We start from the raw sequence: 72,089 nt of genomic DNA on the forward strand, positions 1-72,089 counted from the left end.
CTGTGATGCAGCCTGGAAAAAGAGTAAAGAGAAGTTAGAATCCAATTTAGTTGAAGGATTGCTAACAGATGTAGACTCGACGGATGATGAGGGTCATCCGTCGGATAATAAAAAGGGTTATCCATCGAGTGACATAAATCCTCATCCGTCGGCTATGAGCAAACCTATGAGTAAAGTCAAACTTGCCAAGTTAAATGAAAAATATGGATCAGTTTCCAAAAACTTTATTTAAGGAGAATCTAGTCAAGTGAAGAAGGAGAAGAAAGTGAACGTTGGTCATCTGTCCATCAAGCAATTGAATGACAGATTAAAAAATATTGAGGTTAAAACAGAGGCTAAAAGGAAAAATAATAGAAATGGGAAGTAGTATTTAACAAATATAACAACTACACACCTGATAAATATGCTCCTAGAAAAATCTGTGTTAAGTGTGGTAGTGTTAATCATCTGTCTGTTAATTATAAACTTGACATGCCTACTTCCATGATTATACCACCTTCTTTTCCCAACATGAGTGCTATGCCTTCTATGCCTTTGAATGCTATGTCTACACAGAATATGAATGCACGATTTGTTAATATGCCAATTGCACCTAATCCTTATTATGCTGTATTTAATATGCCTCAAATTCCATTTAGCATGCCCTACTGGAATAACATGTTTGCAAATAGCATGCCATTTCCTGTTAATCAAAATGTGCATGATAATTCTGTTTTAATGAATGGTTTCAAAGGTCCAACTCAGATGACTAAGGATGAATCTGAAATCCTCAAGTCAAATGAGATCAAACCTAAGAAACAAAGAAGAAAGCTAACAAGGCAGGACCCAAGGAAACTTGAATACCAAAATTAACTTGATTTGATTTTAATGTGTGCAGGGAAACAAAAAGAATCTGTGGTACTTGGATAGTGGTTGTTCAAGACACATGACTGGAGATTCTACCCTGCTCACAGAGTTCAAGGAAAAAGCTGGCCCAAGTATTACTTTTGGAGATGACAGCAAGGGTTATACTGTGGGATATGGCTTGATTTCAAAAGACAATGTCATCATTGAGGAGTTGCCTTAGTGGATAGTCTCAAGCTCAATTTGTTGAGTATCAGCCAGCTTTATGATAAAGGCAATTCAGTAACCTTCACTACAGAAGCCTGTGTTGTGACAAACAAGAGGAGCAACAAAGTGGTTCTCACTGGAGTGAGAAAAGAAAATGTGTACTTAGCTGACTTCAACTCATCAAATACAGAGTCTGTTACTTGTCTTCTCAGTAAAGCAAGTCAAGATGAAAGTTGGTTATGGCACAAGAAGCTATCCCATCTAAACTATAAGACCATGAATGAGCTTGTAAAGAAAGAACTGGTTATAGGTATTCCTCAAGTGGAGTTTTCTAAGGATGGACTGTGTGATGCTTGCCAAAAGGGAAAATAAATCAAAGCATCATTCAGAAAGAAACTTGATTCAACAATTAAAGAACCCTTGTAACAGCTACACATGGATTTGTTTGGACCAGTCAATGTGTTGTCCATCTTAAGGAAAAGATTTTGCCTAGTAATTGTAGATGATTTCTCAAAGTTCTCTTGGACATATTTCCTAAAGTCTAAAGATGAGGCTAGTAAAATCATCATCAATCACATAAGGTAAGTCAACAATCATCCTGATTTCAAAGTTAGAAGAATCAGGAGTGACAATGGAACTGAGTTCAAGAATTCTGTTATGAGAGTATTTTGTGAAGAGAATGGGATTATGCATGAGTTTTCAACAACAAGAACTCCACAACAAAATGGAGTAGTAGAAATAAAGAACAAATCACTTATTGAAGTTGCAAGGATAATGCTTGAAGAATCAAAATTACCAACATACTTCTGGGCTGAAGCTGTAAATACTGCATGTTACACTCAGAATATTTCTTTGGTTAATCAGGCAAAATGCATGACTCCCTACCAATTGTTCAAGAACAAGAAGCCAAATCTAAATTTTCTTCATGTCTTTGGATGCAAATATTATATCTTGAGAAATCAAACTGATCAAAATGGGAAGTTTGATGCTAAAGCAGATGAAGGAATTTTTGTTGGATATGCTGTTGGTAAAGCATACAGAGTCTACAATCTGAGAACCAACATTGTTATGGAATCAATACATGTTGTGCTTGATGATAAAAAATTTGAAGGACTACATGATGGAGATTACCATGAGAGCCTCAAGTTTGACAATGCGGAGATGGTTAGTGATGACAGTGATGATGAAAGTGATCAAGAAACTACAACTAAGGAAAGTGCAGAAAAATCTACTACCAATGAAGCTAATAAATCATCATCCATCGAGTTACAAAATACTTCATCCATCGGTAGACAATCTGCATCATCCATCGGGAGACAATCAGCTTCATCCGTGGGAACTCAAAATTCACTATCCGTCGGGTCATCAAAAGAAGCTGAAAGTCAGAATAGATCACTTACAGAAAATCTCTTTTTTTCAAATCATAGATTTATAAACTTAGGGGGAGTTTCTATAATCAAAACTCAATCACACATCAAGACAACAATGAGGCATCTTCATCTAGAGCTAATCTACCTCAACAAAGAAAATGGACAAATGATCACCCCTTTGAGCTCATCATTGGTGATGTATCTTCTAGAGTTCAAACAAGGAGAGCAACTCAAGAAGAATGTCTATATAGCAGTTTCCTATCCAAGGAAGAACCAAAGAAGGTAGAAGAAGTTTTGTTGGATCCTGATTAGATTTTAGCTATGCAGGAGGAGCTAAACCAATTTGAAAGGAACAATGTTTGAAAGCTGGTACCCAAGCCTAAAGGAAAGAATCCAATAGACACCAAATGGGTATTCAGAAACAAGATGGATGAAAATGGCATAGTAGTCAGGAACAAAGCTAGATTGGTTGCTAAAGGCTACTGTCAACAAGAAGGAATAGATTTTGATGAAACCTTTGCTCCTGTTGCAAGACTTGAAGCCATCAGAATTTTCTTTGCCTATGCAGCCCATGCCAATTTCAAGGTCTATCAAATGGATGTCAAGAGTGTTTTTTAAATGGAGATTTGGAGGAGGAAGTCTATGCTAGTCAGCCTCCTAGTTTTGAAGATCCAAATCTACATGATCATATATACTATCTTTTGAAAGCACTCTATGGATTGAAGCAAGCACCTAGAGCCTGGTATGACACTTTGTCAAAGTTTCTTTTAGAGAATTACTTCACTAAAGGTACTGTAGACAAAACTTTATTCTTTAGAAATGTTAATAGCTCTAGCATACTTGTTCAAATTTATGTAAATGATATTATTTTTGGTTCCACAGATGAAAAACTTTGCAAAAAGATTGCCAAATCGATGCAAAGTAAGTATGAAATGAGCATGATGGGAGAACTAACTTACTTTCTTGGTTTGCAAGTTAGGCAAGTTAGTGATGGAATATTCATTAGTCAAACTAAATATATTTATAATCTCTTAAAGAAGTTTGAACTAATGGATTGCACATCTGCAAAAACTCCCATGGCCACTGCAACTAAACTTGAATTAAACACTACTGAAAAGTCTGTGGATATTTCAAGTTATAGAGGCATGGTTGGCTCACTTCTATACTTAACAGCTAGTAGGTTAGATATAATATTTGCTACATGTCTTTGTGCTAGATTTCATGTTGATCCTAGAGAATCACATTTAATTGCTATTAAGAGAATTTTCAGATATCTCAAAGGTACACCAAAACTTGGCATTTGGTACCTTAGAGATTCTGGTTTTAATTTAACTAGTTATTCAGATGCAGATTATGCAGGTTGTAGAATTGATAGAAAAATTATTACAGGAACCTGTCAATTTGTAGGAAACAAGCTTGTGTCCTGGTTCAGTAAAAAGCAAAATTCAGTTTCTACTTCTACAGCAGAAGCTGAATATATTGCTGCTGGCAGTTGCTGTGCATAGATTTTGTGGATGAAAAACCAATTGCTAGACTATGGTCTGCAAGTGGAAAGAATTCCTATTTTCTGTGATAACACAAGTACAATTGCCATTACTGAGAATCCAGTACAGCACACAAGAACAAAGCACATAGACATCAAGTACCACTTCATAAGGGAACATGTAATGAATGGTACTGTGGAACTATATTTTGTTCCAAGTGAAAAACAACTTGCAGACATATTTACCAAGCCACTGGATGAATCCACCTTTTCAAGGTTGGTAAGTGAGTTAGGTATGTTTAATTATTCTTGAATCTTTTCAGATATTTTGCAAGTTGTAATGCAGCCAGAAATTTAATTGATTTTTCAGTGTTGGATGAAATTTTGGCTAAGTCAAAATTTACATCCCGACGGATGATCATTATCCATCGAGTCTGATCATCCGTCGGAATATAATTTGTTAATAAAATCAATTATTTTTCTGGAATATTTTATATCTCGACGGATAACTGATTTATCCTCATCTGTCGAATTGTCCCATTCCTAGCCGTTGATTTTCTGAACATTATTCATCGAGTATACTTACAATTTGTAAGCATAACACGACGGATAAGTGATGGAATTTTTATAGTTTATTTTTAAACGGCTATTTTGGGCAATTTTTATTGGTCACTTTAATTTACTTTATTACTTTTGACAGTTATTTTTTAGATAGTATAAAAGCAAAATTCATTTTCATTCTTTTATCATTCTCAATTCATCCGCTCTAACTTCTTTCTGTCTCAAAAGCAATTATCCTCTTTCTCTCTGCAATTTTTTACTCTCTAACAATAGCACAGTCATCAAAATCATGTCCCAAACTGGCTTTATTTATGAGAAGAACAACTTCACGGCTCTGGTGAACAAGGGGATTCAACAGTCTGGCGACTACCACAAAATGATGGATTGTGTGCAAGGCTATAAGCTCAAATATGCCATGTTGGAGTCTCCCACTATCTACTGGGAGGTTTTGGAGGAAATATGGACGACTGCAGTGTACAACTCAACTGACAAGACCATCACTTTCACTATTAAAGGTAAGAAATTCTGTGTTAATAGTGACGTTGTTAAAGCATGCTTTAAAATTCCTGATAATACTGTCACTACTCCACACACAGACACTGATATTGTTAACATGTTAAACTCCATAGGTTATGCACTTATCATCTCTAAATTAAGTGAAATTAGGAGATTGGGTCTTAGGAAAAAATGGAGTTATCTATGTGATGTTGTTATTAAAGTATTTTCTGGCAAAATTAGCAACTTTGATTCTGTTAATATATCCATGCTCAACATGCTTTACATGCTAGTAACTGATAAATACTTCAATTTTAGTGATCTTGTCTTGTTTGAGTTGGGGTTTAAGTTAGGGGAGCTTAATAAGAGGGGTAAGAATGTTTATTATGCTAGATTTCTAATGATGCTCGCTAACCACCTCTCTGAGGATATTGTGCTTGAGAACCCAACCAACAAGTTAGATTGTTGGGTTCAAGAAAGGAGAACTATTGCAGATCTCAATAGAGCAGATCACCACAAAGAGGTGCCACTCTTCTACTTTCCTGTAATTGAGGCACCTCAGGTAAGTCAGGTAATTTCAACTGCCTGTACTCTTCCAACCTCAACCATTTCTTTGTCTTCTAGTGTAGCAATGGCATTTGTGTCAATGACCAGATAGATGCCTACCCAAGCTACCAAAACCAAAGTTTCAAAATGAAAGACAAAGAAAGCCCCCTCTGGTATCTCTCAAAAGATACCAGTTGTAAAATCCACTAAACACAAAGAGGGGAGTGTGAAGGTTGGAAAGACAGGTGAGGGACAGGGTGAAAATCAAAGAAGCCCTAAGGATAAGGATGGTGAGCATGGTGTACCCAAACCAAGCCACACCACAATTTCCCAACAAACTGTGGTTGTTAATAAGGATAAAAGCTCAATTCTAGTTTCATCCTCCCAAAAGGATGTAACTATTGAAACAAGCTCTCAACCAGGAGCACAGAACAAAAGGGGTAGGGACACAAGTTCACCACAAACCTACACAAGAAAGAAGAAATCTAAAACCCCTGGGGATGCACAGGGTACACACAGTGCAAACTGGAGCTAAAAACCCAGTCACTGCACCTTCTCAAAGTCAAATTGATGTGGCTCCAATAAATGTGGAGTCACAGCCAAAATCTGTACAAATTGAAATACCTCAAACACCAAATTCCCCCACACACTCTTTGGATGTTGACATGATTCAAACATCACAACCATAGTCTCCATCTTTGACTCTGTTGGAGAAGCCAAAAATCCATGTAAGTGAGCATCATCTTTTAGATGATTTGTTGGCTCACTTGCCATTTCTTTCTGAGACTGTTGAGACATTTGTGCCAAAATTTTCATCAATCTGCACAGAGTCCATAATAGTTTCCAATCCAAACTCATTCATTTCTACTCACTCGATGGATATTGTTCATTCGTCGAGTAGTGATTGTATCCCGATGGATGTGCCTAACAGCAGTCATCCGTCGGACAGTCAAATTACTACCCCGATGGATATTTCTCATCCGTCGGGTGTCTATGCACAACTCCAAAGTTCAACTACAGTCACACGTATAGATGACTTAGTAATTGTGCAATCACTATTAGGATTGAGGGAAGGTAGTGACATGAGTGAGAGTCTGGGTTGCTCCTAGGAAAAAGGAGAGAAAAAGAGTGATCCAATGCAGTCCATTTCTTCAGAACTGGTAAAAGTGAGTGTGAGGAGTCCCACCTTAGATGGTGAAGGTGAGGGTGTGAGGGTGGGGAGCCAAGGTGAGACCTTGATGCAAGAAAAGAGAGATTATAAGAGAAATGCATGTACATGGGATATAAGGGTGAATGTCATTGTAAGTGAGTTAATGAATGTCCAGGATGCAGACAGGGAGGGACTATCTCAGCAAACTCAAGCTGTTATAGATTCCACCTCCTTAGATGCTGAGACATTTACTCACCCTGGTCCAGCCTATCAACTTCTAGCTGGATAGGGCAATGACAATACAGAAAGGATGTTAAACTTAGTGCACACCACACAGTCCATGCAAAAAGCTAAGGATGCCATCACAGTTTTGCCTTCAACAGCTGGTGATGTTGATTATGAGACTGGTGGTTCAGAAGAATTCTTTGGAGGTGAGGGTGGAGATAGTGAAGAAGAGCCATTGGACATAGGGGGAGAAGTAGGCCCTAGTTCAAGATCAGGCATGCCATCTTGGGCATTTTCAAAGCAATATGATGAACACTACTTCAAGACAACCCTAATTCAACTTATAAATCAGACAAATTCTGCTCTTCAAACCACCACAAATGCCAACACCTAAAAGCTCCTTCAAGCACATCTTGCTTCTCTGCAACTACAACAAATCCAAGGTCTTCAACAAGCTCAAGATACCAACACTATCAAAGGTGATATTGATCAGATAAAAAAGGATATTTCAGACATGATGGACTCTAAACTTCTAGAAGCTACAATGCTTGACATTAAGAGACAACTCAGAAAAAATTCTGATCTTGCCACAAAGATAGATGCCTTGGATACAAGAATGACAGCAATAGAAGTATCTCTTACAATAATCCATTTATACTAAGCTCAACAAACAGACTTGCTTCAGAAACTGGTGGCTGCACAGACCTCCTCCTCTACTCAGCTTGATGATAACAAAAAGGGGGAGAAAGAGAGCTCTAGGAGTAAGGGGGAGCAAAAAGTGCTCAACATTCAAATGAGTAAAGCAATTGTGCCAACAATTGCTTTCACAAAGCCACAAGCCAAAGATAGCATTGATCTAATTAATGAAGCAGCAGCCACTTTGAGAGCAGCTGAGAAGAAGCAGTTTAGCACAATAAACTGGGATACAGTGTATGAGACACCAAAACCTGATGAGAAGAAACTATTGTCAAGATCTATTGCATTATACAAGGATCCAGTTGATTCAGCATTGAAAATGAGAATTGCCAAAGTTTTCAGAAATGGTAAGGAAATCTGTGTGGTGGCTGGACACCCTCAATTTGCTGAAGCAAAAAGGGGAAAAAGGCAAGATTAAAGCAAGAAAAGAAGCAAGCTGCTCTAGATGCTAAAATGCTCAAGCAAAAGAAAGAGCAAGCTGCTATCTTGGCCAAGCTGCAAGCTGTGAAACCCACACAACAAATTCCTGAACAACCATCTGGAACCACTGGATCTAAGGATCTGGAAATGTAAGAAGAATCACAACAGAAAAGAAGGTTCAGATACAAACTTCACTCCAAGAGAAAAGTGAACTTTGATGAAGAAGGATTGGAAGATCAGTTTCCCAAAAAGTCTACTTTTACATCAACTCAAACATCCATGCCCTCTGTGGCACATGAAGAATTCAAAATAGATCAATACCAAGAATTTCCATGGTGAACCTATCATTCCAAAGGATGAGCCAATAGACTGGGACAGTCTACCAATTCCTGAACTCAATCTACCTCATTTCATGAAGCCAAAGAAGACAAAGACCAGAGCAGTCAAGAAAGTGAAGCCCTCAACTCTCAGATCTAAGTCCCTAACCATAGCTCAAACCAAGGTCAACAAGGGAGATATCATGTACATCTGTGACATCAAGGAATTCTCTGAACTAAATTTTTATCTAGATGAACTGGAAGAAGTTAGAGGGATTGATGCTTATAGGAATCTACCTGAAAGGTTAGTATTCAAGTACAATGGAGGAAAAGAGATATCATGGCCACTTCACAGGATTTTTCAAAAGAGCCAATCTATACTGATAAAAGTTTATTCATCCTTCAAAAAGAACTTTGGATTCAATATGACAGCTAGAAGATTAGTTCTAAAGAAGATTGAAGAACTGAGAAGTATTAGAGTCAAAGATGCACTCCCAAAGATTTTAACTATTCCTTACACAGGGAATAGAGTGCATTTAAGGCCCTACTGGCTAATGGAATTCATGGATGATAAGGGAGTTAAAAGATTCTTCAGATTAGAAGACCAGTTGAGCATCTCTAGCAATGAGACTCTTCTGGAAATGCAAGGAATGCTAGATCTTTCAGAATCTGATGAATTGAATTCCACATACAACTTCAAAATCAGATTGAAGAAAACAACAGGAGGCTTGGAAAGAAATCCAGACAATCAAGGAAATAGATCAATCTGCTCAGACTAGAGGAGCACCTTGAAAATGATTGTGAGCAAATCTTTGTACACTTTGTCTTGTAAATTTTTCAGTAACTAATGCAGCACTTTTTAGTTTTATCTACTACTTTTTAAATCTGTATTTTTAGAGTATTTTGTTAATATCAAGTTTTTCTTAATTTATGGCTACTAAAATTTATGGCTACAATTCTAGTAGACATAAATTGGGAGAGATTGTTGGGAATATGTTGTGAACTTGATGATTTCATTAACAAAACACCTTAGTATATTCAATTTAGTGTAAAATGTAGCACTCGGCGGATAACCAAATATAGTCCCGACGGATGACTCAATATAGTCCCGACGGATGATGATTTGACATTCATTGAGTGAGTAGCTTATGTAACAATAAGTCATGTAGCACATTTCTGCAAACATATTTGTATAGATTCTGTAGTAGCATATAAGTCATGTTGACTTTAATTAGATATGCAGAATAGGTTGATTAATTGTAAATATAAGATGTCTTGTAATTCTGCATAAATGAAATGAAGTCAAGTGTCAAATAGCTACCCGACGGATGATCAACAATGCTACCCGACGGATGATCAACAAAGCTACCGACGGATGATCAACAAGGCAACCCGACGGATGATAATCATGTACCCAACGGATGATCAATTCAAACATCTGTTGACAGTGACAACACAGTCACTTGCGTCGAGTGTTTGCAAAAGGAATGTGGCAGCCTATTCAGCTGGGTTTTTGAGAACAAAGAAGCATTACCATTTCCATGCTATTATGAAGATATTCAAAGATGTTGGAATAGAGTAGTGAAGCGGCATAGTATTAGACTTGATAGGTTTTGTTTTATTATCTTGTCTTATTACTATGTAATCTTGGTGATATATAAACCAAGAGTAGCAAGTAGAACAAAAAAAAAGACTAAGCAAATACATTCTCAGAGAAACAATTGTAAGCTTTATCCTGTAGCATTTCTCTATAAGTTTAGTTGTTCATATTTGTAAGCAGTTGTGAGCTATTCGAGCTTCACAGGGTTCTCTCAATATATATATATATATATATATATATATATATATATATATCTGGTGGATACATTCAAATCCACCAGAAAGTTTTTAAAAACTTGTGTTTTTAATTACTTGTGTTCTGATTTATCTAACTCTTCATTCCGCATTTTGCAAATCTAACACTTATATATTATTAAGTTAGAACCATTTTTCTTTAATTTCAAAAAGTAGTCAGAATTACATTCACCCCCTGTAATTCTTGTTGTATTGTTAGGGACTAACAACACTAATCCGAGACTAAACACTAGTTACAAGTACAGGTCAAAACACCGGTTGACTGTTAAAATAACAAACCAAATACAATTATTTTTTTCTAAAATTTTTGTCATATCACTAATATATATATATATATCTTAAAATACTTACGGTTGGATCGTTCATAAATATTTTTAAAAAATTGAAATATTAATATGAGAGTAAACACTAGCACAAGTACAGGTCAAAACACAGGTTGACTGTTAAAATAACAAAACAAATACATTTATTTTTTTCAAAAAAAATTGTCTTATCATTAAAATATATAGATTTTAACATCCGTACGGTTAGATCATTCATAAATATTTCTTTAAAAAATGAAGCATTAATTACAAATATTGTTCAAACCATTGGTTCATTGTTAAAATAACAAAAAAAAATTCATTTTTTCGTTAAATTTTGTCTTATCACTAAAATATATAGATCTGTACATCCATACGGTTGGATCATTTATAAATATTTTTAAAAAAATCGAAACATCAATATGGGACTAAATAGAAGTACTGGTCAAACTTGTAGTTAACTGTTAAAATAGCAAACCTAATATATTTATTTTTTCTAAAATTTATTATATCACTTAAATATATAGATCTTAACATCTGTAAGGTTGGATCATTTATAAATAATTTTAAAAAAATCGAAATACTAATCTAGGAATAAATGCTAGTTACATGTAGTAGTCAAATTACTTGTTAATTATTAAAATATTAAACTAAAAAAATATTTTTAATATCTTATTTTTTTTTCAAATTACTAAAATATATATTTTGATATTCATATTTTTCAAATTATTAAAATATATATCTTATTACCTCCCACGCGCATTTCCCTCCACCAAACCAAAAGAAATTTCAAAATTTAACATTTCAGGGATAAACTAACGCCCAAGGTCACCTATTCGTGTGTCTCTCAATCTCTAATCCTTGCCACCCATTAATATCCATCAACGGTCATAAATCATTTTGACAAACTCGCACGGATCGAATAGAAAACTCGCACACTAAACATGCACAACTTCAGATCCACTTCTTTCTCATTCTTCTTTACTCACTCGCAAATCTCCATCTCAATTTTCAGGTTTGCTTTCATTTTTTTAATTGTTCTTGATTTTTAATTTTCATTCTTACTCTGAATAAAATTCATAATAATCAAATATATTAAAATTAAAAAAAAATAAAAAAAATTCGAGCCGAACCGAGCCGAGCTCGAGCCGAGCTCGTGTCGAACATGCCAGAAACTCGGCTCGAGCTCGTTTTCTTAACGAACACATTTTTGTGTTCAAGCTCGAGCCCTTAACGAACCGAGCCGAACTGAGCCCTTAACGAACCGAGCTCGAGCTTGTTCGCGAACAGCTCGGTTCGCGAACAACTCTAAGTTCAATCTCCTTCCGCATGTAAGCTTAAATGTTTAATTTAACTCGTGTGCTGCTGCAGATCAACATCATAATGCTGCTGGCATCTGCATTGTTGAACAAATTAGGTGAAAATCTTAGGCTTAAAAGGCTCCAATCCTTAATCCTTAATCCCTAATCCTAGTAACAGACTTGTTTATCTTGCTTATAAAACAACAAAACAAGCAATTCTCTGCACATATTAGAACAGGCTTATATTAAATATTCCTTTCAAATCCTGTGTTTGCTGAGTCCTGAAAATTGTTTGCGAGGTTGTGCAAGGGAAATATAGACAATTTAGACCTTGTTTGGTTTAAACAGAACCTAAAAATCTGCATGCTAATTTAAGTACTTTCTCCCGATGACAAAAAAGTAAGATGTTTCAATACAAAAAATCTTACACATGTAAATAGAACCAGCCATTCAATTGTTTACCAAGAAATGTCAGGGCCAGGAGCTAAATCATACCTTCATTGTTGCTTGCGGATGATCCAATATTTTCCGAAGAATTTGCAGTATACCAAGAAAAGAACTGTTTAAGTCTCTGGGATAGGGTCTTACATGAGGATGTTCGGAGCCAGGAGTTAAGAATAACAAGTTCTTAAATACCCAAAACTGAATTATATATACACTTAGCCAAATAATAAATAAAATAATCTTAGTTATATTTACTAAGTAGTTTATTCTAATTAATTTTGTCCTCCAAAGTTAACATAATAAATAGCTAGGCTTAGTAACACAATTAGAAGCTTTAAACTACTAAAAAATAATTTTAAATATTCTCTCTGATGGGTTCCTGGTGATATGTACTTTAATTCCATAAAAAATACAGGATTTCCGAGTAATGGTAAATATTATCTATCATTACTCATCTAAGAACAAGAATAGGGGCGGATCAACTCTTCTTAAGGCCAGAAGTCCATAAAAGAATTACTGTACGTAAAATTTTTATAAAAATAAATGGCAGGGGGAGAAATTTTTTAATATTTACATGACAGCTTCCTTTTAAAATCAAGTTTGGGATTGCTGACCACCGCAGTTGGGATGAACCATCTTCTGAGACCTGGAATGATTTTGCCTGTTTTTAAGGACATAAATATATGTTTGCAACCTATAACGGTCTGAGTTTGTAAGAGAGAAAGGAAAAAGGAGAAAGGAGGGTTTACTATGAGGGAGGGACCCTCAACAAGTAGAAATTTCATCAAACGCTGTGCATTTGAATAGAATTCTGCTGCCTTTTCTCAGTTGCCACTGAACTCATAGACCTGCCAAACATGCATAAAAACACAAGAACTGACTTATTAATCATCAAACAATAATATAAGGTACTTGTGCATGTGAATACAAGGAGTTCAAATCTGGTTGCACAGTCAATAATTTATGCTGCTACTCATTTACCCTTGTTTTCTTTCAAAGATGCTTGTTTACCTTCTCAATTTATCGCAATGCGATAGGTTAATTACAGGTATTCTGTTCCAGAAGACAACAATATATATTAAAATGGATGTTTCTGCTTAATGATGATGATTAATGTCTCGCAAAAACACATACCAGACCTTATCGTTAGACAACTCACACTCGTTGTTAAAATATTAGCTGTTGATTAAAACAATAAGGTTTGAAGTTGTACACTTGGGTGCGACCTGTAGAGTGTAAAATTATGTTTATACTCTTAAAGTTCAACAGGCGTCATAGCCATACTATTCCTCCCCCAAGTTTCCCTGTTATACCAACACCAAGTCCTGGAGCTGGGGGTCAGGGAATTTAAGTCCGAGAGCACATAGGATTATGAAAAGGAGATGCATATATATATTATTGCCAATCACTTACATGCCCTCTGTATTAACGGAACACTTATCATAAAATCAAAACAAAAAGTTGTAGGTACTTGCAGCCCCATGTCTTCCCAAATCAAGGGCAGTCTTAAATATAATTTCCATTGCATCTGGCATCTCCATATTTCCTGAATGACAACAGAACTAATATCAGAGTTCCGTTCCTCGAGTTCTTAATCAAGAGAGCTAGAGCTTATGAAAATTAACGTAAGCATTTACAAATGAAACCAAATTTGTTAGTCGAAGAAAATTAACTTCTGAAAACTTAGCACAAGTTAATTTACAAGACTAAGGGTAGAAGATGGGCTTACTAATGGGTATATTTTAATAAGGGTGAATACTGAATACCATATGTAAACATAATTCTTATGATGTAAAAGTATAAATACCAGCATATCCGAGCAAAAATTTTAAGGAATGATATACAAGTGGAGCTAGACTGCTATTCCAAATTAAATGTCTATTCTCAACCACACATACCAGGCTCAATAAGCTTGGCAATTTCCTCCGCATTCCCAACTTCATGAAGAAATGTCCTTTCAATCTGAGAGTAAACTTCTTTTGGGTGATGCCAGTTAGAAGACGCAAGTCTCGTTTAACAGGACCAGTATGATCCTTGTCAATATGCTCTCTTTTATTTTCTTTGGTTGGACTTCCTTCCATGCTTGATGCATCTTGTGTATGGCATATGTGAAGCGCTTGCTTCCAAATTGCTAGAATTACCAGCTGAACTGCAAATGCTTCTAGCTGCCTTCCCGACTCGACCTAAAAAAAATATGCAGCAACTAAGCACTGGAAGGTTTACACCATGTAAATGGTGTCTGGTTAGAGCAAGTGCTACCATAAGAAATGCAGGCAGCAAGATCTGATTGGTTATACTAGCAATGGGGCATTATGTCTAAATGCATGAAAACTAAAGTTGGAATTCGACAAGAGTTTCCCAATAATAAATTCATTAGATTCCAAATTACCACATCAACAAATATAAAATCAGTCCATATATAAAAATAAGGCCCAGATATATATCAAAATTTAATGGTTTCTATATTCAAGTGTGCCTTTAGATTAATTCTCTACTACACAAGGAATTGCAGTATTTTAGCTTCTCATTAACTAATTGTGAAATGTTAGATGCACAATTTTGCAGTGACTTAATCCTTGCGCTGGAATCCGTTGATGGCTGTTCACAAGGTCCCCTAATAGCAAAGGATCCTAGTTGTTAGGTAATGAATTACACACAGAGGGGGGTGAATGTGTTTTTGTGTTTTTACTGTGTTAACTTTGATCTTCCTTTGTCAGTTAATCTACACCCTTGATCTTGCATACTCTTCAAGCTGCTTTTTGTAGACTTGTCAATCCAACTGGTTGGATTGTTTGTTGATTGTTAATCTTGGATATTGAACTGGTTTGCAATTTGTATTTTGAGATTTTACCTCGAGATCTCCAATTAGGCATTTAGAGATCTTGACATCTCGATAAGTATAATGAGTTATCGAGATCTCTAATACTCATAGTTGATTTGACTTGTAGAGGTCTCTGAGTTCTCTATAAGAGAATTTAGCTTATCGAGATCTCTCATCTTCATATCTTCACTTTGGCTTATCGATATCTCTGAGTTCTCTAGTGACTTATTGACTTATCCATAACTCAGAGTTCTCTAGTCAAACTTGACTTGTCGATAACTCAGTTCTTTAGTGAATTTTGACTTGTCGATATCTCAGAGTTCTCTAGTGAAATTTGATTTATCGATAACTCAGAGTTCTCTAACGAATGTTGACTTGTCGATAACTCTAAGTTCTCTAGTGAAGAAATGACTTGTCGATATCTCCAATCTTCATGTCTTCAATTTGACTTGTCGATATCTCTAAGTTCTCTAGTAGCTTTCCTGAGTTCTCTATAAGTCATTTTGGAGTTCTCGAATGACTTCTCTATAACACTAAATCTGTGACTTGTAAAGATTTTGACTTAGAACATTTTTCCCAAAACAGATTTATTCAACTCCAAGCTTCTTCATAATTCATCTGAGGCATGATCTTCTTGATCTTCTTCCAGATAGAATTCTTAGGTTTGATACTGTTTAAAGAAAAAGACTCCAGTCTGCTCTTTGACATTTTTACAGATTTTAAATGTTACAAATACAAAATGCAAACTAAGATTACAATACAACTTACTTAGGGTTGTCATTTTGACTTAGTCTTGTTATTGTACATGCATGTCTTGCACAACACTAGTGAAGTCCCAGAGGGAGCAGAGCTGTGGTTTTCCGAGCAACTATTGCAACTATCTTCCGTGGTTTCTGTGATGATTGTTACAGGAATGTTCGACATCAACTTGATCCCATTTTCACCAAGGAGAGGTGACATAAATTTGGGTTCTAAATGATTAAGCTCTGTGATACTATCTGAAGACATATCCAGAGGAGGAGTCGACACTATAACATGATCCCTGGTAATTAGCTCAAATGAATCCATAATTGTTACAGACATGAAAACAAAATTTAAATGTTGACATTTGAATATAAAACAAATAACATAAATCAACGTGTAGAAACAGCAAACATTAAGGTACTTTTGTACCTTTTGAAGGAAAATTTACTGCTTGACTATTCACTGATTTCAGGGATTTCTTTAAATTTTCTTCAGATGCCACAAGTTCTGGTTTATGGCTGGAAGACAGATCCATGTTGCTAAGAAAATTTTGCACATCTTTCTGCTCAGACCTCGCATTCAGAAAAGTTCTGTATGTCGATCTCAAGGGGGGCCTTTTAGTGTGGGATGGCTTTCTATCATGATCACTAGATTTATCATCTTGACAATAAGGAAAATGTTTTTCTTGAGAAATTTCATTTATGCTTGAGTTAGGATTGCTACTGTCGACAGGAAAACCATCTAGTCTCTGTGATCTCAAAATTCTGCATACCACCCGCAATGAGCATATCATCATTTTCGAAAGAAGAATAAGAGATATATTGTATATCATATATGTTTTTGAAAATTTACCTTGATGCTTTATCGGTCAGTTTCTGAGAAAGAAACGGATGGTTAAAGAACTCCTGAAAAGTCAATCTTTCCACCGTAGAAATATGAAGAAAACATTTTAAATGTTACTTTCAATAACATATCAATATATATCTAATTCCTCAAGTAACCCATCCCTCCAAATTACCAACCATACCCTTAATCAATCCTTACCATAGTTAATTTTCATTACAGTAAAGGTCACTAATGTCATTTCCACATTTATTTTTCCACTCCATCACTCCAGTTATTCTCTCTTCTCCAATTATTATATTACCCTAAACTCATTCTCTCTCTTCTTCATTTTTAATTATCCTCCACTCATTCTCTCTCTTTTTCATTTCCAATATCCACTTTATCACTTCTTAATTATTTACATCCATTTATTCTCATTATCATCCATTTTTATTTATACACATACCAACCATTAATGGTATTTTTTAATCATTTTTCAGTAACTTTTAATTTTCTCATTTTTTGAAGTTATAAAGCAATATAGGTCTACATTTCTTAATAACCAACTATGTACTTTAGTTAAATCTAACTTAAATTAATTACTGTAAAACCTCTACACATTATAATCATTTGGATGGAATTTTTTTTACCACAATGAGTTAATTTTTTACTAGAGATTAACATATAAATTTATATTTTTAAAATTTAATTAAAAAATTTATTATGTATCTTAAATACATAAACTTAAAAAATAAATTCTAAATCAAGAAATTTAAGAGATACTCAATTCAATAAAATAGAAATTTTTTGGATACAAAAACAAGAATATCACATTGATGAGTTATTATCGCAAGCTAAAGAATGAACTATTAACCCAAGCGAGCAAGTCATTATTTTAAAAAATATTGAAGAAGTATTTTAAGTCAAGTTGAACTTTTATTTAATAAGATTATATGTTAATGTATATGTATACATACAAGTATACTTAATATTTAAGCATTCTAATTCTAATATAAAGAAAGATTAACATGTGATCAATATATATCTAAATCCTCAAGTAACCCATCCCTCCAAATTACCAACCATACCCTTAATTAATCCTTACCATAGTTAATTTTCATTATAGTAAAGGTCATTAATGTCATTTCCACATTTTTTTTTCCACTCCATCACTCCACTTATTCTCTCTTCTCCAATTATTATATTACCCTAAATTCATTCTCTCTCTTCTTCATTTTTAATTATCCTCCACTCATTCTCTCTCTTCTTCATTTCCTATATCCACTTTATCACTTCTTAATTATTTACATCCATTTATTCTCATTATCATCCATTTTTTATTTATCCACATACCAACCATTAATGGTATTTTTTAATCATTTTTCAGTAATTTTAAATTTTCTCATTTTTTGAAGTTATAAAGCAATATAGGTCTACATTTCTTAATAACCAACTATGTACTTTAGTTAAATCTAACTTAAATTAATTACTATAAAACCTCTACACATTATAATCATTTGGATGGAAAAAAAATTACCACAATGAGTTAATTTTTTACTAGAGATTAACATATAAATTTATATTTTTAAAATTTAATTAAAAAATTTATTATGTATCTTAAATACATAAACTTAAAAAATATATCCTAAGTCAAGAAATTTAAGAGATACTCAATTCAATAAAATGGAAATTTTTTGGATACAACAACAAGAATATCGCCTTGCCTTGATCAGTTATTATCGCAAGCTAAAGAATGAACTATTAACCCAAGCGATCAAGTCATTATTTTAAAAAATATTGAAGAAGTATTTTAAGTCAAGTTGAACTTTTATTTAATAAGATTATATGTTAATGTATATGTATACATACAAGTATACTTAATATTTAAGCATTCTAATTCTAATATAAAGAAAAATTAACATGCGATGGTTTAAAAAAGAATAAAATATATTATGCATTACTTAGTGTGAATTCTCTATATAAAATTTTAGGTTTAGGATCGGTGTACCTAAAATCAAAATTCGAACAATTCGGATTTAAAAATAAGATTCATATCTAAATCCAAATCCAAATCAAAAAAACCGAGTTCAATAAATTCAAAATTTTAGATTTCAGATATGGTCAAATTGTGTTGTCATCTCTATCCGACACAATGTTATTCAGAATACCCTTAATTGATATTATCAAATTTCTAATATCTTGTAAATAAATTTATCTCTTATGTAACGGATCAAAGGCACGTCGTGACGCCTGGTATAACATACGATGGCTTCCAAAATTTTGAGAGGGCATCCATTCTGATTATTTTGTCATCTTTATCCAACATACCGTTATTCAATACATTTTTATTTGATACCATAACTTTTTATTATCCTTTAAATGAATTTAACTATTGCTCAATGGATTAATGGTACGCCGAGACGTCGGGTATAACATGCTCATTACTTCTAAGAGCTCTTATCAATTGATGTAACCTTTAAAAATTTCTTATAAATAAATTTTTTTATTTATTTATTCGAGACTAACGTTCTTATTGAAAACTCTAAGAGACAAATATCCTAAACATGTATATATACAAAAATAAGACATATGTGTATATGTATTGCACGATTACTTAAATAGTATTCAAATATGATATTTATAAGTGTATAATATTCGAATATGAATATTTATTAAAATTTATCTAAATATTTTAATTAATAAATTGATTATATTATGTAAAAATTAATCATTAAAAATTAATTTTAACAAATATAATCAAATATAATCACAGAGTATGTGTAATACGGGCATAATGCTTGTATTATTGAATTTTTGAAAATCTAAAGAACTCAAAGCTCTAATGCCAGTATAATTCATGCCTTCACTCACTTATCTGCTCAGGCCTTTTAAAATTTAATTTAGGTATATGGTTAAAGATATAGGCATGAAGAAATGCATCCTAAAATTTCTAACAGAATGTGAGATAATTGCACGTGATAACTGGTCCACAAGTGAAATATGTGTCGATTCATTTAGCTTAGAATCTGTTTTGTTAAATTTCAAAAATTATTTATCACTTTACGTTAGTTTAAAGGAGAAATTAAAATTTAAACTTATTATATTCTAATTGTGTTATGAATTATTAAAAAATAAAAAATAAATTTACAAGTAATACATTGGAATGATAATTTTAGTCTTTAGGAAAAAAAATTACGAATTCAAAAGATGTTGCTTAAAAAAAGTACCTTATACCAACTTCCAACTTTAAGCTTGGTTTTTAAGTTCAACTTTTTTACTTAATAAACAACCCCTTTTAACATACACTTAAAAACCCTATGCTTTAAGCACATCCGAACTGTCTAAATCAATAATTTACTTAAATCTTTTTGTGAAACACAATGACTCGGTCTGTTTACTTCCTTGTTTCCGTGTAGCATGTTTTTAAAAGTTTAATCTCTTTAAGTAAATTTACTAAATATGTAATAAACTAAACCTGATAAGGAGATTGTCACCAAAAAGGGAAAAAAACTACTGATTACAAGAAAAACTGGATATCAGATTAACACCATCTAACCATCAAGGCATGGTCAGGCTAAAAGGCACCTGATTTTGAAAACAGTACTTTACTACTTATTAATACACATAAAACCTCTGCAGCTGCGTTTAGCACGTACACATCCAAACTACTTCACAACAGCTTTATCGTGTATCATTGTTATCCATTTTTAACACTGATGCTTATGCTTTAAATCAACATCCTGCCCTGTTTCTATCATATTAGTTTATGAACCTGAGAAGGAAATATCAAATTTATATTTATAGTCTGTAAATTCTAACGAATAATAAAATTATTAAAATAGTTATGAACTTATATGTTAAAAGTATATATATTTCCACATGTTTTATTATTATTCATAATTATTTCACTTTGGTAAAGTAATTTTTACAGTGTATTACAGTTTTGATTGTTTTCAGTTATTAGGATAAATTTGGATTTTGTTTAATACCACCAAAACAAAACGCATGTTAATATCCCTAGAAAGTGTTGAAATTTTGACATATATTTAAAATCATAGTAAAATTTTGTTATTTTTGTATTAGTAAAAAACATAAATACAATAAAACATATATAATCCACTAATTTTTATTATATTAAACTAAGGGAAAAGTGGGAGTTAAATAAAATTTATCTATTCAACATTTACTAAATTTAAATTTGTAATTTCGCATTTATTCATGAATTTAAAAAATTGTACAGCAACTAAATTAGCATACTGTACAATGGCGAGAAAGTGACTGTACAAATTACAAAAATAAAAATAGATTTTTTTGATAAATAAATACAAATAGATTTTGTAGTTAAATAGAAAACCTAAAAACGCGGAAAGCCGTAGAGATCTTACGTGTATTATGTCATTTTTATACATTGCTTTATCTTAGCTAGACGAGGTTAATTGATATCCAGTTTTCTCATACACACACGCCAACTTAATAAATCACTAAAAAGGTATGGTAGTGAATCTCATTGGGAGGTCATTAACACAGACTTAAAACTGTACAATATTATATACTTATAATATATAAAAAATTACAATCAATATTATTAATTAATCCATACGATGTACATACTAGTTTTATCAATTTATGTTCAGAAAACTATATAAGAGGTGTCAATACGACCCCAACCACAAAGTTTTAGTGTCCACTGCTGACGGGGACCGATACAGCTGCTAACAAATTTTAATGCTACCATGAAATTTGTTACAAGGAAAATAAAATGTCCTGAATAGCCTTTTGCTAACCATTTGGGTGATCTAAGAACATGATTAAGAAGCCTAATGTAATACTTAGTTCTATAGGGAACATCATTATGAAGCTGAGAACAAATAAAACCTCCAATGACCTAAGATGCTAACAGATATATCTTGGTCATTACACCTTGCCCTCAAATATCTACTCACGAAACAAATATACATAATATATACATGCATAATGCATTTCCAGAAACACTATATAGCTGAATATAACTAATTATGTGTCATGAACCTGTATAAGGCTCACGACTTAAATAATATAAAGAGTTAATTGCACTTTGCAACCCACACATTTCATTTAAAATCAAAACAGTATACCTACTTTGTAAATTACAGTTTGCAACCATTAACTTTCAATATCAACTATAATATACATCCCTTATGGTCATAAAATTGAAATTGAGATGTTAATATTAATAACTAAAATTTCAAATTAATTAAAATATTTATTTTAATGCATTTTTTACATGAAAAAAATTAAAACTATTTTCTATTAGTAATACTCTAAATTAATCATAATGCTAAATACTTAAAATATATTTATTAAGCAAAATATATGTTTATATATATAATCATAAAGTTTCTAAATATATCTATATTTTGAAATTTTAAAAATTATACCAGTAATAAAATAATTGACATTAATATTATTTTTATAATTTGAAATTCTAAATTTTAGTTTAATTAAAAAAATCAAAATTATTATTTAAATATTTTGCTGAATTTCAATTTTACCCTCCACAATATAAATATTTTTAACAAAATGGTTAAAGGGATGCATATTGTATTTAATATCTAAAGTTGTGGGTTGCAAACTGTATTTTTGAAAGTAAATATATAGTTTTGTTATTCAATGAAAGGTAGGGGTTACAAAATGCAATTAACTCTAATATAAAAGAAGAAACAATGAGGGCAAACAAGACAATTTAATTGTGGGGGTCAGCAAAGCAAGTCAAGGGGCAAATTAGTAAAAGACAAGAGAAGCATACACAAAAGGGGGCGTAAGGGTTTAGAAGCATCATCTGATTATTGTGCAATTTTGGTGTCTATCTTCTCTTCTCTGGGAGAGTCTGAGGCTCTCGAAAGCTCAGTTTATCCTTTCAATTGTAATTGGTAGACTAGAGTGATTGTTTCTTGTGAAGCTGGTTCATAACAAGTGGTATCAGAGCATTACGATCCGGTCACTGATGGTTGAGCATCTTACCCACACCATGGTTGATACATGGCAGCGATTAGAAGCTTGTTTAGATCGATATTCAGAACAACAGGAGGTATGGATGAATGCGTTATGATTCAAATGAGATAAAAATCCCAGAATTAAAGGAATCAGTGAAGGAGATTGTTTCTAAGGCTTTCGAAACAGCTATGATAGCTACACGACAATCTCTAAAAATGTTACTAATCGAAGGACAAAGGAAGGTGACAAATAAATTGGAGGCAAAGGGCCTTGAGTCGGAGATGGTGGGCATGTTAACGGAGATGCAATCATTTTCAGGACTTAACAACGACAAGATTGACAGAAGTATTGACAACCAACTTGGTTATACTAGAATACGCACACCTATGGAGGGGCTAGAAGGGAGAGTAAAGGTAAATACTCTCCCCAAACTATCTTGTAAGAAAACTTTTATGAATACGAGTATGAAAACTTTTATGGTATATCTTGTAAGAATTTTAGAAATATTTTACATTCAACCGAAGTGTTTGATGAGTTCCCAATTGAAAATAAGATTACTTGTACGGTGATGAATGGGGTGTTGAATTTGGGTGACGCGAGAAAGGGGCCGGTTCGGAGAAGTTTGGCTAGAGATATGTTTGGTACAGGTGGTTCGGAGGAGGGTCCGGTGGTGGTGTGGAGCCGAGTTCATTACAAGATGGGAAGTGCCCATGTTTCATTTTGTTACTCGTGTCGGTTTACATTTATGGTGATACACCCATTGTGATTAGGAGATTGTTTAATGATGTTTATCGTTTTTATTTTGGCCCTGTTGACTCCAATTCAATTATTGCGAGAATTATGAAGATAGAGAGTCTGATGTTGATAAGAATGTATGTGAGAAAATGCACACTCGAGATTTGATTTCATGGAATGCAATTGCTGGAGGTTATGTTAAAGATGCGCGTTATGAAAAGGGGTTTATTAATTTTCAGAAGTTGTTACGATCCAAATTTGAGCCCGATGGATTTACAATTGCATCTATTATAACCGGATGTTTTTATATTATAACCAGATGTTTTTATGTTAAGTAGATTCATAACACGATGATGAGGAGAATTATTAAACCAAATTATATCAGAGTTGTTGAAGATATGGGACTTTCGACGACGACCCAACGAGTTGAGGACAAGTCTGCGGGTGTCACTCCTGTTCCTCCCTGGATTATTGCAGCTATCTGGTTTATGCTATTTGGGCTGTGCTTGTCTCTCATTTGTCTATGCTATTGTTGTTGTCAAAGGGAACCTTTTGGCTATTCACGTTTGGCTTATGCTCCCTTACTTATTTTTCTCATACTCTTCACTACTGTCGCAATCGTTGGATGTGTCATCTTGTACACTGGTCTGGTCAGGAGAAGGTCCATAATAGTACATCAAAAGCAATATGGCATGTTCTGGATTCTACAAATAGCACTGGGGAGAAACCTGGAAATGTATCAGAATATGTTGGCGCTGCTAAGAAAATTCAAGTGAATCAAATTTACCTGACTACTAATGTCCAAACTGACATTGACCAGAAACAAGAAAAGATCAACTCTTCTGCTACCACTCTTACTAAAAAAGCAGTGGATAATTCAGATGATATACATGATATCATAGACTCGGTGAGATTGGCGCTAATCATAATATCTAATGTTATTCGAATTTTTCCTTTCGCTGTTCGAGCACTATTGCAATGAATCAGTGGGTTAAGAATCCAACAGCTCATAAAGCATTAGATGATATTCTGCCATGCGTAGACAACATTACTACACAAGAAACCATGACAAAGAGCAAGGAAGGTCACTACCCAACTTGTCAATATGGTTAACAAGATCATCGATAATTTTTCAAACTCGAATTCCTCCCGCAGTTTTAAGCCATTTTACTATAACCAATATGACCTGCTGCTGCCAATCCTCTGCAATCTATACCATCCTAACTTTATGAATCAAACTTGTGCTCCTGGTGACGTAGACTTGAGCAATGCAACAGAGATGCCTGCTGGCGTAAACGTAAGTTGTGTACCAACAATTTTCGACTTTCCACCTTGAGGTCAAGGTGAGTCTTTGGGCCCGGGGTAGTTTCATGAACCTGTATAAGGCTCACGACTTAAATAATATAAAAGAAGAAACAATAAGGGCAAACAAGACAATTTAATTGTGGAGGTCAGCAAAGCAAGTCAAGGGGCAAATTAGTAAAAGACGAGAGAAGCATACACAAAAGGGGGCGTAAGGGTTTAGAAGCATCATCTGATTATTGTGCAATTTTGGTGTCTATCTTCTCTGGGAGAGTCTGAGGCTCTCGAAAGCTCAGTTTATCCTTTCAATTGTAATTGGTAGACTAGAGTGATTGTTCCTGTGAAGCTGGTTCATAACATTATGCAATTTACAAGTAATGAAAAGGAATTAAAATCCAGAATGCAGTTAATGCTCTTTCTCTATGGCTGGTTGTAAAAAACATTAAACAAATACCTGGATTACGCCGCAACAATTTTTGGCACAAATCTATGCAGTCAAAACTCAAACCCACTGAATGTGAAGGAAAGGGCAATTCGGTTGACGTCATTATGTTTTGGAGCAACTGCATTAAACACAAGAAAAAAAAATGTGAACTGATTACGCAAAATAAGAAACCACAACTACTGTCTTCTGCCCATATTTTTCTTGCATAGACAAACATATCATTGTATTGCAGGCACACCTGCATTTGGTTGTTTCCTGTGAATGGGGTCTTCCCAGTTACAAGTTGAAACAGTATGCCACCAAAACTCCATAGATCTGCCTGTATTATTAGATCAAGTTATAATTTTTATATGAAGTACTGAACTAGATAATCGAGATTTGTAGTATTGAGTTTATATTATATTATAGATCACCTTTGCGTCATATTTCTGCAGCTGCATTATTTCTGGAGCCATATATAAAAGTGAGCCACAGAGCGTTTCGGCAAGGTTTCTTGGTTGCAGAGATCTACAGAGAATAATTCCGGTCATTGAAGTTCAACGGGTAGGATTAACATACTTAGGCTAGAAAAGAAGAGAGACCTATATCAATATGCGTACACCTCATGCATTTATATACATAAATAATTTATAAAGTATATGAGACATAAGTATTCAATACATGTACATACAAAGCCAGACCATTCTCAGATGAATGATGGCATAAACTAGTAAAGTAAGGAATTAAACTAAATAGTGTTCTTCATAATCAATACACGACGAGTTTACTAGACCACTAAAATCATATTCTAGGTCAAAATAAACGTCATATGTTGCTAAGAATTTACAATTTAGGTCATCTCTCATTCTCTCGGGTTTAAATGTCAATTGTAAAATACATACACCACATTCCTGTTATGAATTCTAACAAACAGTTATTACTTCAAATGAGGAGAAATTATGATAGTAATTATTACAAAACAATTATACTCAGTAGCTGCTTGAGTATTAAAGGTAATTGCTCAAAATTCCGGACCTTTTTATGTTGTCTTTACTTTAGTGCTTTCTGAATCATTGGATACTACGCAATATCAAATTACCAATAACATATATATAAAACATTTACCCAGTCAAAATGTCATGGTACTTTTCCTTTTAACTAAACATGGCCATTTAAGTTTACAGATCAGGTAAAGGGAGAGAGTAGTCAAATATAATATTCTGCATCAGTTGAGCACACACATACACATGTGTCCCCCCCCCCCCCCCCAAGATGGCTAAATATATTGTAGACAACATGCATGATTGTATGAATCGTTGTTTTTATGGAAAATTTACATAATAATGCACGGCATCTAGGAAAAGCATGCAATTTATGAAGATCAATATACCTTGCAAAACCAAAATCGGCAATCTTTAAAACTGAGTCGTCGCCGTAAGTGGATGGAAGTAAATTCTGTGGGAAAAGAAGGTACATCATGAACGAAAATGTTGAGGTCGATTAAGCTTAGTCCGCTTAGATAATATGTGCATTTTATAAACTTGAGGATGTAAGTCTCCATTGAAAGAATTCATTCAATCTGAGAAGTGTCTTATGACTGATTAATTATGAAAAAAGCAATGTCCTCTAGCACATGTACTAAGGTGACATAACCTGCTACAAATTAATAAGTTAAGACCACCTTCTTAAGGACAAAACACAGCATATAAGGACAAATCACAACGATGCCCCATGGTGTACTATGTGTTACTTGCAAAAAACTAAATAAATTGGATCTCTAAATATCAACCAATACTCATCCAATTAGTTAATGACATACACAATGACGAGGAATTTACCTGCGGCTTTAGGTCTCGATGTATCAGATTATTGTCGCGAAGGATTTTAAGACCAGACGCTGTAGGAAATAATAAACTTAGTCACTACAATTTATTGAAAGAGTTAAATCTAAATGTGGTGCGAAATTGATTTACTGAGTTAGCAGTTAAACAATACCGAGCTGTAGCATAGAGTGCTTCGCAGTAGATTCCGTGATTCTTCCTTTACGTTTATGAAGAAACACTGGAAAGATCACCCCCTTTGCAAAATTCCAATACGAAATATATTTTGCCCCATTCCTGTGTCCCAATTTCAAATGAATTAAACAAATGAACACATTTAAAAAAAATACAGATCAGATACAGAGGCAGCTGGTCTGCCAGAATCAGTGCACTGCCTTCGTCATGATGACTACTTATTGAAAATAAATACACAAAAATCAGATACAGGGCAGGTACACATATATCATAGATACAGGGGCAGCCAAGTAAAAGTCCCTCTCAGAAACAAATGTATCCAAATCTACAAAGTTTAAATATCACATACGGGAATATAGAATTAATACCCATTCTCAAGAGAAGAAACATAAACTAAAGCATAGGGTTGATATTATTGTAAAAACTACAGGTATGTTAAAGCTACACCACTAGGTTCCGCTACAACCCTTTTAGCCTACAAACTCTATGATTCACGGTGCACTAATCACCATTACACAAACAACCAAAGTACAAATCACCAGTCCCAGCACTAAAATTATAAAATATCATATAGTACAAAAATGATTGGCTATGCATGAATAAACAAACATTCATACAAAACAAGAGAGTAAAAAATATACCTGAATCATATCATACAATCGAATAATATTGGGATGATTAACACGCCTGAGAATATGAATTTCACAGAGCAAACTCTCTTACAACTTCTTGGTTAATCGTGAAGTAACAGTCTCTTTGATTGCAACCTCAGTATGATTAAGTCTATGCTTTCCATGCCACACAACAGAAAAAGAACCCGACCCGATTTGTTTACCCAACAAACAGTCCCCAACAACTCTACCACCACTAGTGTTGTTTGATGATAATACAGACTCAGCCATCAAACCGTAATTCAAAATCAAAACTTAAATGCAAACCTGCTAACAAATTGCAATTATACGCCCGGGTTCTTTAAAAATTCAAATCTTTTTTTATTCTTTTTCAGTCTTTTACATTAAAAATTTAGTTTTTGATAATTTAAATTAATATAAATTCAAATGTTCATTTCATGATTTGACATGTATTTTACTAAATTTTTTTATATTTTTAATAATTATTTTAATATTAGAAATATTCAGAAATAATAAATATAATTCTAAAATATTTACATATATTTGAACATCTAAAAAGTTACTAATATAAATGAGTATTATGATGGTATTCAGTTGTTATTTTCAACTAATTTTAATTTTATATTCAAATTTATTGTATTAGTATAACAATTATATTTTAAATTTTATTATATTTAATTAATAAATGACATGCCAAAAGCAACGGTAAAAGACTGATCAGTACTGATATGTATGTATGGTTCTGTAGATTACACTCGTAGTACTAGAATATGAATGAATGTGTTAATTGTACGTGTATGTATATATTTTAAACAGGGGATTATCAGAGGAGTATAAAAGAAGTTATGTGTTCTTTCGGCGTACGGAAGAAATATATTTGTAGAGAGATGCACGGCCGTTTTGTTTTTAGTTGAAGATCATAACCATAACTAGAGCTGGCCAAATGAACGGGCCGAGCGTGCCGGGTCGAATATTTGGCGGGCCGGTTTGGTCATCAGTAAACTCGTGAACGGCCCGTATAAACTAACGGTCCGGGCTGAACCGTGCCGATCAATCGAAAGAGTAAATTGTTAACGGCCCGCGAGTTAAACGAATAATACGGTTCAGGACTTCAAGCTGTGTGGTGAATAATTATTCGCGATTCAAACCGCGAGTCGGCGAATAAGGCGAATTGGTTCTGTTAGCCTTACTTTGTTACTTACTAACTGTTAGTCTATTACTTACTTTGTAACTTACAATTAACCAATTATTAACATAACAAGAATTATGTACAAATTATTTTCAATTCCTACATTTACAAATTATTTATCTAGTTTATTTTTATTTTGGTTCCGTAGTTGACTTGATTTTTTAAAAATATTTCAATTGTTTTTTTTAAACTAGCAAACAGATTAGGCCTCTAAAAAATTTGTGTGAAATTTTGGCGCGTGGCTAAACTCGGTGGCCGACTTATTCGTCACGTGCCGGGCCGAATAACGAATAAACATATGTGATGGCTCGTTAATGAGTTACACGGGCCGGTTCCCGTGCCGTGCCGTCCGGTTGCGGTTTCTGGAAAGCCTACGTATTTGTTTTCATTCGATGATTTGCATGATGTTTCAAAACCTTTATTCTCTGCATGAAATTTTTTCCCAAAATTTTTTTCAAATCTAATTTGTAATATGAATAGTTGACAATATTCCTAATAATAATATGGGACCTAGAGCGTGCATTTATAAGCGGCCACAAACCAAAACCAGACACTTGTCAATCACGTCATTTGATAAAAAAATTGGAAAAAATATTTGGGTCACCTAGCTCTTCTCTTAATAATTGGGTTATCAGCAGGAAAAATCAAACACTTATCATCTTTTTACACTTTAATCATCAATTTTTTTTTATCGTTGATAACCCACAGCCGCTAACCTTCGGGTGCGCACTGAGTAAGCTTTACGGGCTCACGCAATAGCCTGCAAACCAAACAATAGCCTAAATCAAAGTAAACCGCATTTAGCGACAGGTTCTGACTCAAGAGACATAATCATAAATTCTATTCCCGTGGGATTCGAACCTGTGACCAAAAGGATAGTTATCCCCTCTTTAACCAGCTGAGCCAACCCTTGCGGGCAGCCAACCCTTGCGGACAATCTTCTTCTTATTCGTCAAAATCCAAAGAACTCTTATAATTTATAAAAAATTAATTTAAGTTTATATTTTATATTTATTAGAATCTAATATTTTAATAAATTTAGTTATGTAAACATGAAACACTTATTATCTCCTATATAAAAACTTGTTCTCATTATTACGGATTCACATATAATATCTAAATTTTACGATTTATATTTTGATTAATAAGTTTATATTAAATTTATCTTATAATATTATGATATTGGTACATCTCGACATATATTATATATGAAGACGTGTATTTTAAAGAATATAGCTAACTACAATTAATATTTTCTTTGTTATATAAAATTAATTGGGTTTATTTGAGAGAAAAATAAGGTAATTGGTTAAATTGTAAAAAATTAAGAAGTTTTTTAGATTTTTTAGCTAATAGCTCGTTCATAATTTAAAAACATTGAGATAGCCAAGGAAGGGGATACTATATGCTAGGAAAAATAGATTTTAAAGGGTAAAATATTGGAGTTGTTTTATGCTTTCGTTTTTATTTAGAAAGTTTTTCGTGTTCTAGTTATTTTGAAGGTTTTTGTTAGGTTAAAGTGTATTTTATATAACTGTATTTAATGTGTTAAATCACTTCTGATACTTGTTATGTTTACTTTAGTTTTCGTTATAATATATATATTTTTTTCAATTTTATTAAACATCCTAAGAAGAGCCAAGACTTTATTTATTTTTTAATAGTTTTCTTTTTCCTTAATCAATTCCCCACATTAACACATATTATTTTTCGATTCCAGCTAACATAACGATGTCGACAAAATTTTCAAAATCCAACAACGATCGAATTAAACTCAATAAAACTCAACAAGCACTGATTAACAAAGTCCCTACAAGCTTATAAACTAGTTAGTATAAATAAACACCGAGTAAATTGACCGGAAAAACGAAGAACTCTGACCGGTAACAAAAATCTTGTAGTATTTATCCAAAATTATGAGAATTATATCGATAAACACAACATAACTATACATCCAAAAAATACATGAACAATTAACGAATAAGAAATCCTCATTTTTGAATTAAAATCATTAAAATCGAAGTTAAAAATATACCCATTTTTCAGTAAATTTGATGCAAGATTCTGTTAGTGCTTCACAAGAGTTTCAATTTGATTACTAACACAAGTCTTTCTTTCCGAATCATTCCAAAATTCCAAAATGATTGAGATATTAAAGTTTTAATTTCTCAAAAAATATTTTAATGATAAATCGGGGTTAAGAAAGAAAAAAGGTAATATATATAAAGGGTAAATGACTATTTTACCCATGTTATTTAACTTTTTTTAACGACATTAAGTTTTTTAACGGAAAGATGCATATTGTAACGAAAAGTAATGTGTAGTATTGTCAATGGTAGTTTTTGAAATATAATACTTCAAGTGGCCTGACACATAAAGTACAGTTACAGATAATAAATTTTACTATTAATATCAATATATTTATATAAAGTAGAAGATGGAGGCGTTTAAGTAACGTCTCTCAGATTGTCTCTTTGTATTTTTTGAATTTTCTCAATTTTTTTTGATAAATATCAAAACTTACAATTAACTTAAATTCTTCTAAATATATTATTAGAGTTGATATTACTCTCCCAAATCTAATGTGTAATATGAATAGTTGACAGTATTCATAATAATAATATGGGACCTAGAGCGTGCATTTATAAGTGCCCACAAACCAAAATCAGGCACTTGTCAATCACGTCATTTGGTAAAAAATTTGGGAAAAATATTTGGGTCACCTAGCATTGTTTTTCTCTTAATAATTGGGTTATCAGCAGGAAAAGCCGGAAAAACCAACAACTTATCATCGTTTTACACTTTAATCATCAATCTTCTTTTTATTCGTCAAAATCCAATGAACTCTTATAATTTATAAATATTTAATTTAAGTTTATATTTTATATTTATTAGAATCTAATATTTTAATAAATTTAATTATGCATATACATTATAAACATGAAACACCAATTCTCTCCTATATAAAAATTTGTTCTCATTATTACGGGTTCCCGTATAATATCAAAATTTTATAATATATATTTTTATTAATAAGTTTATATTAAATTTATTTTATAATATTATGATATTGGTACATCTCGACATATATTATATATGAAGACGTGTATTTAAAAGAATATAGCTAACTACAATTAATATTTTCTTTGTTTTATAAAATTAATTGGGTTTATTTGAGAGAAAAATAAGGTAATTGGATAAATTGCAAAAAATTAAGAAGTTTGTTAGATTTTTTTAGCTAATAGCTCATTCATAATTTAAAAACATTAAGATAACCAAGGAAGAAGACACTATATGCTAGGAAAATTAGATTTTAAAGGATAAATATTGGAGTTGTTTTATGCTTTCGTTTTTATTTTGAAAGTTTTTCGTGTTATAGTTATTTTGAAGGTTTTTGTTAGGTTAAAGTGTATTTTATATAACTATACTTAATGTGTTAAATCACTTGTGATACTTGTTATGTTTACTTTAGTTTTCGTTATAATATGTATATTTTTTTCAATTTTATTAAACACTCTAAGAAGAGCCAAGACTTTATTTATTTTTTAATAGTTTTCTTTTTCCTTAATTAATTCCCCACATTAACACATATTAGTTTTCAAATCCGGCTAACATAACGACGTCGACAAATTTCTCAAAATCCAACAAAGATCGAATTAAACTGAATAAAACTCAACAAGCACTGATTAACAAAGTCACTACAAGTTTTTAAACTAGTTAGTATAAACAAACACTGAGTAAATTGACTGGAAAAATGAAGAACTCTGACCGGTAACAAAAATCTTGTAGTATTTATTCAAAATTATTAGAATTATATCAATAAACACAATAAAACTATACATCCAAAAAATACATGAACAATTAATGAACAAGAAATCCTCATTTTTGAATTAAAATCATCAAAATCGAAGTTAAAAATTTACCCATTTTTCAGTAAATTTGATGCAAGATTCTGTTGGTGCTTCACAAGAGTTTCAATTTAATTACTAACACAAGTCTTTCTTTCCGAAATCATTCCAAAATTCCAAAATTATTGAGATATTAAAGTTTTAATTTCTCAAAAAATATTTTAATGATAAATCGGGGTTAAGAAAAAAAAAGGTAAAATATATATATATATATAAAGGGTAAATGACTATTTTACCCATGTTATTTAGCTTTTTTTAACGACATTAAGTTTTTTAACGGAAAGATGCATTTTGTATCGAAAAGTAATGTGTAGTATTGTCTATGGTAGTTTTTGAAATATAATATTTCAAGTGGCCTCACACATAAAGTACAAGTACATATAATAAATTTTACTATTAATATCAATATATTTATATAAAGTAGAAGATGGAGGCGTTTAAGTAACGTCTCTCAGATCGTCTCTTTGTATTTTTTGAATTTTATCAATTTTTTTTTGATAAATATCAAAACTTAAAATTAACTTAAATTCTTCTAAATATATTATCAGAGTTGATATTATTCTCCGAAATCTAATGTGTAATATGAATAGTTGACAATATTCCTAAAAATAATATGGGACCCTGAGCGTGCATTTATAAGCGTTCACAACCCAAAATCAGGCACTTGTCAATCACGTCATTTGGTAAAAAATTTGGGAAAAATATTTGGGTCACCTAACATTGCTCTTCTCTTAATAATTGGGTTATCAGCAGGAAAAGGAAAAGCAGAAAAAACAACTTATCATCTTTCTACAGTTTAATCATCAATCTTATTTTTATTCGTCAAAATCCAATGAACTCCTATAATTTATAAATATTTAATTTAAATTTATATTTTATATTTATTAGAATCTAAAATTTTAATAAATTTAATTATGCATATACATTGTAAACATGAAACACTGATTATCTCCTATATATAAACTTGTTCTCATTATTACGGGTTCACGTATAATATTAAAATTTTACAATATATATTTTGATTAATAAGTTTATATTAAATTTATTTTATAATATTATGATATTGGTACATCTCGACATATATTATATATGAAGACATGTATTTAAAAGAATATAGCTAACTATAATTAATATTTTCTTTGTTTTATAAAATTAATTGGGTTTATTTGAGTGAAAAATAAGGTAATTGGTTAAATTGTAAAAAATTAAGAAGTTTGTTAGATTTTTTTAGCTAATAGCTCGTTTATAATTTAAAAACATTGAGATAGCCAAGGAAGGAGATATTATATGCTAGGAAAAATAGATTTTAAAGGGTAAAATATTGGAGTTGTTTTATGCTTTCGTTTTTATTTTGAAAGTTTTTCGTGTTCTAGTTATTTTGAAGGTTTTTGTTAGGTTAAAGTGTGTTTTATATAACTGTACTTAATGTGTTAAATCACTTATGATACTTGTTATCGTTACTTTAGTTTTCGTTATAATATGTATATTTTTTTCAATTTTATTAAACACCCTAAGAAGAGCCAAGACCTTATTTATTTTTTAATAGTTTTCTTTTTCCTTAATTAATTCCCCACATTAACACATATTATTTTTCGATTCCAGCTAACCTAACGACGTCGACAAATTTCTCAAAATCCAACAACGATCGAATTAAACTCAATAAAACTCAACAAACACTGATTAACAAAGTCACTACAAGCTTATGAACTAGTTACTATAAACAAACACTGAGTAAATTGACTGGAAAAACGAAGAACTCTGACCCGTAACAAAAATCTTGTAGTATTTATCCAAAATTTTGAGAATTATATCGATAAACACAATATAACTATACATCCAAAAAATACATGAACAATTAACGAACAAGAAATCCTCATTTTTGAATTAAAATCGAAGTTAAAAATTTACCCAATTTTCAGTAAATTTGATGCAAGATTCTGTTAGTGCTTCACAAGAGTTTCAATTTGATTACTAACACAAGTCTTTCTTTCCGAATCATTCCAAAATTCCAAAATTATTGAGATATTAAAGTTTTTATTTCTCAAAAAATATTTTAATGATAAATTGGGGTTAAGAAAGAAAAAAGGTAATATATATATAAAGGGTAAATGACTATTTTACCCATGTTATTTAGCTTTTTTTACCGACATTAAGTTTTTTAACGGAAAGATGCATATTGTAACGAAAAGTAATGTGTAGTATTGTCAATGGTAGTTTTTGAAATATAATACTTCAAGTGGCCTGACACATAAAGTACAGGTACGGATAATAAATTTTACTATTAATATCAATATATTTATATAAAGTAGAAGATGGAGGCGTTTAAGTAACGTCTCTCAGATCGTCTCTTTGTATTCTTTGAATTTTCTCAATTTTTTTGATAAATATCAAAACTTACAATTAACTTAAATTTTTCTAAATATATTATCAGAGTTGATATTATTCTCCCAAATCTAATGTGTAATATGAATAGTTGACAGTATTCATAATAATAATATGGGACCTAGAGCGTGCATTTATAAGCGCCCACAAACCAAAATCAGGCACTTGTCAATCACGTCATTTGGTAAAAAATTTGGGAAAAATATTTGGGTCACCAAGCATTGTTTTTCTCTTAATAATTGGGTTATCAGCGGGAAAAGTAGGAAAAACCAACAACTTATCATCTTTTTACACTTTAATCATCAATCTTCTTTTTATTCGTCAAAATCCAATGAACTCTTATAATTTATAAATATTTAATTTAAGTTTATATTTTATATTTATTAGAATCTAATATTTTAATAAATTTAATTATGCATATACATTATAAACATGAAACACCAATTCTCTCCTATATAAAAATTTGTTCTCATTATTACGGGTTCACGTATAATATCAAAATTTTATAATATATATTTTTATTAATAAGTTTATATTAAATTTATTTTATAATATTATGATATTGGTACATCTCGACATATATTATATATGAAGACGTGTATTTAAACGAATATAGCTAACTACAATTAATGTTTTCTTTGTTTTATAAAATTAATTGGGTTTATTTGAGAGAAAAATAAGGTAATTGGTTAAATTGCAAAAAATGAAGAAGTTTGTTAGATTTTTTTAGCTAATAGCTCATTCATAATTTAAAAACATTAAGATAGCCAAGGAAGGAGATACGGAAAAATAGATTTTAAAGGGTAAAATATTGGAGTTGTTTTATGCTTTCGTTTTTATTTTGAAAGTTTTTCGTGTTATAGTTATTTTGAAGGTTTTTGTTAGGTTAAAGTGTATTTTATATAACTGTACTTAATGTGTTAAATCACTTGTGATACTTGTTATGTTTACTTTAGTTTTCGTTATAATATGTATATTTTTTTTCAATTTTATTAAACACCCTAAGAAGAGCCAAGACTTTATTTATTTTTTAATAGTTTTATTTTTCCTTAATTAATTCCCCACAATAACAAATATTATTTTTCAATTCCAGCTAACATAACGACGTCGATAAATTTCTCAAAATCCAACAAAGATCGAATTAAACTTAATAAAACTCAACAAGCACTGATTAACAAAGTCACTACAAGATTTTAAACTAGTTAGTATAAACAAACACTGAGTAAATTGACTAGAAAAATGAAGAACTCTGACCGGTAACAAAAATCTTGTAGTATTTATTCAAAATCATTAGAATTATATCAATAAACACAATATAACTATATATCCAAAAAATACATGAACAATTAACGAACAAGAAATCCTCATTTTTGAATTAAAATCATCAAAATCGAAGTTAAAAATTTACCCATTTTTCAGTAAATTTGATGCAAGATTTTTTGGTGCTTCACAAGAGTTTCAATTTGATTACTAACACAAGTCTTTCTTTCCGAAATCATTCCAAAATTCCAAAATTATTGAGATATCAAAGTTTTAATTTCTCAAAAAATATTTTAATGATAAATCGGGGTTAAGAAAAAAAAAGGTAAAATATATATATATATAAAGGGTAAATGACTATTTTACCCATGTTATTTAGCTTTTTTTAACGACATTAAGTTTTTTAACGGAAAGATGCATTTTGTAACGAAAAGTAATGTGTAGTATTGTCTATGGTAGTTTTTGAAATATACATAAAGTACAGGTACATATAATAAATTTTACTATTAATATCAATATATTTATATAAAGTAGAAGATGAAGGCGTTTAAGTAACGTCTCTCAGATCGTCGCTTTGTATTTTTTGAATTTTATCATTTTTTTTTGATAAATATCAAAACTTAAAATTAACTTAAATTCTTCTAAATATATTATCAGAGTTGATATTATTCTCCGAAATCTAATGTGTAATATGAATAGTTGACAATATTCCTAATAATAATATGGGACCCAGAGCGTGCATTTATAAGCGCCCACAATTCAAAATTAGGCACTTGTCAATCACGTCATTTGGTAAAAAATTTGGGAAAAATATTTGGGTCACCTAACATTACTCTTCTCTTAATAGCTGGGTTATCAGCACGAAAAGGAAAAGCAGGAAAAACAACAACTTATCATCTTTTTACAGTTTAATCATCAATCTTCTTTTTATTCGTCAAAATCCAATGAACTCCTATAATTTATAAATATTTAATTTAAGTTTATATTTTATATTTATTAGAATCTAATATTTTAATAAATTTAATTATGCATATACATTGTAAACATGAAACACTGATTATCTCCAATATATAAACTTGTTCTCATTATTACGGGTGCACGTATAATATCAAAATTTTACAATATATATTTTGATTAATAAGTTTATATTAAATTTATTTTATAATATTATGATATTGGTACATCTCGACATATATTATATATGAAGACGTGTATTTAAAAGAATATAGCTAACTACAATTAATATTTTCTTTGTTTTATAAAATTAATTGGGTTTATTTGAGTGAAAAATAAGGTAATTGGTTAAATTGCAAAAAATTAAGAAGTTTGTTAGATTTTTTAGCTAATAGCTCGTTCATAATTTAAAAATATTGAGATAGCCAAGGAAGGATATACTATATGCTAGGAAAAATAGATTTTAAAGGGTAAAATATTGGAGTTGTTTTATGCTTTCATTTTTATTTTGAAAGTTTTTCGTGTTCTTGTTATTTTGAAGGTTTTTGTTAGGTTAAAGTGTATTTTATATAACTGTACTTAATGTGTTAAATCACTTGTGATACTTGTTATGTTTACTTTAGTTTTCGTTATAATATGTATATTTTTTTCAATTTTATTAAACACCCTAAGAAGAGCCAAGACCTTATTTATTTTTTAATAGTTTTCTTTTTCCTTAATCAATTCCCCACATTAACACATATTATTTTTCGATTCCAGCTAACATAACAACGTCGACAAATTTCTCAAAATCCAACAACGATCGAATTAAACTCAATAAAACTCAACAAGCACTGATTAACAAAGTCACTACAAGCTTATGAACTAGTTAGTATAAACAAACACTGAGTAAATTGACTGAAAAAACGAAGAACTCTGACCGGTAACAAAAATCTTGTAGTATTTATCCAAAATTATGAGAATTATATCGATAAACACAATATAACTATACATCCAAAAAATACATGAACAATTAACGAACAAGAAATCCTCATTTTTGAATTAAAATCATTAAAACCGAAGTTAAAAATTTACCCAATTTTCAGTAAATTTGATGCAAGATTCTGTTAGTGCTTCACAGGAATTTCAATTTGATTACTAACACAAGTCTTTCTTTCCGAATCATTCCAAAATTCCAAAATTATTGAGATATTAAAGTTTTAATTTCTAAAAAAATATTTTAATGATAAATCGGGGTTAAGAAAGAAAAAAGGTAAAATATATAAATATATATATAAAGGGTAAATGACTATTTTACCCATGTTATTTAACTTTTTTTAACGACATTATGTTTTTTAACGGAAAGATGCATATTGTAACAAAAAGTAATGTGTAGTATTGTCTATGGTAGTTTTTAAAATATAATACTTCAAGTGGCCTGACACATAAAGTACAGGTACAGATAATAAATTTTACTATTAATATCAATATATTTATATAAAGTAGTAGATGGAGGCGTTTAAGTAACGTCTCACAGATCGTCTCTTTGTATTTTTTGAATTTTCTCAATTTTTTTTGATAAATATCAAAACTTACAATTAACTTAAATTCTTCTTAATATATTACCAGAGTTGATATTATTCTCCCAAATCTAATGTGTAATATAAATAGTTGACAATATTCCTAATAATAATATGGGATTCAGAGCGTGCATTTATAAGTGCCCACAAACCAAAATCAGGCACTTGTCAATCACATCATTTGATAAAATATTTGGGAAAAATATTTGGGTCACCTAGCATTGCTCTTCTCTTAATAATTGGGTTATCAGTAGGAAAAGCAGGAAAAACCAACTTATCATCCTTTTACACTTTAATCATCAATCTTCTTTTTATTTGTCAAAATCTAATGAACTCTTATAATTTATAAATATTTAATTTAAGTTTATATTTTATATTTATTAGAATCTAATATTTTAATAAATTTAATTATGCATATACATTGTAAACATGAAACATTGATTCTCTCCTGTATAAAAACTTGTTCTCATTATTACGGGTTCACGTATAATATCAAAATTTTATAATATATATTTTTATTAATAAGTTTATATTAAATTTATTTTATAATATTATGATATTGGTACATCTCGACATATATTATATATGAAGACGTGTATTTAAAAGAATATAGCTAACTACAATTAATATTTTCTTTGTTTTATAAAATTAATTGGGTTTATTTGAGAGAAAAATAAGGTTATTGGTTAAATTGCAAAAAATTAAGAAGTTTGTTAGATTTTTTTAGCTAATAGCTCGTTCATAATTTAAAAACATTAAGATAGCCAAGGAAGGAGATATATATGCTAGGAAAAACAGATTTGAAAGGTTAAAATATTGGAGTTGTTTTATGCTTTCGTTTTTATTTTGAAAGTTTTCTGTAAACTAGTTATTTTGAAGGTTTTTGTTAGGTTAAAGTGTATTTTATATAACTGTACTTAATGTGTTAAATCACTTGTGATACTTGTTATGTTATACTTTAGTTTTCGTTATATTATGTATATTTTTGTCAATTTTATTAAACACCCTAAGAAGAGCCAAGGCTTTATTTATTTTTTAATAATTTTCTTTTTCCTTAATCAATTTCCCATATTAACACATATTATTTTTCGATTCCGGCTAACATAACGACGTCGACAAATTTCTCAAAATCCAACAACGATCGAATTAAACTCAATAAAACTCAACAAACACTGATTAACAAAGTCACTACAAGCTTATGAACTAGTTAGAATAAACAAACACTGAGTAAATTGACCGGAAAAATGAAGAACTCTGACAGATAACAAAAATCTTGTAGTATTTATCCAAAATTATGAGAATTATATCAATAAACACAATATAACTATACATCCAAAAAATACATGAATAATTAACGAACAAGAAATCCCCATTTTTGAATTAAAATCATCAAAATCGAAGTTAAAAATTTACCCATTTTTCAGTAAATTTGATGCAAGATTCTGTTAGTGCTTCACAAGAGTTTCAATTTGATTACTAACACAAGTCTTTCTTTCCGAATCATTCTAACATTCCAAAATTATTGAGATATTAAAGTTTTAATTTCTCAAAAAATATTTTAATGATAAATCGGGGTTAAGAAAGAAAAAAGATATATATATATATATATATGAAGGGTAAATGACTATTTTACCTGCTAGGTCACGCACACACAGTGTAGAGGGGGTGAATACAGTGTATAGTACAATCAAATCGAACTTTAATAACTCAAGTAACAGAAAACAAACTTTATTGAAACAATAAACTATGTTACAGTATGGAACTGTTCTCTCTCAGTGATGAACAAATAACACGAGAGCTGCAAGGGTTACAATGAATAATCTTCTCAATTGTGATAACACTTATAGTGTAAACCCTATGTCTGTGTTTATATACTACACAGTTACAAGATAATCGCTAATTGATATGGAATATAATTCTGCTTCCTAAAATATATCAATCAGATATCTTTTCTTCCAAGTATTCTATTCTTCATAGAATTCCTTCTTCATGCATATCTCTTCTTATGTTTGTCTCGATCTTCTTTCTTTTAACCAGCTGATTTCCTTATCTAACATCCTTCAGTACTTAAGTTCTGATATCCATCTTCTAATGATTATCTCTAGATAATATAAGTACTGATATCCTTAAGTCTTGACTTCCAGTAAGTACTGATTTATCCTGTTTAAGTAAGATCTGAAAACTAAACATAAATCACATTAGCCATGACATTATCAAATATATCTAACAATCTCCCCCAACTTGTAAATTACCATAATATACAAGTTTAACAGATATTTGATGATGTCAAAAACATTAAGTACAAATGCATGAGAATTTGACTAGATAACTACAACTTACAGTCCTTAAAGCTTTACTAATCTTTAACTTCTGATAACAACTTCAGTCTGTATTCATATCAGAATTTAAGCAGTTGTAGATCTTGACTTGGCTTCATCTTCTGATCTCTCTGATGTCAGGAGTTGTTCTGAGATAGTTCTTCAGCAAACATCTCTCAACATATCTGAGTTCATCAATCATCCTCCTTTTAGCATCTTTAAGTTCTACAATATCTTCACCAGTTTGAAAGATTGCATCCCTGAGATCATTAATTTTAGCTTTTCTTATATCCTGATCCAGTCTGATCAAATATGCCTTATCAGACTTAAGATTGAATTCCACAGCCCTGTAACTCAAAAAGGCAGTTATAATCTTGGCAGTGTTGGGTTTCATTTCAACTATATCACCCTTGTGATCTCTGTACTTTGGAAGATATGTGCTGTCAAACTTAACAGAATAAAGCCTTTTCTGTCTCCGAATCTGATTCTTCAAATAGTTTGCAGCACTTTCTGTTATTCTGCCATTCACTTGAAGTAAGAATAATACATGCTCCAGTTCTTCAAAATACTTTAGTGGAATGGCATTTTCCCTTATATGATAAACCCTACCACCTGTCATGAAGTACAACAAGATGTGTTCTTTCAAGTAGGTATGGTAAACCATTTGTACAGATTCTAGTTGATTCAATCTCTCAGGAGTTGCTCCAATACCTGGTTCACTTAAGGAAGTTGGATCATTGGTAGTGTTCTGTATTCTTCTTTCATCAGCACTTCCCAATCCAGTTTTATCTCTTGCTTCATTTCCAGTAACTACTCTTGCTTCAAAACCACTTGCAGCAGTTTTCAAAGGTTGAGTCTGTTTAGCTTTAGTGAATCCTGGTAGGAGTTTCTTTGAAGGTTTAACATGAGCAATGTCAGAGGTTTCCTTTGATTTATCTTCTGATATCAAGTTAACTTGAGCTATGTCAGAGGTTACTTGCTTCTTTGAAATATCAGAACTAACTATCTCTTGACTCTGAATAACTTGAGCCATGTCAGAGGTTGTCTTAGAAACTTTTCTTGAAGTCAGAGCATTATCATCATCTTCATCAGTAATTTCTTCACTCACAGGAGGCACATAAACCTTGATAGGTTCACCAACTTTCTCTTTGCCCTTGGACCTTGGATCTATCTGCAGTTGTGATTTAGCCATAGTTGCTTCAGGATTTGTCCTTTCTTTTATCACAATTCCCTTGAGTTTTGGAAGTTTCTTTTTACCAGAAGCTTCAGATTTAGATTTAACTTTTTCTGATTTAAGTCTGGCTTCTTCTTCCATTAGAGTCTCCAAGTCCATTCCTGGATTTTCCTGAAGAAATAACTGTCTTGACATTTCTTCATCAAGATCTAAAAGTTCATCAGAACTTATTCTTTTACCAATAGCAGAAGTAATTCTTTTTCCAGCATCAGAATTTATCCTGTGACTTGTGATTTCAGCTTTTCTTGATGAGAAACCTCTACCTTGACTATGACCTCCACCCATTCCAGAGTTTCCTTGGTCATCTTTTTCATCATCCTTCCTCTTCAGTGTCTTATCAGTTTTGCATTTGGACTTAATTACTTTCTCCCCCTTTTTGGCATCAGCAGGTAAGAGAAGAGAGACAAGCAATTCCTTTGAGGCTTGGATTTCATTAAGTTGAGATTGCTGAGAAGCTTGATTCTTCAAAATATCATCAATCTGATATTGTTGTTTCTCTTGGGTCTTCTCAATATAAGCAACTCTGTCAAAGGTAGGTTGGAAGAATTTTTTCTTGTCAATTTTCTGAGTCATTTCTTGCTTGAGCAATTCTTCCTGAGTTTTATGTAAATCTGCATGAGTAGTTGAATGAAGACCTTACAGATGTTTAGTACTCAATGCAGTGACTCGAAGCTGTGTTTTGAAATCATCAGTAATTAACATCTCATCAGCTTTTGTCAAGTGCTCAGCAAGATTCTTTGCAGATGGAACACAAGTAACTGAGTTTCATTCCTTAGTCCACTCTTGTCCTGCAGGAGTTTCACTCCAAGGCACTGGTGCTTCTCTTGTAACAAACTTCTTAACTAATTCAGATTTAAGAACAGTTTGTTGAGGTGCATGTCCTGAAGGACCTGCTGCATCAGCATCTGCATTTGGAGCAACATCACCAGTATCATCAGCATTTGCAGCATCATAACTTATAGAATCAGCTTCTTCTGATAAAACAACAGTATGAGAAGCAATTGAGGCTTCAACATCATCCTCTAAGTGCTGATCTGGTTCCAAGTTCTGATCAACAGCCATATCCTGATGCTCACCTAAATTCTGATCAGCATCTAGATGCAGAGAAGGTGTAGAAGATAATTCTGGAGTTTGAGTAGCATCAGTAACAGGTGTTGTTGATGGATTAATTGCTGTTGGAGCTTCTAAATAAAGTACCTCAGGCACAACCAGGTTCTGGATATCAATTTCAGCACTTGTGCCTGGATCAACAGGAGATACAGTCTTTTAAACAGGAGACACAGATGGTGTGTTTGCCATTTCAGTAGCTGCTTCCTGAGTTGGAGTCAATGGAGAAGCAGTGGCTTGAGCAGATTCTGGTTCTTGTGAGATCAGAGATTCCTGATCTCCTTCCTTAGCTGTTGCTTCCTCATCATCTGAAACTGGCCTTTTAGCTCTCTGTTTCTTGTATCTCTTTGAAGGTGGGGATTCCTTGGGAGGTTCAGCAGAAGTCATTCTTCTAAGCCTTTTGAGAAGCTTAGATCCCCCAATTCCAGAATCCTTCTGAGAAGGAACTTTCTCAGCTTCTTTAACAACAGGTTCTGAAGTGGAAACCTGTTCCTCACTATCAGACTCATCTCTCAAAACAATCCTCCTTCTCTTCTGAGGTGTATGAGGAACAGCCTTTGTCTTCTTAGGCTTGGAAGATGAAGGCTTCACAGTATGTCCTGAGGATGAAGGTTGAGCTGTCTGTGAAGTTGAGAGATATGATTTGAGATATGTTCTGAGGGTAGGTTGAGTAGTATGAGTGGTATGTTCTGATGGTTGTTGTGGTGTTTGGGATGTGGTGGTGGGTTGGACATCAGGATAAACAGATCTATAGGTTTGAGGATCATCATTTACCAAGATCTGTTTTACAGACTGAGGAATCTGTAAAGGTCAAACCACCTTTTTCTTAAGGTCAGCATTTACCAGGTCATTAAAGGCTCGTTTTGCAATTTTGAATGGTGGAATTAAGGTACTGGCTAGTTGAGGGGGATTAGTACAGCAAAAGTTATATATAAGCTGACAGAATCTAGTAAAATAAACTACATTTCTATCTTCTGTCATCCTATCCCCTATGAAACCTATCACAGCACTTGCAAAATCAAAATGAGTTTGGTTAATGATAGCATACCCGATGTGCTGACTCATTATAGGAATGACATCAAAGTTGGAACACTTATTCCCAAAAGCTTTAGTGATGCAGTCGAAAAAGAAGCTCCATTCCTTTCTAATATGAGCCCGTTTCAACTGCCCAAGCTTTGCCAAACTCTGCTCATACCCCAAACTGGCCATTAACTCCTGAAGAGCTGATTTCTCCGGGGTTGAAAAAGTACATCCTTCTGGTAAATATAGGGCCTTTCGAATTGTACCAGGAGTTACCACATGTGTAGAATCATCCACTTTGAAAACAATATTGGGAGTACCATTTGTACCACCATTATCAAAGTGCCCAGTCCGCCAAAACGTCAGAACTTGTTGGCTTGAAAAGACTGAAGGCTGGGTCAATGCATACCCAATTTCACTGTGTGCAAGAAGATCTTTCACAAAATGCAACTCAGACGGAGCTTCAGCATGATCGAGAATTGCAGCATAGTTAATTGGAACAAACTTAGCTCCATCAATGATGAAATCCTTAGGTGCCATGAGAAAAATCGAAAATTAAGAGTTGCCTGTTAGGTGTTTGAGAAAATGTCTGTATGAAAAACCAACGTCAGGAGATGAAAGAGAGTAAAAGCAAAGAAAGAGAGATAAAGTGTAAAAGTAAATAAAAGATTGTATAATCTTCTCTCTCTCTTACTTATACTTGGAAAAAAAATATAATTGTTGGACACTTGTCAGACATGCAGCAATAATGAATAGTTAATGGGCACGGGAAAATAGTAATCATTACTTACCCACTTGTAGTTTTTCAAGTATAAACCGTTCAACTTACCCAGTAATTCCATTAATCGAGGTAAATCAGTTTTAATTCAAAATTGAAACTATTCCCACTTATTTAATTATTTTTCACTGCAACACCAATATTCCGAGAAGAAATTCAAGTATGAGAATGACCAAAATTAAATCAAGTAAATACGTACTGATATTAAAAGATCAGAACTTAATTTAAATTAAAATGGAAATGGTCATCAGAATATGGATATATCAGGATTTATCAGTGCATTTAAATTACAAACATCTCAGAGACAAAGAACTTGCAAAAAGTAGAAATTTCATTAATAAATTAAGAGAATACATTCATGAAATTTAAATTACATCAGAACTTTACAAGATTGTCCTAAGCTTCTAAACCTAACATCAATAGCCTTAGTCCTAGCTCAAGAAGCAGGGCAAGGATGACGATGAAGAAAAACAGGAAGAAGAAAATAAATTATTTCTTCTTCCTACTCTCGACAAAAAGAATAGCGAGTCTGATGATTCGCTCTTGCTGGCGGAGAGCTTCCAGCCTTTCCTCCTCCAATCGCTCCAGATGGTGATGGTAGTCCATGTAAAAGAACAGGAGGTGGGTGAGAACCTCCTGGGGAACCGAGTCCCAAATCACATCAGGAATGGCAGTGATGTGCCATTCCTGCTGCCAGACTTCACAGCTCAGCTCCATATTGAATATTTCATAGTTCAAAAACATGTTGTAGTTGACCATGGTTTTGTTTGTATGAAGAAAATGAAGGTGAGTTTGTGAGAGAATAATTGCTGTGTAGGCTGTTGTGACATGTTTGTTTATATAGGCAAGAGAATGCCAGGAGATGCAAGGAAATTTAATGCTGACAGGTAGAATTAATTCTACATCGTCTCCCTAGACTTGGAAGACGAAAAATAGTCATTGGAAAGATAAAACTAGGTTTAATGCGTACAAGAAATAATTAAAAATTACTGTGCAAGTACGTGTACCACTATTCCTAATTATATTGACTGTTAATATTCCGCCCCGACATATTCTGATTTAAAATGAGACTTTTTTTAGATTTTATCCACAAATAAGTCAAGTAAAGGATCAGAAGTTAATATCAGAACTTAGACTTATATCAGAACTTCACAGTTATCAGAACATGATTTCTTGACTCAAAAAATGAATGCCTATCTTTGTAATTCTTCACACAAATTCTGATATAGATTCTTCAGAACTTAATTATCAGAACGTTCAACAGAACTTGTCCTCAGAATTTATGTAATGTGACACATAAACTGTTCATCTAAAATAACATAGATCACCACAGTAATTTTCATCATTCATATGGAGTGTTTAGTGTGTGCATTAAGCGAAATATCAGACAAAGAGTAAAGTCTGATTCACTTCAGTACATCTTAGAAATAAGGCATAACTAAATCTTTACAGTCATTATTCTGAAACCTCCTATTGAATGAGTTCATGCTTGAGTCCACCTCAACTGTTTTGTGCTAATTTTGTGCATCTTTTTAAATTCTATTGTACAGTGGCTTCTCAGTGTAAGTGAGTCACGACTGCTTATCAGAATTTATGCTATTATCAGAGTATTTCTCCAGTAATCATAGAGTGTGAAAAGTCACCAAGAAAATATTTTACTTTTCTGATGCATATTTACTTAATACCAGCAATGCACTTGGGTCGTCCCTTCCACATTTTTACTCTAGACCTCAAAGGAGTACCTGATTTTTATTCCTTGATAATTTTTTTTTGATAAGTGAGGTTTATCAGCACTTAGTACATTCAACAGATTTATTAACATCAGAACTTAACAGATGAGAAGCATTATTCTAGTTTGTGACTTAGTAATAAGATAGACAAAGTAAACTCAACTAAGCTGAATATCAGAATTTGATTGTGTCAATAGATTTCCATAACAATAATTACTTCTAACATGGGATTTCTAGTTTATTGAAGACTACTAGGTCAGCATCTAGCACATGTATCCTCATAGGATAGAATAGTTACATAAACAGATATATCATTATCAGAGTTTAGAAAGTCACATCAGACACCAGTCACTACTTAAGTAATTTTCAATTAAGCACAGAGTACACAAAGAGAGTAATTTCTGTAAATACTGATTATAAAGTCTGATGCATCAGAACAAAACTAAGCAGATTTAGAGAAAGAACCTGAAACCATTCCAAGTTCATTTACTAATCTTGTAAAAGTAGCTTCACACAGTGGTTTTGTGAAGATATCTGCTAGTTGTTGATCTGTTGGAACAAAGTGCAATTCCACTGTACCTTCATCCATATGTTCCCTTATGAAGTGGTACCTGATACTGATGTGCTTTGTCATTGAGTGTTGAACTGGATTACATGTCATAGCAATAGCACTTTGATTATCACAGTAAATAGGGATTTTAAAATATGTTAACCCATAATCCAGTAACTGATTCTTCATCCAAAGAATCTGTGCACAACAGCTTCTTACAGTAATGTACTCTGCTTCTGCAGTTGATATGGAAATTGACTTTTGTTTCTTGCTAAACCAAGAAACCAATCTGCCTCCAAGAAATTGGCAGCTTCCACTTGTGCTTTTCCTATCAATTTTGCAACCTGCAAAATCTGCATCTGAGTAACCTATTAGTTTAAAATCTGATTCTCTGCGATACCACAATCCCAGATCAACTGTTCCCTTAAGATACTTAAAAATTCTTTTCACAGCTGTTAAGTGAGGTTCTCTTGGATCTGCTTGAAATCTTACACAAAGACAGGTAGCATACATGATATCAGGTCTACTAGCAGTTAGATAGAGTAGAGAGCCAATCATTCCTCTGTAATCAGTAATATCTACTGATTTACCAGTATCCTTGTCCAGTTTTGTTGCAGTGGTCATGGGAGTGGATGCACTTGAACAATCTTGTGGCGCCCTCCAAACCCGGGTCAGAAGTTTGGGGTCCACACACACACCTTAATTATAACATGCTTATAACAATAATAAAGATAATAATAATATATGCAATGACCCTACTTACCAACCACCACGGACCGCAACAGGTTAAAGTATGCACACAAGCCAAACACACTAATATATTACAAACCGTTCAAATCCCAACTATTTCAAACTCAAACTGAGTATTAAATATTATTACAAACTTTTACAAACTTAAATTATTCCAAAAGAAGCCTACTAGCTCAGCTTTCTCAATCTGAACCCCTAGCTCTCGCGCTGGACTGGGGATCCTCTTTACCAACTGGTTCCTTTTTAACTGGAAAAAATATAAACAACATCGCACAAATGAGCTAACTAGCTCAGCAAGTCACAATGACAAAACTGAGAATAATGATCATCAGGTGAATATGGTTATGATATCAAGTGAACAATGGATTATGATTTAGAATTGGATATTATACTTTTAATTTAAAAACAAAGGTTAGGCTGCTGATCAGTCACGCACTAACCCCGAGCAAGGTACACAGCATTGCTCTAACTACTGGATCCAAGGCACACATTGGCCTAACTTGACCATTATATGGTCTGACCACGAATCTGGTCCACAATTTTATAAAAACAATCCAATTCTAACATAATAACAGAATATGCAATAATAAACAATAACCGAAATCATTAACAACAATAAATGTTTAACAATGAAAGGGTTTCAATCCTTGTAAGGATCAATAAGGCAATTTAAAAGCTTGGATGCTGGGTAATGAAAGAATTGGATAACAAAGGAATCAACATTTCAGGGTTTCAAAGATTTAGGCTTACAAAGCATAGGATACAATGAGTGAATGTACAAGTAATTCAGTTCAGTGTTTGGGATTTTGTTTGCATGTATTTGTAGAGTAGTATCGTAGATTTCTGGTTCTTGTTTGGGTATACAATAATCAATGAATTAGAAAGAATATGATTCATGGCTCAAGGACAATAACTGAAATCAGGATTTAGGTTTCTGTGCTTCAAAGCACTTGTAATATCACAGGATTATCAAGTACTACAATATCTCGAGAAAGTTCAGAACACTTGCCTGGTATTAGCTTACTACACTGCACTCGCTTCCAATCACAACCGTTTTACTCCTCAACTACCTGTTTCCCTTTCCTACGTCTTGCCTCTTCTGCTCACATATCATAAGCATCTATCAATAATTTACTCATGGAATTCTATTCAACACATACTTCAATCTACCCTTCGTTTTACCCAAATCCGATTAACGGATTGAAAGTTATGCAATAATCAAGTAAACACCGAATATATAGACCGATAGTCAATTAACAAGTCACATATAGCACATAATACATCACGTAATCAATGATATATTATTTATAAAGAAGTCTCGGGTCATAAATAGGCTTTCTGGTATTTAAAATGATTTTTAAAACATTTTTCAGAATTAAAACGGGTCGTTGAATCAATTTCGGGTTAATAAACAGGGTTCGGTTGACCCATTCGGGCTCCGAAATAATTTTAGAATAATTATCGAGCCTTGGAAATAATTTAGAATAATATTTTAAAGCTCGAAACTATTTTTCAGAATTTTTAAATCATTTTTAAATAATTAAATCTAATTAAATAACTAATTAAAATCAATTAATAATTAATTAAATCAATTAATCAATTAATTTTTGAATTAATTGACCAATTAATCAATTATAAATTAACTGAAATTAATTAACTAATTAATTTAGATTTATTTGTGAATTAAAAATAATTTTCAGAATTAAAATAATAATTTTTAGAATTTTCAAAAATTAAAAACGAATTTTTATAATAAAAATAAATAGGAAATATGATTTTTAAACATTTTATAAACAGGAATCCTAAATTTGCAAAGTCTGGAAACTTCAGGGACCTAACTGTATCGTCCCCAAAAGTCCAGGGACCAAACTGCAATTTTACACCCCGTCGCCGGAAAACAGTCGGGTTCGCCGGAGAACACGATTCCGACCTCCTCACCTTACCACAAGCTCCAGATCACATCTACAAATTACCAGGAATACAATCATGCAATCAAAACAACCTAACAATCCCTGAGTTGGCCGGAATTTGGCCATGAAGTTTTTCAGTTTCCGGCGAACATCGGAAAACTTCAAAACACAACTCCCTTCTCTACATACCTCGTTGGTTCATGAAACTTATACGACTAGATTGCAAATTTCACAGAGAACACAACCCACTATAACACAACATCAATCTATCACAGAATAAGAAACCCCCAAATTTCAATTAAGAACATTCATACGGGTTATAAACTCTAATTTTGAAATTCGAAAATTAAACCCACTTTTGAGCTTGTTATTGAACTCCAAATCAGACGTATGACATATGAAAATCATCAGGAAAACAAGCTCTACAACATGCAATCATCACATCATACAAACAATCATCCGAACAAAAATTCATATTTTTAATAAAATAAATTCGAAAATAAATAAATTTTTAGAAAAATAACCTTGATTTCTGCAGTGAAACAAAGCTCAAAATCTGATAGAACACCTCAAATCCTTCGTTTTGGTTACTCAAGCTTTGAAAACAGAGATCGGTAACGCCTTCGTTTTGCTGTTTGATTCTTAGAACAGTTTATGTAATTAGGGCTTTTCTCTGAAAATTATATAATTATCTGTCTGCAAATGATTTTGATACGAAATAAAATACGGTAAAAGGCTATTTATAATTACGGAAAATTAGTATCCCGTTGGATCATTTCGGATATAAAACGGTACGTTTATTTGTAAAAACTGATCCAAACGGTATCGGTTTTCGGGATAATTATCCAAATCAGTACAATTTGTACTGCGGTCTTGGTCTCAGCGCCTGATTACACGTATTACGAAGTGATAATTGTGATAATTTAATAAAAAGCTCCCGTTTATCTAAAATACGGGTTTTATTGATTTACCGAAACGAATATTGTATCGAAAATGTTGCGCCGGGACCCGCGCAGGACAAACCGTACGCCGGATCAAAAAAGTCGAAACATGGAATATGCTCGGAATATTACAATTAGGTTAGGAAGGAGTTCTCGAAAGAGTTTCGGGTTCCAAAAACGTAACAACGGTTGACGTCGGTTGGTTCCCGTTTTTATAAAATAGATTTTAATTATCCGGAAAAAGATTTTAGAAATTTCATATGATTCTTATAAATCCATAAACCAACATAAAAATAATTAGGAAGATATGACAATTATCTATATTTTATTTTGGACATATAAAAATTAAAATACTCAATTAATATTATTTTTGAATATTCAAGTACAGACAACACTTAACAATTAACTCACAGAATAGATACTGAACACACATAATAATTATATAATAGCAAAAATAATTACACGATATATCCCGGATATTACAAATCTTACATTCCAAATTGCTTCAGCAAGTTTCTGGTGTACTTAGTTTGACAAATAAAAGTGCCTTCTTCATTCTGCTTGACTTGAAGGCCCAGAAAATAGCTAAGTTCCCCCATCATACTCATCTGATACCTTGACTGCATCAGTTTGGCAAACTTCTTGCAAAGTCTGTCATTTGTAGAACCAAAAATGATATCATCAACATATATCTAGACCAGAAGTAAGTCATTTCCATGGTTGAGGTATAACAGTATTTTGTCTATAGTTCCTATGTTAAATCCACTTTCCAAAAGAAACTGAGCTAAAGTCTCATACCATGCTCTTGGAGTTTGCTTAAGTCCATAAAGTGCTTTATCAAGCCTGCAGACATAATCTGGATATTTGGAATCTACAAAACCTAGAGGTTGTTCAACATATACTTCTTCCTCCAATTCTCCATTGAGAAAAGCACTTTTCACATCCATTTGAAAGACAGTAAACTTTTTGTGAGCAGCATAAGCCAAAAATATCCTTATGGCTTCCAATCTAGCAACTGGTACAAATGTTTCATCATAATCAATTCCCTCATGTTGAGAATATCCTTTTGTAACCAGCCTTGCCTTATTCCTTGTAATTATGCCATCACTATCAGTTTTGTTTCTGAATACCCATTTTGTACCAACAACAGATCTGTTCTTTGGTCTTGGTACTAGGGTCCAGACCTTGTTTCTTTCAAATTCATTTAACTCTTCCTGCATTGCTTGCACCCAATCAGCATCTTGAAGAGCTTCTTCCACTTTCTTTGGCTCAGTCTGAGAAAGAAACGAATTGTAAAGACATTCACTTGAAGTAGCTGTTCTAGTTCTGACACCTGCATCAGGATTTCCAATTATCAAATCAAGTGTATGTGATTTAGTCCACTTCCTTGCAGATGGAAGGTTTTCTCTAGAACTGGATGCTCCCCCATGATCCATGCTATCTGATAATCACATATTTTTGCATAATTTCATACCTATTTATTGTTTGCTTTCATATTTTAAATAAATTAAGTTGTTGCATTCTCATCATTTTGTAGATATTTGGAAAAATGAGAAATTTGAAGTAAAAGGGAGAAAATGGCAAAAAATGGAAGAAATATAATGTCACCAAGCAACTTGAAGAAAAAGCCAAAAGAAAGAGTTGGTGGAAATCAATGGTCAAGATAAACCAAACACCCATCTCACTTGGATGGCCAAGATTCACCCAACTCTACCCTAAACCCTAATTTTTAGCTATAAATACCCCCTCTTCCCCCTTGTATTCATCACCCTAGTTTTATCTTAGTTTACCCTAAATTTAGTAGTAGCCTCTCTTTTCAATTTCTAGATCTAGTTTACTTTCCATTCTAGTAGCTTCCAATTATTGGAAACACTCTTTCAATTAATATATTTAAGCTCTTTTGTTCAATTGCATCTTCTTCTCCATTTTATGTTTAGAGTCTTTTCACATATATATTAATCTTGGGTTATGATATCTTTTAAAATCTCACAAGTTACATACTTGGGGAAATGAAAGGAGCCCATTAGTTTACCATTTGAGTTTGACTATTTTATATCTATAATTCTTATCCTCTTTACGTTTTCGGTAAAGATTCGTTCCGGCACAAAATTAATTTGTATCCGGGGTTCATGTTCTTCCTGCCTATTGATTATACAGATCTTGTCCATAGTATATCTCCTTTATTTGCTTTTACCTTATCACTATAATATATTTATTAATGTGTTTTTACATGAAGCCCTGTAGTCATTACTTCATTTATTTCTTTAGTCTTTGGCTGCCATTTAATGCTGTTAACATACAAGTTAGTGTAATTTCACTTTAGTTATTATCATCAAAATTGGTTACTGAATCTGGAAATGTATCTGTTTGAATTATTTGAGTCTCTTTATATTATTTTATTTTTGTCTTAGTAGCCCATTTGTATCTGATTTCCATGTTATAACTAGTTAATCTGCTTGGTTGTAATTTATGGCCCAACTCTTTTTTATCTAGCATGTCTTTGTTCAGATCCAGCCCATCGGTTTATGTCTGTTTTTAATTAAGTAGTCGGCCCAAGTTTGCATTGCAGGCCCATTTTCTTATCTTTCTTTTTCTTTTTTTTAGCCTGTAGTAGTTGTAGTCATTTTCTTAGCTAATTAATATTTGTTCAAATATTAATAATTAAGTAGGTCTTATTTTTCCATAATTAGTGTAGTTAATATTTGTTAATTATAGTAATTAGTGTTAACCATTAGTATTGTCGCTTTTTTTCTTTCTTGTTTTTAATTCACTTGGTTACTATTAATTAAGGTTCATTGAGAACTTAGTGATTAATCATTAGCTTCTCTCATTTAATATGTTTCATTAGTACCCTTTATATTTTTTTTGTAACTCTTCTCAATTACTAGTCTTAATTGTTTGCATGGGAGTTTCTTTGACCAATCGCATGGTTTCTGGTTCTTCAAATTAGTGTAATGACATTTACTTGAAAAGCCCATTGACATCTAGCCCATTTAGTTTTAGGTTCCATCTTTGTTTATGGCCCAACCTAGCTTCAATTGTATACGCACGTAACTTGCATATCACCATTAGCTAATAGTAAGTAGTGTCATTATTAGTTAGTCATATTAATAGTCATTAGTCTCTCTCAATTAATGGACGCATTTACTTCAAGTCTCTGTATTGAAGTTTTTTTTTCTTTTTTTTATTCGCATCTTATATTTATTTTAATTTGTAGGTTAACTTAGTTAAATCAAAATTTAATTCGTCTAGTTCGCCTAAATTAGAAATTAAGGAATTAGCGAAAAATTACATAGTCTCCGCGGAACGAATCTCAAAATATTAAAACGAAAATTGTGCGCTTGCAATTTAAAATGTATATTTTTGGCACATCACTGTCTTCATTAACATTTTCTGATGCTCCCCCTGAAACTATGCTCTCTGAGTTGGATTCTTTAAAATTTAGATTTTCAGAACTATCAGAACTTGGCTTATCAGAACTTGACGAATCAGAACTTGACGAATCAGAACTTGAAGAGCCAGATGTATGTTCTGATGCTTCTTGAGATGTGGTTATATCTTGAGTATGCTCCATAGGTGCATCTTCCTTTGGCGTAGTCACCACAGTTTCAATAACATCAGAGTTTAATCCATCAGAGTTTGCAGTATCAGGATTTAGATTGTCAGGATTTTCAGTATCAGAATTTGAGTCTTCATTTTCAAATCTCAGCTGATCATGATCAATAAAATCTTCAAGTCCAGTAATCTTCTTATCATAAAAAGAGACATTGATAGATTCCATGACCATTCTTGTTCTCAAGTTATAGACTCTGAAGGCTTTTGTGGAAAGTGGATATCCAACAAAGATTCCTTCATCAGCTTTTAGATCAAATTTGAATAGCTGTTCAGGATGAGTCTTAAGAACAAAATCATTGCATCCAAATACATGAAAATACTTCAGATTTGGCTTCTTTTTCTTCACCATCTCATATGGTGTCTTTCCTTGCTTGTTAATGAGTGTTGCATTCTGAGTAAAACAAGCAGTCTGCACAGCTTCAGCCCAGAAATAGATTGGAAGCTTTGCTTCATCAAGCATTGTACGTGCAGCTTCAATGAGAGTTCTAATCTTCCTTTCAACAACTCTATTTTGCTGTGGAGTTCCAGGAGCAGAAAATTCCTGCTTGATTCCATGGTTTTTGCAGAACTCTTCCATTATCAAATTCTTGAACTCAGTACCATTATCACTCCTTATAATTTTCACAGAATCTTTGACCAATTTATCCAGTTGCTTGACATGATCAGTCAAGATAGATGCAGTTTCACTTTTTATGTGCAAGAAATACACCCATGTGTATCTGGTGAACTCATCCACTATGACCAAAGCATATTTCTTCTTTGCAATAGACATGACATTTACTGGACCAAATAGATCAACATGTAGTAGGTGATAAGGCTCAAGAATTGATGATTCAGTCTTCCTCTTGAATGAGGATTTTCTTTGTTTAGCCTTCTGACAAGAATCACAAAGGCCATCAGGAGCAAATACTGACTTTGGCAGTCCTCTCACAAGATCTTTCTTGACTAGTTCATTTATATTGTTGAAATTTAAATGAGAGAGTTTCTTGTGCCAATTCCAGCTTTCTTCAATTGATGCTCTACTCATCAGACAGATTGCAGAACCATCAGTACTTGTTGAAAGCTTAGCTTCATAAATGTTACCATGCCTTTATCCTTTCAGAACAACTTTGCCTGTAGATTTACTTACAACTTCACAGTGTTCTTCAAAGAAATCCACATGATAACCTCTATCACAGATTTGACTTATACTCAGCAGATTGTATTTAAGTCCTGAGACCAGAGCTACTTCTTTAATAATGACATTCCCAAGATTGATATTGCCATATCCCAATATTTTTCCAATATTGCCATCTCCATAAGAAACACTTGGGCCAGCTTTCTCCACAAAGTCTGATAGCAGGGCTTTATTTCCAGTTATATGTCCTGAACATCCACTGTCCAGAACTAGGATGTTTTTCCTGTTGCCCTTAGATTCAGCAGCATCAGAACTGCTTTCAGCACTTGCCTTATCAGCATTTGCCATCAAGGCATAATTCTCCTCACTTTCAGAATCTGAGGTGTCTGTCCAACTTTTCTTCTTTGTGACAAGTGCCTTGCCTTTGTCACTTTTGACCTTCTTGCAATCAGGAGATATGCGGCCTTTCTCACCACAGTTGTAGCATATGACATTTGTATAATCTCCTCTGTCAGACTTTCCTCCTCTGCTCTCAGATTTTCTGAAATTCTTCTTATCAGAACTTGTGCCTTTCCTGGAAAACTTCTTTCCCTTCCTGAACTTCCTGTATGCTATCTTTGTGATCCCTTTCACCATAAGAGCACACAGCTTCATCATCTCTTCATCAGCATCCGTCTCAGGCAAGCTTTCAGATTCTGAGTCATCATCACTTTCAGAACTTGATGACTCAGTATCAGACTTTGTGAAAAGAGCTTTACCCTTGTCTTTCCTTGGGGTACCTGCTTTGGGGGATTCTTCTTCAGCCTTAAGAGCAACTGTCCTTGACTTTCCTCCTTTCCTCTTGCTTCTTTGTTCCATCTCAAGTTCATGAGTCTTGAGCATTCCATAAATTTCATGAAGATTATAGTTGTCTCTTATTATTGTTGCCTTCAGATCCCAGCATTCAGGAAGAGCTAACAAGAATTTAAGGTTTGAATCTTCAAGATCATACTCCTTATTAACCAGTGACAAATCATTCAAGAGTTTGACAAATCTATCATATAACTCAGTCAATGAATCATTAGCCTTTGAGTCAAAGTGTTCATACTCTTGAGTGAGTATTGTCTTCCTGTTTTTCTTAATCGTATTAGTTCCCTGACATCTTGTTTTCAGGGCATCCCATATTTCCTTTGCAGTCTTGCAGTTTATTACCCTGTTTGACATTACATTATCAATGGCACTATGCAGTAAGTGTCGTACCTTAGCATCCTTAGCAATTGATGTGATATCTTCAGCAGTGTAATCACTCTTCCCCTTTGGTACAGTCTTTGCTGCTTCACCTGTAACTGCAACAACGAGCTTGGTTGGTTTGTGAGGCCCTTCCTTGATTCTATCAAGATATTCTGGATCTGTAGCTTCCAGAAACATGGTCATCCTCACCTTCCATATGGCATATTCAGATGGTCTCAATATGGGAACTCTGATAGTCTCATATCGGCTTTGAATTTGTGTCTTTGAGGTTCTTCAGTTTTGGTGGGCTTAGTTGGAGTTTCTGTTTCAGACATGATTGTGTTTGGATCTTAAATTGTTTGTGCGTTAACAGATAGGCTCTGATACCACTTGTTAGGTCACACACACACACACACACACTGTAGAGGGGGTGAATACAGTGTATAGTACAATCAAATCGAACTTTAATAACTCAAGTAACAGAAAATAAACTTTATTGAAACAATAAACTCTGTTACAATATGGAACTGTTCTCTCTCAGTGATGAACAAATATCACGAGAGCTGCTAGGGTTACAATGAATAATCTTCTCGATTGTGATAACACTTATAGTGTAAACCCTATGTCTGTGTTTATATACTACACAGTTACAAGATAATCGCTAATTGATATGGAATATAATTCTGTTTCCTAAAATATATCAATCAGATATCTTTTCTTCCAAGTATTCTATTCTTCATAGAATTCCTTCTTCATGCATATCTCTTCTTATGTTTGTCTCGATCTTCTTTCCTTTAACCAGCTGATTTCCTTATCTGAACGTCCTTCAGTACTTAAGTTCTGATATCCATCTTCCGATGATTATCTCCTGATAATATAAGTACTGATATCCTTAAGTCCTGACTTCCAGTAAGTACTGATTTATCCTGTTTAAGTAAGATCTGAAAACTAAACATAAATCACATTAGCCATGACATTATCAAATATATCTAACATTACCCATGTTATTTAGCTTTTTTTAACGACATTAAGTTTTTTAACGGAAAGATGCATATTGTAACGAAAAGTAATGTGTAGTATTGTCTATGGTAGTTTTTGAAATATAATATTTCAAATGGCCTGACACATAAAGTCTTGGTACATATAATAAATTTTACTATTAATATCAATATATTTATATAAAGTAGAAGATGGAGGCGTTTAAGTAACGTCTCTCAGATCGTCTCTTTGTATTTTTTGAATTTTCTCAAATTTTTTTTTGATAAATATCAAAACTTACAATTAACTTAAATTCTTCTAAATATATTATCAGAGTTGATATTATTCTCCCAAAATTATTACTATACTTTTCATTAAAATTTTTAAAATCAACTTACCATCATAATATTCTGCTAAAACTTTTACTTTCTCTTTAAATCAACTTATTATCTTGATATTCTTCTAATTTTTTTTAGTATCGTTTCTCCTGAAATCAAATTACTATATTATATTTTTCTAAAATTTTTCTTTTAATTTTTAGCCTATGAAATATTACAAACCCAAGTATTTATATATATTTATCATCATTCGTAAGATTCTTCTAAAGTTTCTACAATATCATCTATTAAAATTTTTGAAATCAATTTACTGTCGTAATATCTGCTAAAACTTCTTTCTTTGTAAATCAACTTAACATCTTGACATTCTCCAAAATTTTATTTTAATATTATATCTACTCTTTCTCCTAAAATTAACTTATTATATTATGTTTCCTTAATTTTTTTTAAATTTAACTTATGAAATATTACGAAGATAAATATCTGTAAATATATTTTCTCAATATTTTTTTAAAATCATTATATCGGTATATTATAGTTATGTGAAGGAGATGACATAGGAGGTGAGGTGAAGCTTCTCATATCGTTTCAATTTATTTTGTTTTTTTTTCAAAATTTTATATTATTAAATAGAAAAAATATTACATTGATTATTGACTAAAAGATAATATAATTGATGATATTAGATTTATTGAATAATGAGAGAGCAACTCATTGAATTTGACATGTTCAACAAGATTGTACTTTGAACCATCACTTGGAACTGGAGACACTTCACAAATAAGCTTCCCTTTTATTTCTTGTTGAAACTCCTTAAATTTTGAGTTCGTGTAGAAACACTGAAGTTCTTTCTCCATCTCATAGTCGGTTATGAAATGATACATCGAATTATATGAATTAAAATCTTCTTGATTCTTCTTTGACACCTTACTCGCAAGTGCAATCTCATATTGCTCTACAAATTGCTTTAGTGTAGTCTTGGAGTTAACGTATTCATCAAAAAATGAGTTCATACTGTCACTTCGTTGTGTGATTGACATTCCAACCCAAAAACAGTGTTTTACATAAATTGGAAACCAGCGATGCTTCTCCTCGTACAAATCAAATAACCAATCATTATTTTGCAGTTTATACTTTTCAATCATCCCATTCCAGCTATTTTCAAAATCATGTATGTTTAGGGAATTATAAAATGCATTACTTAATGCTAATTTAATGGAATCATACTCTTTATGCGCCTTTAACTTTTCAGTAAGTTTTTGCATTATATGCCATAAACACCATCTGTGGCGAGCTAACGGAAACACTTTTTTGATTGCATTCTGCATGACCATATCTTGATCAGTGAATATTGAACTAGGAGCCTTTCCTGACATACAAGTTAACCAAGAATTAAATAACCAAATAAAAGTATCAGTATTCTCATTCAAAATCAACCCACAACCAAGTAAGATTGATTGCGCATGATAATTAACTACAAAAAATGGGGCAAATGACATGTCATATTTATTTGTTAAATATGTCGTGTCAAATATAATGACATCACCAAACTCTTCGTATGCAGCTTTACTTCTCGCATCAGCCCAAAAAATATTTTAACCGCCCTTTTTCATCCAAGTCCATTGCATAAAAAATTGAATTATAAGCTTGCATTTTACGAAAATAATCATTGACTGCATTTGCATCCCGTTCTCCAAGTCGTAAGCGTCGTACTTTATCAAGAAAATTCCTACAATTTTTTTTCCAAAAATGGCACATTTTAAGGTCCACCGGCTTCAGCCACTATAGAATGATGACTTTTATTTGGTGTAATCGCAACTATATCATTCATTTCAAGTTTCCTCTTTATATGTGAGTTTATTACTCGATTTAACCAAAAGAACCGGGATTTATTTGGACTCAATGAGTGGTTATGCTTCAAAACAAGGGAACTGATCAAGTATTTTTCATCTGACCCTATAATTACATTAAGCCTAGTCTTACAATTTTTTCTCGATATTGATTTCATATGAAATTCATTTTTTGACCTTGACGCTCTTTGACCTTCTGTAGAACAAGTTAGTGTTCCATACCTTTTTTCTCCATCATCACTTATTGATTTTAATCTTTTGAAAACTACAAATCCTTCTTGCATAACATAACTTTTAGAATATTGAACGAGTTTTTCGTATGCATTAAAACTCATTCCAGTTTTTGGCTTAGTTTTTGGCTCCCTGACCTTGTCCTCTGATGCAGCTCCGCCGTCCTCTGTTTCTTTATCATGCGAATGAGTACATAATTCATCTTTTAGATTTTGTTTGTCCATATTTGTATTCTGAGATTATATCTATATTTTTGACATTAAAATTAAATTGTAAGGTTGTATATATACTTATAACATGTATAATGAAATTGGTATATTTAGGATAGATCGGAAATAAGATGGAGTAATGGATTGGAAGTAGAATGGAACGTGGGTTAAGGGTTAAACCTGGGGCATATATACAGAAGATAAAGGAAAACACGAACGTATCGATTAGAATGATTTATTTTTCATTTTAAAAAACTATGAAAAACAATAATAATTGTATATGAGTTGGATGACACATTATATGAAAATGTCATTTTGTAATAAAATTTGAGAACTATTTTGGGTTATGTAGCATTTCTCATCTGACCGTTTCTATAGCTAATTGAGACCCTTCACTTATTGATTGATGTTTATTCTGAAGCTTAGGACATAAATGCACAATATAGAAATAAATACTCCCTCCGTCCCACTAAATTCTTAACATTTGAAATAGAAAATTTGGCACGCATTTTAAGACTCTTATCAGTATAGTTTCATAACTTATTTTTACATTTTTTTTCTGAAAAATGTTCAAACATTAAAGTTTTATACAAAAGAAGGAAATTTTAAAAATAAGTTATGTAACTAAGGGTATGTTTGGGATTTCTTAAAAAATGTAATTTATAACTTAAAGTTGTAAAGTGTCACATAAGTGATATGAACATCTAAACTTATAAGTTATTTTGGTATTTGGATAATTTTACGTATATGTTACTTATAAGTTGATAATGTGTTCGGTAAATTTTAACTTATAAGTTATAATTTTTTTTGAAACTAAATTAAAATGCAAGTTTAAAATTAAATGAATTAATAATTTTAATACATAAATATAAAATGAAAAAAGAAACTTTAAAAACAAGGATAATGAACTCGGGATAAAACTATATAATATACATTATTCATCTTGACGATAATAAAATATACTATTAGTCTGGGCTAACAATTAAACTAAATAATAATTAGATTGATTTAGTTTGGTCGTTAAATAGTCCCGGCTTAAAACAAAATTATATGATTCTTAAAATAATATAAATACATATTTTTGCAAAAAATAAAAAAAAATCGTATTTTTCTAAAAACTATTTTATCTTACTCGGGCCCAGAAAAGAAAACAGACCATTGAGATACTAATTTACGATCAAAGATAATATATTTTAGTTAGGTATTTAATTAGAAAAGATTTTATCATGCATCAATTAGAATGAAAGACTGAAAGTCAAAAATTTTATTTTTCAGTTTTAAAATTTTAACATAGATAATATAGATGAGTTGAAGAACTTTTTTAATAAAAATTAAATTTATTCACAAATTTAATACATAAATGTAGTAAAATTTCAAAAGGTAAAAAATAAACAATGAAAAATAATATGGACAAGTAAGAATGGGGTTAAGTTGAACAGAGCTTCTCAACTTTTCCGTTTGTGATAAAAACGGCAGGAAAGTTCTGTAAAAAAAAATAGCCAAACAGTACACGATAAATGGAATGACGTTTGAAGAAAAAATCAGTGAACTTATGAAACCCCGAATAGTCACTAAATTAGATAATAGGTTTACAATGTGTGTAGAATTTTTTATTTAAAATGTTATGAATCTACTGGGACTCTGAGGGAATATAAATCTTATTAAAATAAATGAAAAATACCAACTCTTACGGTACAAGACCAGGAAAAAGATTAGAAGCTTCTTATGCTATGGATTAAAAACAATCAATAAAACAGATTTATACGAGGAGAAAGGGAATAACATGGCATGGCTTTATGAATTATGAGAGACATCTAGAAGAAAAGAAGTTGAGGTAAGGTAGAAAATAAAATCTTGCTAAAAAACAAACTGCAGAAAACAGCTTCTACTATAAAGAACAAAGAACATAAAATTACCTCATTTAAGCAAATGAAAACATATATTCCTGTATTTTTCATTTCTTTACACTTTTCTCATTTATTTTTTTACATTTCAAAATTTATTAAAAATTGACATGGATCCCCTTATTTCCCCACTTTTTCTTCCTTTTCACACTACTTTTATCCCATTATCTCTCTTTTATACATTAAAAATTAATGGGTACAGCTACTTCACCCACTTTTTTTTTTATCTTTTTCACTACTTTATACATATTTCTTAATCTCCGTTTCTAATTCTTTTGATAACAAATCAAAAGGACTGAGGGAGTAGGTACTTATATTTCTTGAAATTATACCAAGTTCCCTTCTGCAAAAAAGGAAAAGAAAAGGACTGGACTCCGTTTTTAGCAGAGAGAAATTACAGCTGAAAAGAACAAGAGAGTACGAGGGAGCTGGATACCCTGAATTTCCAATAATAAAGTAGCAGTTGTTCTGTATCTATGAGGTTGAGGTTGCCCGATAAATGAGAAGTAAATGTAAAAAGAGGTGGGAGGAGATTTATATAGTTCAATTACTGTATATAAATCTGCTTGCATATATAATTCAATATTTTCCAAAACTCTACCTGCACCCTACCCTTGTATGAGTTCTGTGGATGCTACCCCTCAACACTTCCGAGTACATGCCAGCATGTATCTTGAGAAGAATCACTGTTCTTTATCAGTTTTCGGAACGAGCAGTTGTACGACACAGTAACTTTCAAGTTTCAACATCTGGATTGACGGGTTGATTTTATAAAGGATTGAAACAAATACCTACTTTTGCATAATTAGAGCATCTCTAGCGGCAGAGATGATTGTAAGGGTGCCAACATCTATATTTCAAGTACCTTTGGGTGCTTAGCAAGAGTTTTTGGCAATTTCTTGGTACCCCCTCTTAATAGCTAAAATACATTTTGTACTAAATGTATGTAAATTATAATTCCCTCTTTTATTGTATCATATTCATTTATTTATCAAATATGGGGACCATTTAGACAACTTGATAAAAGTTACTACATTTGACATGGAAGAAAAATAAAATAAAAAACTATTATTTTTAGTGAGTTGCCAAGTCTTGACACCCCTAGATGGTGCCTCTGTTGGAGATACTATTAGATGCTCCTTATTATGACATTGGTTACAGAATTATTAAGTGTACATGTGCTTTCAACATAACATATGTATTACCAGTTATGGCTTATAATTTGTGAGATTACAAATCAAGTGAAATATAATTATGATCTGGCATGACAAAATTTCGTACCTGTAGGTTGCATTTAAACAAAAATCAACAAATGTGAAATGTTGTTTGTGCGCTTCTACAACATCAAAGCACAGAAGCATGCGTCTTCAAGTTAAACAGATGAACTCTAAGCAACTAGAGTAGGAAATCTAGGGCAATTTCAAATTCAGTACAGCCAATATCATGAAGGTGGAAAGTGCATCTGCTGAGCCAAGGCAAAGCAACTCATCTATGTGAACTACAATTGTGTAATTTTTTTTTGCTATCAAGCAATTGCCTTTAAAGTGACACTATAGCAAGAACAACTTACGCAAAACAAGAATGGGACCCTGTTCATACAATTATAGCAAATTAACTAACATGGCGGTAATTGTATGTCACAGATTAAAACCCTATAGAACCCCGCTTCCTTAATATATTCGTGCTCCAACATATCCGCCTGCCCAAAATCTTAAATGGGCTATATTTAAGACCCATAAAGGGTTGGGCTCGATTGATATGAAATAACTAATGTTTTGATGATATTCTTGGCTTAAAAGATCATTGTTTTGAAGGTATCTGCACCGAGGTGCAGCGATTTTGGTCTAACAATAACCAGTTAAGAGGAGTTGGCTGTTGATAGTTTTATATGGTCATGGGAGGTACTGAAATGTATTAGGAATAAGTCCTTGTGGACTGGTGAGGTGCTGGAAGCACCTGGATGGATGGAATAGATAGTGAGGTCAACATACTTCAGCTGATAGGAATAGCGTACCTCAGCTGGCAGAGGTAGTGTTTGACTAGGACTGCACCTCCTACAATAAAGGAGAACAATTCCTATCTACATGAACCAGACTTTTAATGGAATTCTATCACTATAAAACGTGATAAACATGAATAATTACAGGATAAACACATAAATTCATGGAAATCATGTCTCGGTATTGGATTAAAATAGGTTTGTAACTGTCTAGCCGCACGTGGACACTAAACCTCACTTTTAAACAGTTGGATTAACTGTAGGAACTGGTTTTGACTTATCAAAACATGGATTATTGGCCAAGGAATGGAGTCCAACCCTAGAAAACTACATTGAGCTTAATCCCTATATATAGGGTATGTAGTCAATTGGCAAAGGGGTTCGAATATTCACTTTTTACACACATTGGCACGTATAACCATTGTGATTATTTTTCAAGTAAATTTGGTAGGAATTGAGAAGGTATTTTTCAGCCATTTTGCTTGATTCTTTGCTGATTCAGTTCATATTTCATACACAATTCGAGCTTTACTTAAGCAGTTGTACCTTTGTTCTAACAGCTGTAGCAGCTTCCTTTCCCCCCAAAACCAAGGGTGGTTTAGCTAATTAAACACGATTGACCTGGCGTGTTATAAACAATTTTCTCTTATAAAATTTTTGGCGCTAGAAGGAGGGGCACTCCAATATCTTTTTTAGAGAGAAAGATATCAAACAATTCTGACAAGGAACGAATACTGAGAAGGGGTCAAAATGCAATAATGGCGATCCCGGTGAAGAAGCTATCAACAAGGATATCCTGAATCACCTGTAACAGATGAGAAATATGATTGATTCCTTGGAGAAGAAGTCCACAAGGTTAAGTAAGCAGACGAGGAAGCGGAAAACCGTGGGGAAGAAAGATGGTACTCCCATTCAACTGAACTTTGAAGGTAAAAAGAAAAAAGAAAGTGCTAAGCCAAAGAAGCCTACCTTTTATGATGTGGAAACTAAGCATGAAAATGCAGATTGGGATCCCGAGAAGAAGCTTGAAGATGAGGATGAACATTCAGCTACTGTTAGTCGCTAAACACGCGCTAATATTACACGCAAGTATACGAGTTCGCAAGTAGTATGGAATCTTTTCTAGTTCGTTCCCACAGAGACTGTATTGGTTAACTAATTAATTCACGCACCTAAGCAACAATGTATGGTTATTATTCAATGCTAAGACGATAACAAATTGAGGTTGTTTTTAACTAAGAATTAAACTAATAATTATAACTACGAGAATAAGATTGATTGAATTAATAAATATGACAAACATGGGATTCTAACTTCATTAAATACTTCATTCAATAGCCTTATTGTTCTTAACCTTAGTATGCAATGGTGATGACACTAATCAGATAACACGAAACTGATAATCTCCAACTTTCGTTGCACGAGTACCATACTACCAGACATCCACAAAAGAGATAGAAGCTGAATAGACACCAATTATATTGAGACCCTATATGTCTATAGAATTTGACAACATAACGGTTTAAGCACAAGTTATCTATCTTGATTACATAGGGAAAGTAAGATGGTTAAAATTACTTACGAATCATGCATAACAAATACATAAACCTATGCTAGCATGACAAGTTCTAAATCCTTAAATTCACTTTCGCTTCATTAAGAATTAACACACTATCTTATAAGTTCGCGATGCTCATAAGACGATTACGCACAATCAATACAAGGATATCATATAATCACCACATACTAAGGCATCAACAATTTAACTAAAGAAATCCATAAATAAATCCACTAGAACCCCACGATAACGATTAGCCTATAATCAGACTCATCACCAACGTGAGTTCCGATAAAAACATGATATAACAAACGTGGTCTTTATAAAAAACAATTAAAACCAAGTACAAACAAGAGTATAGGTTCAACAAAATAAGAAAGAAGCATCCAAGATTACAACTCAAAATAAAGATTCACAAGAATAAACTAGATCGTCTTCGCCTTTGTTGAATTGTGCTATATGTCTCTTGTCGTCTTCTCCTCGTGCTCTGGTTAGTCTCTCTCTTTCAAAACGATCTTTATTTATCAATATATAGCAGCCCAATCAACCTAGGAGTCCAGAAAATAGAATTGTAGTAGAATCAGGATTTTATTATCCCGACACGGCGCGGCCGCGCGGGCGCGCTGGACTTCTGCCAGAAATAATTTCTTTTTTTGTCCTTATCTTGCAACTTCGAGCCGGACTTCGCGAGCTTTTATTCCAACACCACCTAGATACCATATTAGCACCAAAATAATGCTAATTTACCTGATTCACAGATTATTGCCTGAAATGCAAAAACACTAGAAATCATGTTAAAACACTTAACAACTTGAGTACAAATACATCAATTCAAAGCTTATTAGAGCATAATGGAGTGTCATAAATGCCACTCAACACACCCCCAAACTTGAATCGATGTTTGTCCTCAAGCATAAACAGACTCAAAGAATAAGAAATAAAAATGCATGAATACAACTAATATGAATGTAACGATCCCCATAGAATAACTAAACCAACTAATAAGCAACACCTCAGCAAATGCAATTATTCGCATAAAGATCAATCAAATCTCATAAATCAACTACAAACCAGAGACGTGCGTGTGTGCAAATGCTTACAGATGTACTATCACAACTAGATCGACAATCATGACTCACTTCCTATCAAAATAATCGCAAGTTTATAAATAGAATAAAAGCTAGACTCAAAATAACTTATAACACTTCAATTCTTATATCAGAGTTTTTATGGATTCAAGCTTTTTATTCACAATAAAACAACACAAGTATGCTTATTCGATCGTGCAATGAGTGAGGTCCACAAAAGACTTATATAATAGTACCCATGTAGCGAGCGTTATGTTAGCGGATCCCAGACTATAAAAGCCTTAGGTCACTAGTCATAAAGTCCCCTAAGAACTTAATAACTCGAGTACTAAAGATCCCACTCGTGATCAATCATACATAACACTTATTCTTTTTTTTTCTTTTTTTCTTTTTTTTTTCTTTTTTTTCAACATAACTTCTGAACGAGTGCGTTTCGCTCCATCTCGTGCAAACCTAGACTACTCATATAAATATGAGCCGGCTACTAGCCATTTGAAACCTAGCCACACAACTAGCAATGAAATCTAATTTTCTCCAATTTTTAAATATCCATGTCTTTTATTATTAAGAGAATACCCTAAATTTTAGATATAAACAAGCGAATAAACCTCGACAAACCAACAAACCATGACTATGATCTAGCACTCTAGCAACCTATAAGACTTAGTAAAATACAAGTGTCTCTAGCATGTAAATCAATCCAATAAGACTCAACATCACCAAATACGACATCACTACACTAGCATCAATATCACAAATCAATCGGGAAAATCATCTAAGGGATCATGCTATAATGCAAATTCATGAAACTATATGAACAAACTATCATACAACTACCAAAAATATTAAATAAAAAAATACATGACAAAATATGCAACTATATGAACTAACTATCATGAAATATGCAACTATATGAGACTCACACAAACTATATTCCTTCAACTACTACCCCCAAACTTAAAATATTCACTATCCTCAGTGAAGGTAATAGTAATGAATCAGGCATACCTACTGCGAATCAGAATCATCACCCTCAACGGGTGGAGTGTCAGGCGTGTCAGGAGGCGGATACACGGAATCCTCACCATATACTGACCACTGGATGTCAACCCCGGTGGATCTAAAAGCTGTCCCAAGTGCTTGGGTGAGATCGTGTGCAAACCGACTATGGATGTCGTGCATCGTATCCATCTTCATCGTGAGACGCCTATACTGCGTCGAACTCATACCAGCTCCCATCTCTGCTCCTACTGCCTGCTGCTGCTGCTGCGATGAACTAACCTCCTCTCCATACTGAGCTCTCCGAGCTGCTCAATGGGCATGCTGAGAACCTCTGCAGTAACAGCCTCCATGGGCACACCTCCTGACAGATGCTCATATGAATAACCAAGCCCCTTAAGATCAGGCTTCCCTCCATACCACTCCTGCATGCTCAACAGCGTAGAACTATCAATAGGAGCACTGGGAAGCTGAAGCTGCTCATGTGTTGGCCAATGAACTCCAACCTCCACGCACAACTTCGTCACAACTGACGCGTACGAAATAGCACCTGTAGTACCTCCCCTAAAAAATCTCTGAATCTCCAGGTAAATCACCATTCCCAAATTAATGTAATCACCCTACAGAATCCCCCACAACAGACGAGCACGCTCCACAATAATCTCATGCACATGCGAAGATGGTATGATGTTAGTACATATGAACGAGTTCCAAGCCCGTGCAAACCTGTTCATGCACGACGCAGGGAACGTAGAGTAGTCAGTAGTGCCCCTCTTAAACTTCCAATGAGTCTCAGGCACACAGAGAGTAGCAACGATGAGATCCAAATTAAAGTCCTCTGGAGTCTTATCGTTCCAAGTGTCCTGACCCACCTTCCTCGCAGGCTGCTCAATCACCGTCCTGATAGCCTCTGCACTGTACTCTACAGTCCTCCCCCTCACCACCGTGAAGCCATTCTTCTCTGCCTTGGCATAGAACTCCCGCACAACACTCATGGGCACAACAACGGGTGCCTCACAAAAAGAAACCCATCCCATCTCTAGAATCATCTCTAACAGCTTACCATCCTTCCCTGATGGCAGAAAACCTCGCTCCTTAGCAATAGGCTTCGAGAGAAGCCTCGTGTACTCCTCCTCAGCCTCAGGAGTAGAAAACCTTGGCCTCATATGCTTCTTTTAACTTGTGTTCTTCGCCTTTTGGGTGCCATCGGGATTGAAGAAGAAAGAATAAAAGCTTAAGTGTTTAGAGAGAATTTGTGTTTGAGAGTTGAGATGTGGTAGAGAAGTTATATATAAGTGTATGTATTTATAGGTGGAGAGGTATGAATTCTATAAGGAATAGAAGTGGGAATTGATTATGGGAATCATGGGAATAATGGAATTGATTAGGAGAGGGAATTATGGGACGTGGAAGAGTAAAAATTGGGTTGGAATTGATTTTGGAGTAAAAGTCCTGATTTTACCTTATAAAACTGTTAAAATTTTGTTTTTCGAACAGGACCCGGCGCGGCTGCGCGCTTGGACAGCGCGGGCGCGCTCACTCTCTGGAAAACCGGCGCGGGCGCGCGCTATAACAGCGCGGGCGTACTTGGTTACTGAAAAAACGGCGCGGCCACGCGCATGTTCAGCGCGGGCGCGCCCAGCTTCTGTAGTTGGCCCTGATTTTTTTTTTCCTGATTTTTTTTGTGTTTTTCTCCTTTCTCATTGCTTCTTTTACTTCCTAATGTACAACATACCTGGGTTGCCTCCCAAGAAGTGCTTCTTTTACATTGCTAGCTCGACGTAGACTCTCGAGATCAAATGGACAATAAACGACACTAACCACCTCGCAGTTTGGCGTGTCACCATAATAATGCTTCAATCTTTGACCATTTACCTTGAATGCTTGGCCCTTATCATTCTCAAAAATTTCCAACGCTCCATGTGGAAACACAATTTTGACAACGAACGACCCTGACCATCTTGACTTCAACTTTTCAGGAAAAGGACGGAGACGAGAGTTGACCAAAAGAACTCGTTGCCCTGGCACAAATGATTTGAGCACTAGACCCCTATCATGCCACCTCTTGACTTTCTCCTTATACATTTTGTTGTTCTCGTAAGCTTGAAGTCGAAACTCGTCAAGTTCATTTAATTGAAGCAATCTCTTCTTACCAGCTGCATCCAAATCCAGATTCAACTTCTTTAAAGCCCAATATTCCTTATGCTCGAGCTCTATAGGCAAATGACACCCCTTACCATACACCAACTGAATGGCGACATTCCTAATGGAGTCTTATATGCTGTTCTATATGTCCAAACAGCTTCATCAAGCTTCAAAGACCAATCCTTCCTTGATGGACACACCACTTTCTCCAAAATGCGCTTGATCTCTCTGTTAGATACCTCAGCTTGATCATTCGTCTAAGGATAATAAGCTGTATCAACGCGATGATTCACATTATACCTTTTTATCATAGCAGTGAACTTGCGATTGCAGAAATGCGATCCCTCATCACTGATTATAACTCTTGGAGTACCAAACCTTGTGAATATCTGCTTGTGAAGAAAATTAAGCACCACTTTCACATCATTTATTGGCAACGCCTTAACTTCAACCCATTTCGACACGTAATCAACCGCCAACAAGATATACTGATTATTACAAGATGAGACAAATGGCCCCATGAAGTCAATCCCCCATACATCGAAGACCTCAACCTCGAGAAGCATATTAAGCGGCATCTCATCCCTCTTAGACATATTACCCACACATTGACATCGATCACATTTTTAAATGAACTGATGAACAACTTTAAACAACGTCGGCCAAAAGAAACCTGCTTGAAGAACACAAGCTGCTGTCTTTTATCCACCACAATATCCTCCATAAGCAGTTGAGTGGCAATCTTGCAAGATCCCCCCAGTTTTGCTGTAAGGAATACATCTCCTGATGATTTGGTCAGCTCCTTGTCAAAAAAGAAACGGCTCATCCCACATATACCACTTCACCTTATGTAGAAACTTTTTCCTTTGAGCATAAGATAAGTCAGGAGGCATAATATTACTCACAAGGTAGTTCACAATGTCTACAAACCACGGTTCTTCTTCTTGCACTCCAAACAGCTGCTCGTCGGGAAAAGACTCATTTATCAATGTCTTATCCAAAGAAGTAGCATTAGGATTTTCTAAACGTGAGAGATGATCAGCGACTTGATTTTCAGTTCCTTCTGTCCTTGATATATAGTTCAAATTCTTGGAGTAAAAGAACCCATCTAATCAATCTAGGCTTCGAGTCCTTCTTTGAGACGAGATATCGAATCGCAGCGTGATCAGTGAAAACTGTCACCTTCGTCCCAAGTAGATAAGATCGAAATTTCTCAAAACCATAGACAATAGCCAAAAGCTCTTTCTCCGCAGTCGTATAATTTAGTTGGGCACTATTTAGGGTCTTACTAGCATAGTAGACCACATGAAATATGTTGTTTTTCCTCTGCCCAAGAACTGCTCCAACTGCATAGTCACTTGCATCGCACATCATCTCAAAAGGCTCATTCCAATCAGGTGCAGTTATGACCGGTGCCGTAATTAAACTCTTCTTCAATGTCTCAAAAGCTACAAGGCACTCGTCATCAAACTTAAAAGGAACATCTTTCTCTAACAGACTGCACAAAGGCTTTGAAATCTTCGAGAAGTCTTTGATGAAATGCTTGTAGAAGCCCGTATGACCAAGAAAACTGC

At 32.9% G+C, this 72,089-nt stretch overlaps 1 pseudogene; it reads right to left on the reverse strand.

Moving 5' to 3' along the window:
• Positions 1 to 12,589: 12,589 nt before the first annotated feature.
• Positions 12,590 to 27,955, reverse strand: LOC141696700 (serine/threonine-protein kinase ATG1c-like; annotated as a pseudogene).
• Between the last annotated feature and the right edge of the window lie 44,134 nt (positions 27,956 to 72,089).

This window comes from Apium graveolens, chromosome 2, assembly GCF_009905375.1.
Source record: "Apium graveolens cultivar Ventura chromosome 2, ASM990537v1, whole genome shotgun sequence".
NCBI lineage: Eukaryota > Viridiplantae > Streptophyta > Magnoliopsida > Apiales > Apiaceae > Apium > Apium graveolens.